Source organism: Biomphalaria glabrata, chromosome 11, assembly GCF_947242115.1.
Source record: "Biomphalaria glabrata chromosome 11, xgBioGlab47.1, whole genome shotgun sequence".
NCBI classification, from domain to species: domain Eukaryota; kingdom Metazoa; phylum Mollusca; class Gastropoda; family Planorbidae; genus Biomphalaria; species Biomphalaria glabrata.
The window spans coordinates 42,696,520-42,768,608 of record NC_074721.1 but is presented as its reverse complement, the minus strand read 5'-3'; the positions used below and the strand labels follow the sequence as shown (position 1 = coordinate 42,768,608).

Genomic DNA, 72,089 nt, shown 5'->3' with positions numbered 1-72,089 from the left:
CTGTGTATTATGCCTTAGGCAACAAAGATGCATCATGGCACTGTGTACCGTGTGGGTTACCTCAGTTTACATCAGGACTGTTTGATTCCTTTGATGCAGACACTTCTAACCCATACAACATCCTAAACACCATCCCAAACCAAACTCACCAACCACTAGCCAGATCCACTCCTGTTAAACCTAAATATACTAAAATTAATACAACAGCCTCACTAAACAAACCTACTAAAGAAGTAACACCAAAATACCTTAAAACCTTAGTAATAAATTTTCAAAGCATTAGGAACAAAACAGCAGACTTAGAAATTTTATTAGAATGTGAGAAACCAGACATAATTGCAGGCACAGAAACTTGGCTACATCCTGAAATTTATAATGCAGAAATTTTCAATAGTAATTATGAAATTTTTAGAAAAGATAGGGCTGATAATCATGGAGGAGTTCTTTTAGCAATAAAAAACACTCTTATAGCAGAAGAAATTACCTTACCTAACTCAAAAAATATAGAATCAACATTTTGTAAAATTAATACCACCTCAACATCCCTAATAATAGGCAGCATTTACAGACCACCAAATTCTAGTTTAGAATACATGCAGGAACTATGTAATCAGATTACTACACTTAAAGAGACAAATAAAAATGCAGTTTTTTGGATTATGGGTGATTTCAACCTACCTGATATAAATTGGAAAACACTAACCATAGATAAACACCAAAACCTTAAGGACATAAATGAGCTTTTCATAGAAACTTTACACAACCTAAGTTTAGATCAAATCATTAAAAAGCCAACTAGATTAAACAACACATTAGATCTCTTCTTAACCAACAGACCTGGATTAGTAGTTGATTATAATATTATCCCTGGTCTATCAGACCACGAGATCATAAAAATACACAGTCAGATAAAAGCAGTAGCCAATACAAAACCCAAAAGAAAAATCTTACTCTGGAATAAATGTAACCTAACACAACTACACCAAGCTGCATTAAACTTTCAACAAACATTCTTATTAGAAAAAGACATTAACCAACCAGTCGATGACCTCTGGAATTTCATTAAAAACCATCTTAAAAGCATTATAGAAAATCATATACCAACTAAATACACATCAAACAAAATAAATAAATGCTGGTTTAATAATAGACTAAAGAAGCTTTGTAAACAGAAGGAAAACCTATATAGAAAATTTAAAGAAACTAATGCAGAAAGAGTTTACAAAAAGTATATAAAAATTAAACACTTAACCCAAAAAGTAAGCAGACAGCTGCAGAGTGAATACATAAACAATGTAATATCTAAAGATAACAACAAAAACCTATGGTCATACATTAAGTCTAAGAAAATGGAAACAACAGGCGTAGCGCCATTAAAAGATGAACATAACATAATACATAATGATAATGAAACTAAAGCAAACATTCTAAACAAATACTTTGCATCAGCATTCTCAGCCCCAGGAGACAAAGACATATTACTGAATTTGAACCAAGTAGACAACATAGAAGATATAGTAGTACAAGAAAATGGAATTCAAAAACTATTAGCCAACACCAAACCAAATAAAGCTTCTGGACCTGATGGTATTCCAGCTAGATTACTCAAAGAATTAAGTAATGAGCTAGCCCCAGTGTTCAAAATACTCTTTCAGGCTTCACTTAACCAGGGCAGAGTACCAAAGGACTGGAAAGAAGCTAATGTCACCCCCCTATTTAAAAAAGGAGAAAAATCTGACCCAGGAAACTACAGACCAGTATCACTTACCAGCATCACATGTAAAATCCTAGAACACATAATATGTAGCAACATCATAAACCACTTAGACAAACATAATGTCCTCACACCATACCAACATGGCTTTAGGAAATATAGATCATGTGAAACACAACTAATAGGACTAATTGATGATTTTTCAAAAGGTTTAGATAATAGTGAACAAATAGATGCTATCTTACTAGATTTTTCTAAGGCTTTTGACAAAGTTCACCACCATAGTTTGCTTAAAAAATTAAAATATTTCGGCATTAATGGTCCACTGCATCAGTGGATTAAAGACTTTCTGATAGGGAGAGAACAAACTGTAATAATAAATGGCTCTAAATCAACACCGATAACAGTAAACTCAGGTGTACATCAAGGAACAGTCTTGGGTCCACTACTATTTTTAATTTACATAAATGATTTACCAAATTGCATTACTTCAGGAACAAAAGTCAGATTATTTGCAGACGATTGCATAATATATAGAACAATAAAAACAACACAAGACACAGATATTTTACAAAGAGAATTAGATGAATTACAGAAATGGGAATCAAATTGGAGCATGTCTTTCCACCCAGAAAAATGTCAGTTGTTAAGAGTAACAAAAAAACTAAAACAAATTAATTCCACTTATCTTATTCATGGCAAACCAGTAACACAGACTAAAAACGCAAAATACCTAGGTGTTATAATAAATGAAAAACTGTCATGGAATCCACATATTGATGAAACTACAAAAAAATCAAACAAAGCATTAGGATTTATTAAAAGAAATTTCTATAAATCAAATAAGAACATAAAACTAAAATGTTATTTAACCTTGGTTAGGCCAATAATAGAATATGCATCCTCTGTTTGGGACCCCTCAACTCAAGAAAACATTAAGAAACTAGAACAGACACAAAATAGAGCAGTGCGATTCATAACAAACGAATATTCACATTTGACTAGAGTAACACCTTTAGTAAAATCACTAAATTTAGAAAGCCTTCAGGACAGAAGGCTCAAAAGTAAAGTAGCAATAATACATAAAACACTGAACCATAATCTTCAAATACAAAAACAAAATTTAATAAAATACTCTGAAAGACACAAAGATAAAGGCACATTCCTCGTCCCATATGCTAGGACAAATTTGTACAAATACTCCTTCTTCCCTAGTGCTATTAGAGCATGGAATGGGTTGCCTGAGCTAGCCAGGAAAACCAGTGACTTGGCAGAATTTAAGTCATTGGTTAATATGCATGACTAAATGCATGACGCGTAGGACGTAATCATCTTCTTTTTTGAAGTAACGTCTGTATTATATAAGATAAGATAAGATATCTAAGTTGTTGTTGACTCTCTCTTCTACTACCTCCATTGATATCTAAGTTGTTGTTGACTCTCTCTTCTACTACCTCCATTGATATCTAAGTTGTTGTTGACTCTCTCTTCTACTACCTCCATTGATATCTAAGTTGTTGTTGACTCTCTCTTCTACTACCTCCATTGATATCTAAGTTGTTGTTGACTCTCTCTTCAACTACCTCCATTGATATCTAAGTTGTTGTTGACTCTATCACTCTTCTACTACCTCCATTGATATCTAAGTTGTTGTTGACTCTATCTCTCTTCAACTACCTCCATTGATATCTAAGTTGTTGTTGACTCTCTCTTCTACTACCTCCATTGATATCTAAGTTGTTGTTGACTCTCTCTTCTACTACCTCCATTGATATCTAAGTTGTTGTTGACTCTATCTCTCTTCAACTACCTCCATTGATATCTAAGTTGTTGTTGACTCTATCTCTCTTCAACTACCTCCATTGATATCTAAGTTGTTGTTGACTCTATCTCTCTTCTACTACCTCCATTGATATCTAAGTTGTTGTTGACTCTCTCTTCTACTACCTCCATTGATATCTAAGTTGTTGTTGACTCTCTCTTCTACTACCTCCATTGATATCTAAGTTGTTGTTGACTCTCTCTTCTACTACCTCCATTGATATCTAAGTTGTTGTTGACTCTCTCTTCTACTACCTCCATTGATATTTAAGTTGTTGTTGACTCTCTCTTCTACTACCTCCATTGATATCTAAGTTGTTGTTGACTCTATCTTCTACTACCTCCATTGATATCTAAATTGTTGTTGACTCTCTCTTCTACTACCTCCATTGATATCTAAGTTGTTGCTGACTCTCTCTTCTACTACCTCCATTGATATCTAAGTTGTTGTTGACTCTCTCTTCTACTACCTCCATTGATATCTAAGTTGTTGCTGACTCTCTCTTCTACTACCTCCATTGATATCTAAGTTGTTGCTGACTCTCTCTTCTACTACCTCCATTGATATCTAAGTTGTTGTTGACTCTCTTCAACTACCTCCATTGATATCTAAGTTGTTGTTGACTCTCTCTTCTACTACCTCCATTGATATCTAAGTTGTTGTTGACTCTCTCTTCTACTACCTCCATTGATATCTAAGTTGTTGTTGACTCTCTCTTCTACTACCTCCATTGATATCTAAGTTGTTGTTGACTCTCTCTTCTACTACCTCCATTGATATCTAAGTTGTTGCTGACTCTCTCTTCTACTACCTCCATTGATATCTAAGTTGTTGCTGACTCTCTCTTCTACTACCTCCATTGATATCTAAGTTGTTGCTGACTCTCTCTTCTACTACCTCCATTGATATCTAAGTTGTTGCTGACTCTCTCTTCTACTACCTCCATTGATATCTAAGTTGTTGCTGACTCTCTCTTCTACTACCTCCATTGATATCTAAGTTGTTGCTGACTCTCTCTTCTACTACCTCCATTGATATCTAAGTTGTTGTTGACTCTCTCTTCTACTACCTCCATTGATATCTAAATTGTTGTTGACTCTCTCTTCTACTACCTCCATTGATATCTAAATTGTTGTTGACTCTCTCTTCTACTACCTCCATTGATATCTAAATAGATCCCTTTGCATCCTTCTCCTCAGCCATCTTCTTTTTTAATCCTTCAATCATTTTCTTCCCTTTAATTATTGACATCTTAAACTAAGAACCACCATCACAGTCTAAAGCCCATATCATTAGGTCTGGGTTGTGGCCACTCATGTTATGGGCTACCTATATATTTCTAATAATATTTTTAATTAAAGTCTAGACTATACTTTAGTCTGAGATTGATGTCTGCAGTTGGTCTATCAGGTTTGCAGACATCAATGTTAGTATGTGGGAGGAAATTGGCTAGGATCAGACAGACTGTGCAGTGCTGGTGAGACCAGCAAGCTTTAAACTTAAGTTTTAAAAAGTACCCTTCAGTTAATACAAAGACCATATTATCCTTATAATCTAATGTTTTTATTTCAGTTTCCTCTTCTGATGATTGGGAAATTACATTTGAAAGTATCACAGATCTCCAGTGGCTAGGAAGTGGAGCCCATGGGCCTGTGTTTCTTGGCAAACTCTGTAATGAAGAAGTAGCAGTCAAGAAGGTCAGAGATGTTAAAGAGACAGACATTTGGAACTTAAGGAAACTGAATCACCCAAACATTATAGCCTTCAAGTAGGTTCTATTGTAGTATTTTTGCATTTTCCATTGTCTTTTTACTCATTGACTGCAGTGGTTTTTTTTTGGTGTTTTTTTTGTAAAGATACTTTTTTAGAAAATGTTTTTTCCTAACATGACTAAAACACAAATTTGTAATATAAGTACTAGCAATAACAATCGACACCAGTACTAAATCTGTCAGACTTCTTTTTTAATTTAAAACAATAAGTTTTAGACATTCCTGCTAAAAAACAAACATTATTGTTCCCTGGATGTGATCAGCGACAGCTGGGTTTAAAGTCAATTTAAAATTTATCTTTTTAAAAATGTATGCAAAGTATAATTTTCATTATTAATTTAAAAAATCTCTAAGCTGTATATTTATCTCTGTATATCATCCTCACCTGTCCCTTAGTATATCCATTTTTTTTTTGTCTTTTGCCTTGAATAGAATCTTTTCAGTGACAGACCCATCCATTCTTTAATGTTGTCTTCCCATCACTTTCTCCTTCTGCCTCGTCCTTTTTTCCTGGTACTGTTCCTTGAAGAGAGAGTTTTTGCAAACCCTGAGAACCTTGTAATTGGTCATTAAGTTTTAGTACCCATTTTTTGGCTGTAGTCAGCAGGTCATTGTGAGTGTGATCCAGTTTTGAATCTTGTCATAGAAAATAGTTTTTTTTATTGTGTTATAAACCAAGGGAGGTGATGGGGCAGACAGGAAATTAGCAAAATAACTGTAGAGGATAGACACAAGACATCAGTAAACATTGTCGGATGAAAAATGAGAATATTTAACTTTCTGAAGTTTTGAATAATTAAGCAGCAATGACCCACATAAGATTGGAATCTTGATTAGATTGTATCACATTCTTAGCTGTATGGCTTGATAATTTTATTGGCACAACTACACATGCTCTGTTTTTTTTATCTTAAACCTCTAAATCTGTTTATTTGAATCTATCTCCAAACCTTTATGTTATATTATAAAAGATGTCATAGTAATAGCAATAAGTTTCCTATGCTGAAAGCTAAGTTTATTTTGTTACAAAAACATATTGTTATATTAATTGTCCTATGCAGGAATGTAAACAGATTATATACTACAGTAGCTATGTTCCTTTGTCAGAGATTTTCATTCATACTTGAAAGTGCAGAGAGAAACATCCTTCTTGTTTTAGAAATTCTTGAAAATTCTTTAATGATTTAGTAGTAAATTGTTTTCTTAGTTTTACCTGAAACTGGGTTTTCCTATTAGTGCAATTAGCTAGAACTAATATGTGTGTTTCTACCTACTTTTGGAATGCTGTCACTACCAACCTCTCAGCAATCATTTTGTGATTATATTTAAAAAGAATTATTTCAAATATTTTTTTTTTGTTTGTTTTGTCTGCAGTGTTCTTGTGGCATCCAATGATATTGTCAGGAACCAGCCGAGAGTGGAATGAAAAAAAGCACTAAAATGTCATTTGCTGGCACTGTGGCCTGAATGGCATCAGAAGTCATTTGAAATAAAATGTGTAGTGAAATGAAAAAGTAGACATTTGGTAAGTAGCCTGGTGCAATTTCTCCTGCCTAAAAAAATAATTTACCTTGTATTTTATGACATGACTTTATGGACTTAGGTGCCCACACTTATAATCACAACAAATTTCCATAAGGATCAATAAAGCAGTCTTAGTCTTAGTATTGATATGCAAGATATGATTCCTTAAGTTTTCATCATTTTTTTTTGTTGTTGTTGCTGTAATTACTTTTTTTTAGATAAAGATTTATATATAATTTCAATGACAATGACAGTCAGAATAAACATTATAATTGACATTTTAGAACTAAAAATGAGAAATAATATTTTTAAGATGACCCAAAAATGATCTATTTAACCAGCAGACACAGCTGTACATTAGTTTTCATGTATGAAATCTTTATCATGTGTGACTTTTATGCAAACTAGGTTTACTACTATTAATTGACTAAAATATGTGCAATATTTACCACACACTCTATATAAATGAAATTTATAAAATCATCAAGTTCAACACACTCCCTAAAAGACCATCACCAAAGAATAGTAAATATCTTTCTCTTGTTTTCAGGAGTGCAAAGCTCAAAAATAGACCATCATTTAGACAAATTCTCATGCACCTTGAGATTGCCTCTGCTGAATTACTTTGGTTCCGACGGGAGGACTTTTCTGAATCTCAATGAAGTCCTTAACTGAAAGACACAGATTCTGTCATTATCATCAAGATAGTCTAAGAAAGGATCTGAGGTATTCTCACTTTCTAATTACAATATATGGATAAAAAACCTGCAAACAACACCGCCTAGTGATTACGCACCAAGCAAACTTAACCTCTAGACCATCGGAATGTCCAAACATTCTTTTGGTCCAGAGTCATTCGCCTATATGCGAATTACCACCCCAGTGGTCAATTGTCACTGGTTCGAGCCTTGGTCGGCGCAGTCCCTTATTTTCATCGCATTTAATTCATTACTTTCTCTCATTTAAAAACTTGATCCCATGTGCTGCTGTTTATTTATGTATGTATCATTAGTTGTATCCAAATAAGTGTTTCACATTTTTTTGTAATAACTCAACATTTTTGCACATAGGACATAATTTAGCTTAACATTTATCTTATTTTTAAAGGTAGAATGTTCCTCACATGTAAAATATATATTTTGAAACACATTTTCTATTTTGTATTAGAATTTATGTTTAGCATAAACTTTGTTATTATAATCAAAATATTGAAAAAAATGGAAATACCTATATGACACACTACAGGATTTTGGAGACGCACTTTCCTGCATGCTTTTCAATTTAACACTGTGTGTCCTCCACCCTGTTTCATCCTGTATGGCACCATAGTTTTTCCTAAGAATTTTCCTTTCCCAAGTATTAAGTAAATTTTCAGATGTCTTTGTCAGTGTCTAGGTCTCACTTCCATACATTGCTGCTGGTCTTATTATATTTTTGTATATTATTTTATTGGTTTTCCTTGAAATTGTTTTGCTCTTAAGTAAATGGTGGGTGCTATAAAATGCCCTGTTGTCTCCTGCTATTCTTTCCTTTATTTCTGTTAGTAGGTCATTTTTGAAATTAATAGTACTTCCCAGATATTTGAAAGTTTGGACATTTTCAAATTCGTGGTCTTTGATTTTGATATGCTGTCCTTCTGTTTGATTGTCTCTTGTCATTGCGATGTACTTGGTTTTACTGTCATTGACCTCAAGTCCTGCTGGTCGAGATGCTTCTTCTAGTTGTGTGAAGGCTCTAGCGATGTCAGAGGTTTCTTTACCCAATAAGGCAATATCATCTGCATAAGCAAGGTATTGTAGAGGTTGGCTGTATATTGTCCCTGTTGGTTGTGGACCCGTGTTTTCTCTCCTGAAGTAGTTAGTAATAGTTCCCCTTGTGTTTATGTGTATATTTTTTATAACTCTCTCCAGTGTCAAATTGAAAAGCATGCAGGAAAGTGCTTCTCCTTGTCTTAATCCTCGTTTAATCCTAAATTCCTGTGAGTGTTCTCCTTGTATTATGACTTTGCTTTTTGAGTTGTTTAATGTCATATGTATAAGTCTTGTCAGCTTGTTGGGTATTCCAAAATCCTGTATAGTGTCATATAGGTATTTCCTTCTGATACTGTCATAAGCCATTTTAGTCTATAGTCTATATAGAGTTGGTGGATTGGTATGTTGTATTCTTGGCATTTTTCTAGTATACATCTTAGTGTGAAGATGTGATTGGTTGTGGATTTGTTGGGTCTGAAACCACATTGGTAGTCACCTAAGATTTCTTCTGAATATTTTCCAAGCCTCTTAGTTATAAGCCTTGACAGTATCTTATAAGCCACATTTAGTAGAGAGATTCCTCTGTAATTACAGCACTTTAACTTGGATCCTTTTTTGTGTATTGGGGTTATAAGAGCCTTTCCCATTCTGTTGGTATTACTTCTTCTTCCCAAATTCTTGATATTAGTCTGTGTATTTGGGAATGTAAGTCTTTCCCTCCATATTTAATTAGTTCTGCTGTGATTTGGTCCTCTCCTGGTGCTTTGTGATTCTTCATGGTCCTAATTATTTCTGATGTTTCAATGAGTGTTGGAGGGTTCACTAAGGGATCTGGTCCCCCATGTGGCAGTTCATATTCTCCATTGTCTCCATCTTCAGTGGTATTTAGGATCTCCTCAAAGTATTCAGCCCATCTCTCAATGACCCTGCTGTTTTCTGTAATAAGCTGACCATCTTTGTTCTCACACATGTGTGATCTAGCTTGAAATCCGTTCTTTTCATCTTTAATTTTCATATACATTCCTCTCATGTCTCCCTCCTTTGCTAGTTCCTCAATTTGAATAATCTTGGACTTTTCCCATTCCCGTTTTTTCTTTCTCGCAACTTTTGTGGCCCTTCTTCTTGCTTCATTGTATTGCTGTCTAGTGTTTCTGGTTTCTCTCTGTAGCATTATCATCCAAGCATTGTTCTTCTCTTCTATAATTTGTCTGCATTCATCATCATACCACCCCATTCTCTCGTTCTTTTGTTTAAGTCCAACTACCTCTTCTACTGTTCTTTTGATAGCATGCTTTATTATTTCCCAATGCTCATTTATGTTATTTTCGCAGTCCTTTTCTAATGTTGTCAGTTGTGTTTGGAGTGCCATTCTATAAGTTTCTGCCACAAGTGGATCCTTTGTGAGTTTTTGACTATCATATTGCTGTGCTCTCTCTCTCTGTCTTTGGTAATTGTGTATGGTACTTATTAAGCTATCAAAGGCTGGTTCATCTATGGAACAACCAGATAGACATGTTAACTACCTCACCCTAAGGTCAATGTTAGTCAACAATCACAAAGAGGAGTGGCTCAACCAATGGGCATCAGGAAACACAGGCAGAGCCATGTACAAAGAAATGACTACGCCTAACAAACTGGACAGTATTAACTTCCTCCCCCACAAAGAACAATCTACAATCTTCCAACTAAGAACAGGACACACACTTCTATTAAATTACCACCTGAACAAAATAAATTCTACACAACTCCCCCTTTGCAAACACTGCGCCCACCCCTTTGAAACCATAAACCATATCCTCTTTGAATGCCCCTCCCTAATCCACCTTAGGCAGACCCTACTTCCACTACAGCCCAACATAACCAACACCCTGTACGGCAGTGCTGAACAACTGAAGAAAATAGCACACTTTTTTTCCTTGGCACAGTCTGCAAAAGCGCTCACAGCTCAGCAGCAATAAAGCTGGCTAGAAGAAGAAGAATGGTACTTATTCTTTGTCTAAGTTTAGCTTTTACTATTAGGTGGTCTGAGTCAGCATTTACTCCTCTGAAACTTCTTACATCTAGTATGTCTGATCCATGTCTCTTATCTAGGAGTATATGATCTATTTGATTCTGGGTGTTGCCATCAGGTGAGATCCAGGTAACCTTGTGAATATTCTTATGTTGGAATTTTGTGCTGCAGATAGACATTCCTTTTCCTGATGCAAAATCCACTAATCTTATGCCATTATTGTTGGTCTCTTCATGTAAGCTTTCTTTGCCAATTTTTGGTCTGAATGCCAATTTTTGCATTAAAATCTCCTAGGACTATTTTAATGTCATGCTTTGGTGCTTCATCATAAATTCTTTCCAGTCCATCATAGAAGGCTTCTTTTGTGTTATCATCTGCATCTTCAGTAGGGGTATGGACATTGATGAATAATATGTTGAAGAATTTTCTTCTCAAACGTAGTGAGCAGAGTCTATTACTTACAGGTTTAAATCCAATGACATTACCTACCATTTCCTTTTTAACAGCAAAACCTGTACCTAAGTTGTTAGTTCTTCCACCAATATAAAATATAGTATACTCCTTGGTTCTGAGAATGTTTGAGTCTTTCCACCTGATTTCCTGTAGGGCTACAAGGGGTATCCTATATTTCTTTAACACTTCAGTAAGTTGGGCTAGCGCACCTGCTCTATAAAGGCTTTGCACGTTCCATGTTGCAAAACAAAAATCATGTCCTTTTCCAGGCCTAGGTCGTTTTCAGTTGAGATCTGTCCGGGTTTTCTTGTGTGTATTAGCTTTCCTAACAGTATTTTTTTATATGACAGAATTGTTAGCCCTGTGCATAACCATCTGGGGGGCTGCCCCTTTCAGCTCTCTGGATAGCTGCCTTTATTTTTGGGTAAGGTGCCCTAGCCTTTGTGGATCCCTCCACTTCCTGCAAGGCAGCAGGTTTGATTTTGGTCCACCCCGGGTATTTTATTTCCCCTGTACCCACCATATCTGGACAGCATTCCCCTATCTGCCACCTGGGGAGGCTCTCAATGAGGGATCAAAAAACTCCACACGAGAAGGAAAATCTTCACCAAATGGTATTAGGATGCACAGGCTGAATTATGTACAGATAAATGGCCTGCCATTAGACCTATAAATGTTTGACTTATTAAATATGTATGTGACAAAATATAAAAATGGTATTCCTTTACCTATCCCTTAGTCTGTTGGATCATTGGGGCACCAAGCAAGACTTTTGGATGTCTTTCTCCATTCCTCCCTGTCTTTTGCCTTCTTTAAAACCTATTTCAATGGTAGGCCTGTCCATTCTTTTATGTTGTCCTCCCATCGCTTTCTCTGTCTGCCTCTTTTTCTTTTTCCTGGTACTGTTCCCTGAAGGAAGGTCTTTGAAGATCTTGTTATATGGCCATAGATTTTAAGCTTGCGTTTTTTTTACAATAGTTAGCAGGTCATCATGGGGTCCGATCGCTGCAGTAACCCTGTCTCAAATCTCGTGGTTTGTGATGTGGTCTTTGAATGTGATAACTAGGATCCTTCTGTCTCATCTCAGTTTCATTGCTAGGATCCTCCTCTCTAGCTCTGCAGTCAGTGTCTAAGACTCGCAAGCATATAAAAATGTGGCCATGACCAGGGAGCACATCAGTCTGATTTTGGTGCCGAGGGCTAAGCCCTTTGTCTTTCCATATTATTTTAAGTTTTGAAAGGGCTGCTGTGGACTGTGCTAATAGGACCAATAGTTTGGTATTCAGAAAAAGAAATGAATTTTAGAATGTTATACATCTAGTTTTTTTAAAAGATAGAGATGAGGTAACAAAAATAAAGACACTTTTTTTTCTCTTTTGACTTTAGGCCTGACTCTATAAAAAAACACAGAAGGGAGCATGATAACCAGGTCTAAGCTGGTACCACCACCTCCTACGAAAATGCGTGCCAGGAAGTCTCGTCATCGTCGCAATAACAGCAGAGGGTCTATGAAAGACATTACCTCTCCGCTCAAATCTCAATCTACATATGAAGCTTCACTGGACACCCAAACGTCAGACAAACTAAACCCTGCAGGGCTTCATCCTACTGACCTATGCTAAGACTTTAAACTTTTTGGGACCTGCCAATGCAATCAGGGAGTATCGAAGTGAAGATGAAGCTGATGGACAAGAGACTAGGTTAACAACATTTAAAAACGTCAAGTTCATTGTAGCAAAAACTCATCCACTTCTGCTGCTAGGCACTCGCCAATCTCAAAACTTTTTCCTGTAAATAAAAGCAGCACTGATCCTATCAAGACAATAACATTAATGATGTTTGCTTTGGCTGTGATGGTGGCTGCAGTGATGCTACTTATAGCAGCAAATGCTCATCCCAGGTCAGTGCTGATGTGGAGAACACATTTGACCTATCCCCTATGCCCAGCCCAAAACAGAACTTGGAAACTATGAGTGAAAAATCCTCTCCGGATATTGACCTCTCATCCTGACCTGAAACCTTTATTTCAATGCTGACATAACAAACAGATGGTTTGGTTATTGTTGTATTTCAAAAACACGAATGTCTACCAAACTTGAGGCCCACTTTCATCAATTTTTTACAAAGGTAACCTGCTAATCATAAATATGTTAAAAGATGAAGTTTGTGATAGGCTTCTTCAAAAGTTGGTTCCAATAAAAATTAAACTTAGTTAATTCATAAGTATCAATTTTAACCAGGTGTATTTCAAATGTCTAATAAGTCCACTTGGGCATTGTTTGTTTATTGGGAGCTCTGTTTGATTAGCCAGTGCACTAGGAGTTTTGTCTCTTTCATAAAAATGAGCATTTTTAAAAATCTCCTTAAAACTTAAAGATGACTCTATTTTAAAAGCTTATTGCATTCAAGATTTGGGTGGCAGAGTGGCATAGCCAATACACAAGGAACTACTGCATATTGGTTATAAGCTAATGCACAGGAAAATAGTATTTATTGATGACTATTGCTAACAACCAATATAAAAAGGATTTTCAGCCAGTGCATGTTTTCAAGAGGGGAAAAGTCCTCTTAAATAAATACAAACAATGATTTTGTAGGCAGTTTTCTTTGCTTCTTTTCTCCTCATTTTCATCTTTGCTAATGACACATTTATTTGTTTAGCTCAAGTTTATTTATTTAATGATAATATTTTATCAAATCTTTGAAAATAAAAAAAAAAATTAAAACTAACATATCACATTTTTTAACTCTTTCTCTCCATAATTATTTACCACATTCTGGTGGAATCAACGCTGGTATCGTCAGTTAGGAGAGAAAGAGTTAAAACTGTTTTGTTATGTATCTTAGAACATGGTAACCACTATTGGCATTTCGAGATAATAATAAAAATATTTCTTCATGTCTTTTTTTTGCATTCTTAAAAAGAATGTATGCATCCAAAACAGTGTTACCTAACCTAGAGCCTGCAGGCCATATCTGACCCATGATGCAGTGCAGTTTGGCTTTTGAAGCTTCTGCTCATGGTGCAGAGACTAATTTCATTGGACTTGCCTTTTTTTTATGTGGCCCATGACATGTATAAGAAATTCAGCCTTCAGGCTGGAAAAGGTTGGGCAGCACTGACCTAAATCATCCCTTTTGAGTTTTGTCCACATCAATACATGATTTTATTTCCTGTCCAATTTTTCATAGACCTAAAAAACTTGTTGGATTTTTTAAATGTTGATAGAACAGAAAGAAAAAAAAAATTTCTTTTTCAGGGTGGGGTGCTCTGTAACCATAAGTTTTTGAACTAGTATTTAAAAATAGTATTCAGTCCTACAAAAAGATTAGTTTATTGAGACTTAAAATTGTTTTGTTGCTTTATAAGGTCAATTTTAAAAATGTCATCACCCCCAACTTGAATTATTCTCAATATGAAAAACAAAGTGTGAATTATTTTGTCATAGAAACACTTATTACAGCATAAACTGAAAAAAAAAAGTTAAATATTATATAAATATTGTATATTACAATAGCTCATGATTTTTACTAACGAGTTTCACTTCAGTTTCTCTGTGGCTAATTACTCTTATATCATACATTTATAAGTGTATATTTGTTTGTATAGATCTTTATTTATTTTAACACACATCTTCTTTTCTCTAGAACTGTTCTTAAAGTTTACCAGTGACATTTGTATTAGATGTCCAGATGATACTTGTTTTTATTTGACCACATAAATTTGTCATTATTCCATTCATTAGACAAACTGCAAAAGTTTTGCTGGATAAAACTTGCTTCATCAAAACATTGGTTTCGCTGGCTGGACTATCACCTTGATTCTACCTCTTATTGAAAAGAGTTCATCTTAGTTTATGCTTTTGTTTAACTTTTGCACTCTCAAATCTACTAAACGTTAATCATAGAAAAGTAATGAAACATTTTGTTTTTCTTAGCCATGTCTACTACCATTGTTGAAATAGATACAATTGTAAGGGAGTTTTAATGTAATTAGCTAGATTACTAGCACACAGCCACTCATTGAATGTCATTTTAGTGGAAAGGGGAGGGGGGGGGGACAAAAAAGTGTTTTCTATGTTGTTGTTTTTTTTAGGCTTTATTTTAATTGACATTTATTTTCTTTTGTTATTCATTCTCTAAGTACCAGTATGAAGAAACCAAAACAAGCTGCTGAGGGAACATCTGATTAATACTTTTTTATATATATAAATTGTATTTGGTAGCATTTTTTTAGCTTTTTTTTTCTAAAGCAGGGGTTCTCAACCTCTGGATCGCGACCCCCCTTGGGGGTCGATTGACGATTTGCCAGGGGTCGCCAAAGACCATCGAAAAATGGATTGTTTCTGTCTTAAGTTGACTTAAATTAAAATATTCTTTTATCTCAGATTTGTGATTAGTACATTTAAACAAAAAAAACAACAGTTTTGTAATATGATATATTATTATTCATCACTGTTGCTAATCCATATTTTTTTTTTTTACGTTTAAACACCTTGTATATTGACAGAAGAACTCTTTTGTGTTCTCCTGATTCCTACAATCATTCTAGTGGCGACCATTTTATTTCATTGTCATTTGTAGAACTATGATTCAGTTGTTGTTGTTGTGAATTAGTTCTGCCAATGGTTATTTATGTATTTATATGGTTTAACATTTTTTAAAAATTATTGTAAAGACAATCTAAATAATGCCTGTCCTGTCCTGTCCTGTCAGGACTTTATTTATGATTAGATTTTTAAATGTCTAGGTAATTAAGTAAAATTTTAATTGCAATATGTGTGTGTATTAAAGAATAAATGTTATCTTTTGCTTGAGGATTATACAGTCTCGAAGTTCAGCCTAACAGACATACCATACACACTCAGTTTGTTCATAAAATAATAAACAATATGTATGATAAGTTAAAATAAAATATGAATTTAATAGAATAATATTTATACAATAATATTGAAAGGAATAATGTGAATTTTACTTTTTCACAAATAAATATAAAGATAAAAAGTCATAAATTCATTGTAATTAATAACTTAAAAAAAGCATAAATAAAGTAAGCACCAATATGTTGCTTGAAAACACTGACTTCAACATCACAGTTTTATATCGTATGCCAAAGATTCATCTCTGTAATAAGTTCTGTATAAACTGCCAACGGACATCAATCATGATAGCAGCATGCAAGAACTGTCATTAACTTCTGACCAACAATACAAAGATGACGACGACAATGTCCAGGGTAATACCAAAAACCCACAGCATTGAATCAACGATGAAATAATTAACTGAAACCCTATAAAAATAACAGACAATTTCTAAAACTAGAAATACGAACGAATCCGTTTAAAGAATATCGTTACAAAATAAAATACAACTCACCCTAAACAGAGGAGTTTGAGGCACATCGGCACAATTTAGGCCATGTCGTGCCCATAATCCTTTAAGGATCACTCTCCCTTTACATAACAAGGGCTAAATTCTATACAGTTAAATCATTAAAAACAAGGTCTATTCACAGTTAAACCTAAACAGAGGTCAAATAGTCCTAACAAGAACAAATCCAAGGCAATATGCTAAGGCTAACCAGTAGTATAAAACCAAGATTCATTCAGGACCTCAAAAAGTACATCTTGTCTATCAATTACAATAAGGCGAAAATGCCCCCAAAATAAGAGCTGATAAATTAGGTCACTCATGACAATGGGACAAGGAATAAAATGTTGCACAAAATATTAATACCATGAATGACGTCATCGCCTACAGAAGAAAGTGGGCTATTTGATAGTGTACAATTTTTACAAATATACTCAACAACATTACTAACTGCGACAAGCTTAATTTGGGCAGTCTTAACTACATTGAATCCCATGTGTATGTACAAATGTACATAAGTGTTTATAGTGTATATGGTCTTATCAAGTAGATCTGTAATGAAACTTGTAGAAGGTAGATATCTCCACAAAAGCTATGGGTAGGTTCTCCTGGCTCCACTAACATAAATCTTATCTGTAGGTTCTATACTTCTTCTTCGTTCTCATTTTATGTTGAAGGGTATTCAGATGACTAGACCAATACATGAGATGAACTGCGCAGTGGTTTTGAAATCAGGGAGCTATCGGTATAGTTTTCTTTCTATTGAGGTGTTTTGGGGCCAGTGTATAGTGCGGGCCTCTTCGTAAAGAGAGCAGTTTTGGAGGATATGGTCAGCATTATCTGGTGACACTCCACACGGCAGATTTCACTGGTTCCAATTTTGAGCTTCCAGGCTCTATGTTTTTATTCTAGACATTTGTATTGTGCTAGCAAAGTTGAATGATTATATCTAGGTCTATATAGGTCAAATTCAACCCCCCCCCCTCCAGTACAAAAGTTATGAAAAGTTTGTTTGGTTAACTATATTTTGAAATTCATGATAAAATTTTAGTTTAACTACTTTATTTTAGTTGAAAACTTAAGTGCAATCAAACTCATCATAATAAAAATTAAACTATTTTGTTTTTAAAGCCATAATTCAAATAATATTCTCAGCCTGTACCCAATTCATAATTTGAAAAAACTGGAATTCTTAACATTCATAATCATTGGCTGTACAGATAAAAGCAACAAGGGTGAGGTACAATTCAGTATTTAATCACAGTATTAAGTTACAAAATTTCAAATCTAGAATTAACAGAATTCACTGATCTTAATGACAATTGAAGAAAGCCACAATACAAAGTTGACACTGTGAAAAGTCTTCTAAGAAAAAACTGTCATGCTGTGAAAACTCACTCTTTTTCATATTGGCTGAAAGAAAAAAAAAAAAATTTTATTTAGCTTTTTTATTTTAAACATTAGAATACATTGAATACCAAAGCATGATATAGCTGGAGTATATTTAATTAAGATGTGATGCTTTGTTGAGTTTATAAAAGTTTAGGGCTAGTAGCGGATTCTTTGTCCTCACATGAAATGTATCATGTAATGATAATGCAAAGAACAATCCACAAGTTGTAATTTGTACACTGTAATTTAAAGAAATTTAACAAGATTTAAAAAAAAAAAAAAGGTTTAAAAAAAAATACTGCAGGTTATAAGATGCTGTCTTTTCCAAACAGAATGAGACTTTGTAACCAAAAGTATGTTAAGAACTTACATAATAATTTGTATCAAATCAAATCATATACTATCAAATATCTTAGTTTATGAGAACTGATCTGGTTTTCGAAGTTGACTATAACAATGGAATCTCTAATTTCAAGGGGGCGGTTGCCCCACTAGCTACCCCCTAAGGCCACCACTGCTTTAACTGAATGTATTGAAATATAGCCAATAAGAATAATCTTCATTTACATGAAACATTTTATGAGACATTGCCAAATATTTATAAAGATATTTAAAATTAGTTTTAATTTATTAGCATTTTTATATGTATATATTGTGGACACACCTGATTTCTGTATGTGTCCGCAGACCGCATATTCTGATGGGCCGCATGTGGCCTGCAGCCCATAATTTGCTAACCCTGCTATAGACTATAGTCTAGGTCTAATATTTAATTTAAGTCATTGGTTAATATGCTTGACTGAATGCAAGACGCGTGGGATGTAATCATCTTCTTGTTTGAAGTAACGTCTGTATTATAGAAGAAGAAGAGCAATCCCTTTTCTCCATTTCAAGACTTGTCTGTTTCAACCACAAGTGAATATTTTTACAGAAAAAAAAAACAAGCACTAATCTAGAACAAAAAAGTGCTAAAAAGAAAGTGTTAGGCAAGATACTTACCGCTCCAGTTCACTTTTGAGTCTCTGGGGAAAAAAAAAAGGTTTTTAATCTTCTTTCTCTCTCTGACACCTTTAAGAAAAAAAAATGTATTGTCTAAAAATTTTCATAGCTTTTTTTATTCTTACCTGGATTTCTTTGTCTTTCTGTCTGGTTATGTAGTTTTGTATTTCTGAAGAGAAAAACAAATATTTGTTAATCAGATTCATTTTCTTATTCTATTCTTATCACAATTTTACTTACAGACTTTGTATCAAATAAAAAGGTAACTAGATCCTACACCTTTCAAACTAGTCATGCATGTTAATCAATGACTTTTTGCTAAGTCCTCGGTTTTCCTGGATGATTTGAGCAACCCTTTCCATTCTCTAATGACACTAGGGAAGAAGGAGAACTTGCAGGAATTTGTTTAAGCATATGGAATAATGGGTGGGGTGGTAGTGGCTGAGTGGTTAAGCGCTTGACTTCTGAAACTGGGGTCCTGGGTTGGAATCTTAGGGAAGACTGGGAATTTAAATTTCAGGATTTTTAGGGCACCCCCGAGTCCACCCAACTCTAATGGGTACCTGACTTTAGTTGGGCAAAGTAAAGGTGGTTGGTCATTGTGCTGGCCACATGGCATCCTGCTATTTGACCGTTGGCAATAGAAACAGATGGCCTTAACATCATCTGCACCATAGATCGCCATAAATCTCAAGGTCTGAAAGGGAAACTTTACTTTTTTTTTCTGTATGGTCCTTAAGATCAACTTTGATTGTAAAAGATATAACTTACTGATCTAAATTGTGTCAGCTGTTTCACTAGCATGATTTTTTCATGCTCCACATCCTGAAAAGAGAGCAATTTAAAATATAGACAAATTGTCTTGAAAGATATAAGCTACATCCTAATAGCATTTCCCAAGACAAATTTTTAAATCAATTTCTCTAAGACTGATAAATTTGAAGAAATTAAAGAGTTTACCAAAAATTAACCATTTGATATTGAACATTGTATAAACCTACAACATCCTACCCCCGATTACCTTTATAATCTTAAGCAAAGAGAAGTAGGTCACATTTTTGAATTTAATATAAAAATACAAACTACAGCTAGAAAAATAGAGATTATAACTGAAAATAAGGTATAAAGATTCTTCCTTTTAATGAAAAATAAAATCAGTTTTCTCCAAAATGATTTGTAATTAACCTAGCAATGAGACTGAAGAAATATTTAATTTAAAAAGTTTCAAATATTGAAAAGGGGTTTTAGGAACATCTCATAAAAACAGTATAGGACTAAAACGTTCTGGACAGCAGAAGTGGCTAATGGGTTTAAATGTTGTTTTGTTTGTTTATTTATTAAAAAAAAACTGTTATGTAAGGTCATCTGTTTCTGTGGCCAAAGGTTAACAAAGGTGTCATGTGGCCAGCACAACAAACAACCACCTTTACTTATCCTCAACTAATGCTAGGTACACATTCAACTTGGGTGGACTCAGTGTCCTAGAAATCACAAAAATTAAAATCCATCTTCATCAGGACTTGAACCCATGACCCCTTGGTTCAGAAGTCAAGTCCTTTACCACTCAGCCACTATGTTATTTGTTCACCTTGGGTCAAAAAGGTGATAGCATGAGAAAAACCTCAAAGAAGAAGAAGTGATAATTACTAAACTCAATTTAAGTCAGTTGTCTTTGGTACTCAAAGTGGCCAGTTGTTACCCACTATGATGGCTAAGTATGTGAGCAAACATGGCTCTCAGTGAGCTACCACTGTATGCTCTAGCGAGTATACCTGAGTGTACCTTCACGTGGTGGGGATGTGAGAAAGGCTTGCTAACCAGTTCAAAACCCACCGCTGTTACCCCTATGGGTGGTGAAGGTCCCCTCATGTGTGCGGGTTAGGGTACTAATTGATTAATTTTTAAAATAATTCTTGTGTTTTCAGGTAAAAGAAATAATTGTGCAAATTTCAGCTTAAGATTGGGTGTCAGAGAAATATTGTGTACAAACTTTTGGCCAGACAGACAGACAGAGTGAGTTGATATAAGTTTGTAAATACTTACTATCAACCTTGACTTTATGTTACTAACTTCATTGCTTGTGTTTCTCAAGTTCTCTTCACTCCTAGCTATAACATAGAGATGTAGTTTTATTAGTCTTTTTCTAAGGCGACAAAAATTACAACATTTTAGCTTATTAAGCACTTTGCCTGTATTTCATCAAACAGGAAAAAGTAACAGTTTTTCATCAGCATGTCATTATTCAGGAAGAAACCTAAAGCTGTCCAAATGGTTTTCCAGACTTTGAATTTGTCCTTCATCTCCAAATGAAGTCAACTTTTTTTCAAATTCACCCCAGAGATGGGCCAAACTGAAATAAGCTGGAGCCTGGAGTTTAAAAAAGGACAGTAATACAAGGTGGTCTGCAAGAGAGAAAACTACGTGGGCAGTTTCTTTGCAGCTTGACAAAATCATCAAGCTGTTGAAGAAACTTTCTGAATCAGCAACTGTAGGATGGACACTAGAAGCAGCGCACAGAATGAAATCTCTTCAGCACTACTTCTCTTATTAAGAGACATTTTCACTACTTCAATAGCTGTATTTTTGTATGAATCATCTGACTAGTGATACTTTTCTTCAACACGTTCATGGTCTCCTTTGTTTTCAGTGCTCTTAAACTACCCTTTATACAAAGTTACTTCCTGAGAGTAACACGGCACTAGTCAGCGCTATGGAAGTTAATCCTTGAAATTGAGAATGACCCCGCATGGAAAGAGTTAATACTCTGTGTGGAATACATGCAACAGGGTCACTAACTGATATAACAATGTGAAAGGCAGGATTACATGAAAGTGACGTAACATTTAATTTATTTAAAAACAAATTTCAGACACTCAATTTGGGGGAATCTACAAATTCCCCCCCCCCCCTCCTCTCCTCACCCGAGCTACGCCACTGGCTTCAGGGCATTTTTCTTAACTTTTGGAAATTGAATTATCAGAAATTTATAAGCAGAGAGCTTATAAAAGTTTGATAGGCGATATTATATAAAAAAAAAAAAAAGAGATACTTCATGAAACAAAAGATTTTACATACACAACAACCTTGAGCTTTTTCTAAGTACCGCTTGTTTTTTCTGGTCTTGAACCTTTTTTCTTTTGCAACAAAAAAAAAAAAAGAGTTTGTTTAGAAACAAAAGAAAAAGATCATGTAAAATACAAACGGAAATAAAGGCCAACAAAACAAAATAAAATAATGAAACAAATCAAAATAGTAGGACAGGTTCAGTTCAAAATAATCAAAGAACCAGCATCACAGAGGCACAATAGTGTCTCATCTCAAAAACCAAAACAATGTTTTACAATAATATAATAAATGTCATAATCAAATGACAACATCCATGAGACACACTACTGTCTCATATCAAAACAAAAGATGTCTTTTACAAAAAAAAAAACATACATACATAAACCAACTTATTACTAACAAATAAATAAAGTCTACTTAGTTCATTAACGAAACACTCTTCCCATAACAGTGGCACACTCCTCTTGAGTAACACAGTCAGAGCACAACAACACAAGTATTAGTTAAACATTATGGATGGAGATTTCGTTCAAAATGCACTGGTCAGCTCAAGAGAGAGTGGCTATTGGACTACAGAGAAATATCCAGTGCTGACTAGATCCAAACTAAATAGAGCCCTCACAACTATCTCCACATATTCAAAATTATGGAAAATGGAAATAAACAAAGAAAAGTCAGTTTATTCAATCTTTAGCCATAGCAACAAAACAGCAAAAAGAAACTACATCCTAAAAATAGACTCTCAGCCAATAAATAAAGAAGAAAATCCAACATATCTTGGTGTAAAACTAGACCAAAGACTGTCTCTAAAACACTTTATGGCAGATTTAAAAGAAAAGGCATCACAAAGATTAAACAAAATAAAACACCTAGCAGGAACATCCTGGGGAGCTGAAAAGAAAACCTTAAGACAGTTATACACTGGATATGTCAGATCTGTAATGGATAACTGTCTCTCCATACAAGTAGCTGCCAACAAAACCTATCAATCCTCATTAGATACAATCCAAAACCAATTAGTGGAGGTATGAGAACTACTCCCACAGCAGCCTGTGAAATAGACTCCAATATTGAACCTCTTAAGTTAAGGCGCAACAGAGCAGCATTAGAAGCTATTGAGAGATACAGAAGGTTGGAGGACGATCATCCAAATAAATTACTAACACAGAGAAATAGGAAAAACAACCAAAAAAAGCAAAGGACTCTGATCCGACTTACTGACAAACTAGCCCTAAAACACCACCTACCCAATAACAGAGAAAAAATTACCAGGTTTTCAAACATTACACCCGGACTAAACTACAAACAACCAACCATCAAAACACATTTACTAAATAACACCTTAACAAAAGAATCAAATCCACTGGAGCTCAAAGTAGGCACGATTGAAACAATCGAAAGCTATCAAAAAACAGCTATCCATATTTATACAGACGGATCGACTTTCAAAGCTACCATCAATGCTGGTCTTGGTGCCTTCCTGGTCTTCCCTAAAAATAAACACTTTGAGATAAGCGCACCCTGTGGTGATTACTGCTCAAACTTCCAAGCCGAAATTGAGGCAATTACCATAGCACTCCAGACAGTGGAAAACAAATTATATGAAGGAGTGCAACCACCATCAGATATTGTTGTCTTTACAGACTCCCAATCTACTCTGCAAGCACTTAACAGCAGCACCTCAAACAGCCCAAGAGAGTTGACAACACTCATTGTGATAATCCACCAGATGATATCAAAATTAAATATCAATATTACACTACAGTGGATCCCTGGACACATTGGCATCATGGGAAATGAAAAGGCAGATAAGCTATCAAAGGCAGGTTCATCTATGGAACAACCAGATAGACCTGTTAACTACCTCACCCTAAGGTCAATGTTAGTCAACAATCACAAAGAGGAGTGGCTCAACCAATGGGCATCAGGAAACGCAGGCAGAGCCATGTACAGAGAAATGACTACGCCTAACAAACTGAACAGTATTAACTTCCTCCCCCGCAAAGAACAATCTACAATCTTCCAACTAAGAACAGGACACACACCACTATTAAATTACCACCTGAACAAAATAAACTCCACACAACTACCCCTTTGCAGACATTGCGCCCACCCCTTTGAAACCCTAAACAATATCCTCTTTGAATGCCCCTCCCTAATCCACCTTAGACAGACCCTACTTCCACTACAACCCAACATAACCAACACCCTGTACGGCAGTGCTGAACAACTGAAGAAAACAGCACACTTTTTTTCCTTGGCACAGTCTGCAAAAGAGCTCACAGCTCAGCAGCAATAAAGCTGGCTAGAAGAAGAAGAAACATTTAACCGAGAATTAAATAGTATATTAAAGGGAGCTAACTCTTACTGAAAATAAAGTAGCTGCCCTTATTGTCCCTCTTGTCACAACACACAAGAACAGATCAGTTCACAACACACAACAAGAACATAAATACACAACAAACACTATTAAAAAAATTGAAATAAACATTTAGAAATTACACTGTGACAACACTATGGAGAAAAGTTTAAAAAAAAAACATTTGACCTCTGGCTGGGCAGTCTGGGATTCTATCAGGTTAGTATCTCTGCCCCTGCCTCTTTTACTTTTTTCTGAGCTAATCATGTTTTAAAAAAACAAAAACAAATAATTACTAACAGAAAATTCAGCGATGGCTACAAATAACTAAAGATCAGTATAATAGTGTCTCTCTACATATGCATACATATTTATATATATGACTGCTTGTCTTGACCATTACTTGTTGTTTTTTTTTCAAAAATATTTCAAGATAAGTATAAATGAATAATTCAATAAATGATGGCTTACACGGAATGGCTGCTTGGTTGTTCATGGTCTATTGGCTGCCATCCCACGTCTTCCTGCAGGAAAATTTAACTGTCTCTTGCAAAATATTAAATGTGCAAAGAAGTTAGATACTGATTTATCCATTCAAGATTTAAAAAAAAAAAAAAATTTTTTTTTCTTATTGTTTAGCTTTATTTATTTTCTTTCTGAATTCAGTAAGCTTAAATTGCTTTTTTTCCTTTTGTTGTTTCAGAGTGTGAGTAAATATAAACAAAAAGATACACCATACAAGTAATGCTAGAGCAGACAATGTACAGAACATAGGGTAATAAAAAGACTGGAATATACCAGTCAGCTCTGCTTCATGTAATTTCACAAAGTTGAGAAACAAAATAATATATTTGATAAAATACTTGTAATTTTTAATCAACACTCACAGATCTATTTCAGTGCTGTCAGAGTCGCTCAAATGTTCACATTGTTTGTTTTGCTCTTTGACCTGTGCAAAAAACAACATATGTTATGTGCTAAGTTGAAGTAGAAGCAGAAAGCATTATCAGAGTCAGAATTGGAATATGTTGTTTTTTTTTGTAAAATGTTTTACATCAGAGTTGAAGATAGTTTACTTAGTCCAGACCTCCTGCAGAATGATGGGGTATTATATGGGGTGTTCATTTTGCATCTCAATGTTTTTCTTAAATACCAACAGGAGCCATAATAATTTTTAAAAATAAATTTCAAAGACAGTTTCTGTTTTCACATAAGCTCAGAGGGAGCCCTCCACTAGATCCACCTATGCAGGTAAAAAAGAAATATCAATAGGTATAAACTATCAACAACCACAATGTTTCATGTTCCCTGATCAATGAGTGGCGGTGATAGTCTGACAGAGTGAAGTATGAATGAGTTTTTTTGTATCGCTCCGTTCTTGTTTTGATTGACAGCAGTCACCCACTTCGCGACGACCTGACATAGTTCTGATGGAGCGGGTGGCCGTTGTCTTCCAAGATTTTTTTGATTTTTCTTAGGCACTTTTGTTCAAAAAGCTCCTTTAAATGTGGTAATGTTGTGAGTGTAATTTTTGATGCTTTTTTAATGATGTTTTCTAGACGTCGCACCTTGCCAACAAGTTATTCCGTATGTTAGCAGATTTTGTATAGTCGCGCCGTAAAAAGTCTCAAGGATCTTCTTGTTTAGTTTAAAGCTATTGAGTTTGTATAGAAAAAAGAGTCGCTGGGCTGTTTTCTTTGTCAGAGTTCCAAGGTGGTCTTCCCATGAAAGCTTGTTGTTGATGATAACGCCTAGATATTTATATGCCTTTACTTGCTCTATAGATGTAGTGTTTATTTGCAGTTCACGTATAGTTTGTTTTTTCTTTCTAAAATCTATTATAAGTTCTTTAATTTTTGTGACATTCAGTTCTAGAAAGTTGTAGGTGCACCAGTTTGTAAACTCTTCAATTGAGCTTCGATACTGAGTTTCGTCTCCTGAAATAAGACCGACTATGGCAGTATCATCAGCGAATTTAATGAGTTTAACTGAGTCATAGATGCTTCTTATGTCATTAGTGTAAAGAGTGTATAGTACAGGAGAAAGTACACAACCTTGAGAAGCACCCGTACATAGTACTCGAGTTGACGATTTGGTGTTGTTGACTTTAACATACTGGGAGCATTGGGTTAAAAAGTTTAGAACCCATGCTTGTAAGTAAGGGCTTACATTTAAGTTACTCAGTTTGTTTATCATTAGATGTGGCTGTATGGTATTGAAAGCCCAGGAGAAATCTACGAAGAGGACTCGTGCATATGATTTGGGTATATCGAGATGCTTATAAAGCTGGTCCAAAAGCAATAGAATGGCATCCTCAGTTCCTCTAGCTGCTTTGAATGCAAATGGATCAGGATTAAGGCTGTTATTGACTTTTGCTACAAGTTGTTTAAGCATATATTTTTCAAAACATTTCATAACAATAGGTGTTAGGCCCAGTACCTAGTGAATTTGTATGATGAATGCATGTATATATTGTTAAATACATCTATTCAAGCAGAACCTGACCCCTAATTGTGGTGTTTTTTCCCCCGCTAAATTGTAGAATATGAAGGCCCCTTGAGATGCTGGGCTTCTGGCCTTGTAATGGCAGGGGTAAATGAGCATTGATCACACAATACAGATAATTAAATGATCATCTATTGTTGATGGTTGACCTTCTAACCAAGAAGCTGATGAATGGCCAAACTCTCATTCCTGACTTCTGGAAAAAATCCTTTCCTTGGATACAATTGAAATGGCCACTGGCTAAGCTTACTGATTATAGAAGCTGGTAATAAATAACACTAAAAGATGCCTTGATTAAAAACATGAATAAATATGGGTGCTTACAACTAGAATATGCATTCTTAAAAAAAATAAAATTTTTGGTAAACTTTACTAACCCATATAACAGAAAACACATTAATGTGTTATATATATATTTAGAGAGAGAGAGAGATGTGATAGTCCCTATATATATAGATAGACAGATAGATATAACTTCATTTTGCTATGTAAAAAATGTGAGATGATTACAATGAACATAAATGTCAATTCTGGTTTTTAGATCTTCAAACTCTTTCCTGCAGGGTTCACTGTCGCCGCTTCTGTCTTCACTTTCCAATAACAAACCAACAGGAATGTCTTCCACTCACTAGAACACAGTTTCCACAGTTTTCCTAGGCAACTTCCTGACTAGACAACCAACACAAAGAACCTTGCTGAACCATTACTCTAGGGGGATCAAGCCAAGTTCTCGTCTAAAATATTATATTCTTCCTTTTCCACTTAGATGGAATTCCAGTTGCTCCAGTTCATATACAGTGATCTAATAGTGCACTGTTGCGCCTTGTGCATGCAGAATGACAACAATACATAATTTTGAAAAACAAAATGGTGCGCTTGCTTTCAGAACAGAAAATGTAGCCTTTGCAAGCTGCAAAATATCATGAAATGGGATTTTCAATAGCTTTTCAAATTTTAAGATCTACATATGATAGACAGACAGACCACATTAAACTAATAGTATCCTTAAAACAAGGCTTTTTGATGCAGTAGTCATTTTGGCGCTAAGTATTGTAGACAGATATTTTATTACCTAATCCATGTGCTGCGCTATACTTGAAATAGTTGTTACTATATGTTTATTTATCCTTTAAATTGAAGACAGAAGTAATACAAGGCTGTCCCTACACAATAAAATCTGAAAGCAGTTCTTTGGCACAAAGACTTGGACAATAACAACTAAGAATACAGACAAGCTCCAGATATTTACCAATGAATGATGTTTATAATGATCTAGAAGGGTAGGATAAGATAGTAAAATTCTTTAAAAAAATTTTTTAAAAAACTAACATGCTGATGGGTAATGTTAAAAATGTTCAAAATAAGTTTCTGGCGTTGGTGCTTCTATCAAAATAAAAATCAAAGCACTCACTTTAAAAAATACCTTAATAAAAATCTACATATTTGACATGCACTTCTCATTATTGCTTTTATTACAAGAGAAATTAAGGTGTCAAGTGTCAATAAACTATACCTTTGTTGGCTCATTGTTTTTTCTCATTTTTCTTGTCACACAGCTGGATTTTCTGGTTGGTATTTATGTGATTGCTTTCTTCCACTAGTTGGGCATTTAGCTCCTCAAGAGCAGCAAGTTCCTGGCATTGAAACATAAAACTGATCAATGCAATACCAATTTTATAGAATGACATCAGTTCAATTTATATATTATAAGATAAGATAATTTTATTGATCCAATCAAATAGAAATTCAGTTTGACTACAATTGACAACATCAGCGTAACTACTGTACAATAACAGTATAGATGAGGAATTCGAACAACATTCACACACGAAACACATACACATTCCCAACCAGCGCTTTATGAATTTAAACTTCTATGTACTTCTCGATGACGACAGCTGATCTTGTAACACTCTGACCGAAAGTGGAATAAAGGAGTTTTAAAATCTTTCTGTTTTAGTTCTAATGGAAAGGAGACGACCACTTCTTTCAGATATTATGTAACAGTGGTTTAATGGGTGCAGGTTGTCCTTAAGAAGCGAGAGTGTTTTGGAAAGGCATCTTTCATGAAAAAGCTCTTCAAGAGATGGTAGCTTTATTTGAGTGATGTGCGATGCTTTTTTAATTAGTCTATTTAGTCTAAGTCTTTGTGCCAGTGAAGTGTTACCATACCAGCAGGTGATGGCAAAGTTAATTAGACTGCTGATGGTTGCTGTATAAAAAAGTGAAATAATGGTTTTGTCGATGTTAAATTTTATCTTTCTAAGGTAGAAGAGTCGCTGGTGAATTATTGTGCAGAGGTTTTGACAGTGTTCACTCCATTTCAGTTTGTTGTTGTTAGTTGTTCCTAGATATTTATATTCTTGTATTTGTTCTATGGTTTGATTGTTCATCTGAATTTCTGCAATATGGCCTTAATGTTTCCTAAAGTCAATAATCATTGCTTTAGTTTTCTGAACATTTAAAATTAGAAACTTGTCTATACACCATTGGTAAAAGGTGTCAATTATTGAATGGTACAGATTTTCGTCACCTGAAATAAGGCCAATGATTGCTTTGTCGTCAGCAAATTTTATGATGTGAGTGTCAGCTGATAGGCTCTGAATGTCATTTGTGTATATGGTATACAATACTGGTGACAGGATGCACCCCTGCAGCGCTCCAGTGCTAAGCTCTCTTGTGCCTTACACATGCAACTCACATTTACATATTGTGGGCGTTTGATAAGAAAGTTTAGAATCCAAGCTTGTATGTTTTTGCTAACGTTCAATTTAGATAGTTTTTGTATCATGCGATGTGGTTGGATGGTGTTGAATGCAGATGAAAAATCTACGAATAATACTCTGGCATAGTGTCTCTGAGTATCAAGATGATGGTATAGACCAGTAATGCTCAAACTATGGCCTGCGGGCCAGATTCAGGGGGACGTGGTTTGGACCGGCCCGCCAAAACATCTACACAAAATGTAGGGGAAAAAAAGGTTGAAAAATGAATTTTTTTCAGTTAGGACTCTATTTTTTTCTTCGATGGACTTCATTCTATTTTCTTGTACTATTCATGTTGATTTGTTTTCTATAAGAACACTAGTTTTTTTTTTGGCGACAAGAATCGACAGTTGTTTTAGAGTCTTGGACAATACCGGGCTGTATAGAGCTAGCCGTGTTCTTGACATCTCATGTGTGTAACACTTGACATCTTTTCTGCATCATTTTGGTTCGTGTACTTTTGACAGCAACATGATTGGTGCCGTATCATATAACATTTGCACGTTAATGAAATGGGAGAGCTGAAGAAACGAAAATTGGATGTTGAAACTTTCAGGTTAAGTTGACAGATCTTTTTTTTTGTTGGTGGAACATAATAAGCCAACATGTTTGATCTGTAAAATGTGTTTTAAGGAACATAGCATAAACGGCATTCTAAAACAAACCATTACAAAAATATGGTGGCATTGTTGGTTTGAGTCACCAAGAAAAGATCGCAAAGTTACGTCTAGAGTTGAGTGATTGACGAAAATATTTACCAAGAAGTCAAGAAATGAGTATACTGTAATGGTGGCTACAGAGTTGCTCACATTAACAAGAGAAATGAAGCATAAAAAGGTGCTTGCTAGCAGTGATGGAATAAAATCAGCCTAAAAGAAAAATGAAGCTGTCAGCCTTTCTGGCATGACAATAGCAAAATAAGTCGAGTAGACGGTGTTGGTGAAAATCTCTTCAAAACTAAATGACAAAGCAGCAGATTTTGAAATAATTACTATTGCCGCTGAGGAGTGACACCAACCGAAAAACGGCCAGCTCCTCTACCACCGAAGCAAAAGCCACCTTAACCTGCGCTATCTGTGGACAGGAGTGTCTCTCGAAAATAGGGCTCCACAGCCACATGAGGAAGTGTGCTCTGAGATGAACCATAGTCGTCCTACGACTGAAGGAGGCCAATGATACTATTGCCGCTGAGAAGTGACACCAACTGGAACTGATTGACTTACAAATCCAGATTTCCAGCTTGAGAAATTTCGAACAATAAGGACAATAGATTTCTACGCCCTGTTGTCTACATAAGCCTTGCACATTTCCGAACAAAAATTGATGGTATGATCACAATGTTTACAAGTACTTATTTTAGTAAAAAACTTTTTCAGGTATAAGACAACTGAAACCCTTGTTACGTAACTTAATTATGGTGTAAGTAGGCCCATTGGAGCCACAAATTTGTAATATAACTATTTAAAATGGTTTATTCTCTATTTCATTTTTTGGTATCTTTTTGTTAATGTGGCCCGCGACACGAGTGTTAGAAATTAAAATGGCCCGCAGGCCGTATAAGGTTGGGCATCACTGGTATAGACAATTCAGCATGAATAGTATTGCATCTTCTATACTTCTTGACGGTTTGTAAGCGAACTGGTGCGGTCAAGACCTGTTTCGACTTCTTTCAGTAGATGTTATAAAATCATTTTCTCCAGACAATTCATTGGAATTGATGTAAGTGCTACTGGACGTAGGTCGATGTTGGAAACAATGATCTTCTTTTTAGGTACTGGAATTATTTCCAGTATTATATTATTATAAATAATTATATTATTATTATTATTATATTATTATAAATAATTATTTATTATTTATTGCATTTGCCAGGACTTGTTGAATATAGCACAAAAGATATAAGCCAGTTATTCCGCACATAGCTTTACAAGTTTGCCACTTACTTTGTCGGGTCCCGAGGCTTTGGCGGTGTTTACTTGTTTAAATATCTTTAGTCACTTCTTGTTTATTAAACAGTTCTTGAAACTGGTTTTTTATTACTGTTTTCAAATGATGCCAATAAATCATGGTGGTCTTTCTCAAGCAGTCAAATCGGCAGTAGAAATCATTTAATTCATAGACAAATTTGTTATTGTCAGCGACGCACATTGGTTTGCACTTGGGTACGTAGCCAGTAATTTGTTTGAAGCCACTCCAACAAGCTTTAGAGTTATTTTTCTTGAAAGAGCTTTCAATTTTTTCCTTGAATCTCTCTTTTCCTTCAAATAATTTCTTTTTAAGGGCTTTTTTGGCTGAGATGAATTCAGAAGAACTGCTCTTGAACATTCTTTTTTTGTATAGAATCGCTTCCTTTATTTCTTTGGTCATCCAGGGTCAATTATTACTGAATGTTTTAATTTTCTTCTTTGGTATAATCTTGTTTTCACAAAACTGGATATACGAATTAACGGTTGTGGTAAGTTCATCTATGTCAGGGCAGTTGTTTACAAACATATCCCAATCTGTTTGCTCCAGACAACTTTGTAGCTGTAAAACAGCGTCGTCAGACCATGACTGGATGGACTGTACTACGGATTTTGTTGTTTTTTAAAACTGGTTTGTACTTGGGTGTAAGATGGATCATTGTGTGGTCCAACCCTCCAAGAAATAATTATCGAGATGTCTAGGCCATTTTTATGTTGCTATAACACATGTCCAAGGTTTTATCGAGCCTTGTAGGACAATTAACATATTAACATGTTTTTTTATAACAATAAGCTATAATGCCAGTAGTCATAGATTTGACAAAGACAAAAAAATAAATATTATTTCTAGTTTACTAAATTCTTACATCTTTGAGTTTTTTTTTCTCTTCTTGAAGACTTTTAATCTTAGAACTCAATTCTGACTTCTCTGTGTAATGATTATCAAGTATTTTTTGAAGCCTGAAAGTAAAGAAAGGTTAACATTCCTAGTGAATCACTAGAGTTATCTTCTTCTTCTTCTTCTTCTTCTAGCCAGCTTTATTGCTGCTGAGCTGTGAGCTCTTTTGCAGACTGTGCCAAGGAAAAAAAGTGTGCTGTTTTCTTCAGTTGTTCAGCACTGCCGTACAGGGTGTTGGTTATGTTGGGCTGTAGTGGAAGTAGGGTCTGCCTAAGGTGGATTAGGGAGGGGCATTCAAAGAGGATTGGTTTACGGTTTCAAAGGGGTGGGCGCAGTGTCTGCAAAGGGGTAGTTGTGTGGAGTTTATTTTGTTCAGGTGGTAATTTAATAGTGGTGTGTGTCCTGTTCTTAGTTGGAAGATTGTAGATTGTTCTTTGCGGGGGAGGAAGTTAATACTGTCCAGTTTGTTAGGCGTAGTCATTTCTCTGTACATGGCTCTGCCTGTGTTTCCTGATGCCCATTGGTTGAGCCACTCCTCTTTGTGATTGTTGACTAGCATTGACCTTAGGGTGAGGTAGTTAACAGGTCTATCTGGTTGTTCCATAGATGAACCTGCCTTTGATAGCTTATCTGCCTTTTCATTTCCCATGATGCTAATGTGTCCAGGGATCCACTGTAGTGTAATATTGATATTTAATTTTGATATCATCTGGTGGATTATCACAATGAGTGTTGTCAACTCTCTTGGGCTGTTTGAGGTGCTGCTATTAAGTGCTTGCAGAGTAGATTGGGAGTTTGTAAAGACAACAATATCTGATGGTGGTTGCACTCCTTCATATAATTTGTTTTCCACTGTCTGGAGTGCTATGGTAATTGCCTCAATTTCGGCTTGGAAGTTTGAGCAGTAATCACCACAGGGTGCGCTTATCTCAAAGTGTTTATTTTTAGGGAAGACCAGGAAGGCACCAAGAACAGCATTGATGGTAGCTTTGAAAGCCGATCCGTCTGTATAAATATGGATAGCTGTTTTTTGATAGCTTTCGATTGTTTCAAGCGTGCCTACTTTGAGCTCAGTGGATTTGATTCTTTTGTTAAGGTGTTATTTAGTAAATGTGTTTTGATGGTTGGTTGTTTGTAGTTTAGTCCAGGTGTAATGTTTGAAAACCTGGTAATTTTTTCTCTGTTATTGGGTAGGTGGTGTTTTAGGGCTAGTTCGTCAGTAAGTTGGATCAGAGTCCTTTGCTTTTTTTGGTTGTTTTTCCTATTTCTCTGTGTTAGTAATTTATTTGGATGATCGTCCTCCAACCTTCTGTATCTCTCAATAGCTTCTAATGCTGCTCTGTTGCGCCTTAACTTAAGAGGTTCAATATTGGAGTCTATTTCACTAGAGTTATAAAAATCTAGATCTGTCATCAACCTTTTTTTTTTCACTCTTTTATATAATAAACACACTTCTATCATGCAAACATTTTGGGAATTATGTAACAAGGATTCAACTGCCTTGTTTTCATTGATCCTTTACATAATGTTAAGTTATACTTTACAATCAATATAGTAATATAGTATTGTCTCTGAACGATTATGTTGGAGTGTGGTTTTATATGTGGTTACACATACCAGTGATGGGAATAGACTTTACAAAAATTTTAGGAAATTTTGGTCCAATCCCCCCTCCCTTTTGTAAACTGGCCTGTAGCGGCGACTTAAAATAAGATGTTGCAGAAATTTAAAATATTTTCCTAGCATGTAACTAATGCTCTTATCTATAGGTTATATAAGTTACTGCAGAGTTCAGCGACAATGAAAACATTTCCATCTACAGCTGACAATCCCTCAAGGCCAATCTAGAATCAGTCCTCTTCAAAGTGAATTTGTTTCAACCTAAGTTCATCAACAAATAATGAGAACACTCACTGAGCTTCAATACTTTCTTTCTCCTGGAGTAGATTCTTAAATTTGGCATCCAGCTCTCTGTTTCTCTGCTGCTCCTGTTTCACCTCATGCTCTTTTTCTTTCAATGAACTTTCTAGAGACTTGACCCTGAGATCAAGAAAAAAAATTGAAACTAAATAGAAACTTCTGATGCCTACGCAATAAACTTTTAGTTGACATTTCTGGCAAAGCCTATTACAGTTGAAATATAGGGTTGGGACGTACTGGCTTCATTTTAAACATTGTCAATCAAAAAAATGAATTAGAAATAAAGTGTTTAGTTGAATCATTTAGAAAACTGAAATGAAACTATCCAAAAGTGAATGTTGGCTAAAATTTTTTTTCTTTTTTTTTTAAAGTTAAAAAAAAAACAGCTTCTGAGATCAACACAGATACACAAATAAGACAAATGTCCTCAAGCATAAAAAAGACTATTAATGTTAAGGCATGATCGCAAAAGTGCAGAGAATTTCAACCACTCAGACATAAAGTCACATTTGCGGAGTTACTTTAAAATGTCTTCATGCGGTCACATCTCACGAAACAGTATACATTTTTAAAAGGTCCTTCTAAAAAGATGAAGGATGCCTTTTATTTAAAATATTTTGATTTATTGAAGCAATGGTAAGAATGACATTTGTGTGTGTGTGTGTGTTTATATTCAAACATGGAGTGATAACTTTAATGACATTCAAACTTTTATTTTGCTTCTAAAATTTTATTGACTGCCCCCATCCCCCTTTGTCAGGACCTTTAAGCCCCTCTCCCTTTCCCCAGTATGAGAAACACTGGAATTTAAATGTAGAAATGTGGTGGATGTACTTTTCTCAGCTCTCCTTCACCTACAAACTCTCTCTACTGATTGTCCATATCGTGTCAAAATATTTTACAAAAATCTCATTTTTCGATTGTTGGAGTTTCTTCTAGGACATTTTCATAGGCATTAAAAAGATCATGAGTTGGTCTCACTCTTGACTAAGGGTGTATATGTTTATAGTAGGCTAATGCTAATCTTTTTCTAGTATCTTCAACCTTTTCTACTAAAGCTGACAATAATTGGATCATCTGATAAGCTTTTTAAAAAAAAATAAAATTTTAATTTCACTTTTTATGTATTTCAAGCTAAGTCTGTCTGAATAAGTCAATAAATGAAAGCCTACATTTTTTTGATGAGTGTGCTAAGAGGATATATACTGACTTAACCATTAAAAAAATATTTGCCAAAATGTTTTGCTTTATATATTATGATGTTCCTTACATTGTTTTCATAATACATTCACTAAGTTACTTGTTTTTTTTTTTCCTTTTGCTGTTTCAGAATGAGAGTAAATATTTAAAAAGCTTTGTTCTTGTTTTTTGCTAATTCTAGGATATTATTTTGTACATAACAATGTCTAACAGTGTCATCCATTGGTATTAGTAGGAAATTGCAACTCTTAAGTTTAGTAAGTTATCTTATTTAGACATCCTATTATAATTTATGTCCAAAATGCACATTAGCTTGGGCAATGTAATTTTAAATCTTAAAGTAGACAATGTACAGAACAAAAAGAGGGTAATAAAAAGGCTCTTTAATTAAGATATTGTTCTATTCATATAGAATTGAGAACCCTGTTTTATTTGTCTCACATTTTAAGTAAGAAAAAAACATATTCATATTTTTAATAAAAACATGGTAAAAAAATAAGTAAATAAATATATTTTTCAAGACTCACAGATTGTCAGCTGTTATATCCAGTTCCTTTACTTCATGCATTCTCTTCCTAAAGTTTTCTTTAGTTCTTTTTTGCTCCTCTAGTTCAACCTGTCAAAACAAACAGCAACTACTACTCTCGAATGAACTTAAGAAAAAAAAAGTGTAATTTAGACTTTCTCTCCTAATTAAGAATAACATAGTTGATTCAAGTGAAAGAATACAATGAGCCCTGCATTCTAAAGTTCAAGCATCAGAAAATGGTGACAAAGTTTTTTACAAGCGTGAAGGCAAAGAAAGATGGTTGGGACCTGGTCTTTCAAGATGGAAAAGTTTTTTTGTGAGACAGGGCGGTGTATTTGTCAGAGTGGCACTAAACGGACTTAATAAGCAAGCCTGGGTGAGGAAGAGAGTACAGAAGATGATGAGGAGAACAAAGAAACGATTCAAGACGTCGTCAAGAGTGGTGTAAGCGAAATATTTGATGGAGATTGTGAACTTATTAGAGATGAAAGTGACACAAGGACAGACATTCATTTTGTAGCTTGTTTGAAGCCAAATGAACAAACAGAATACAGAATGGAAGCCTTTTAAAAAAAAAAAAAGTTTTGTGAATACAATGAATAGTTGAAAATCTGGGCAGAGACCAGTAACATTCTGTACAATCATAGCTCAAGTAGGAAGAACACAATTTTTATTTGTCATGGTACAGGAAACAATGTTAAGTGCCTTAATTCCAAGAATAAGTTAACTAGTCAAGTGGGCTAAAAGTGGAGTGTGTGAGTGAAAGACTAGGTAAATAGGTCATTCTTTTAGATGACCTTGAAGAGATGTTTAGGTAAACATGCATGAGTAGTCAGGAATAGGTAGAAGACTAAGAATTATGTAGCAAGAAAGGCCAGGCAACACGAAGCTTCCTAGATGAGTCATTGTTCAGTGGTCATTATTCGACTAGTAGTTTATGTACTTCAGTTATTTGACAATATTGTAAGATAGCCAGCTATTTCATAAAAGTGAGTCATGTTAATTTTTGTATTGTTGGATAACTTATTTGATTTAATCAAGTTTGAAGAAATTAAACTCGAGAAAGATATATTCTAATTAGATTTCTTCAGTGTGATTGAATAGAGACAATACTACTCTGCAAAAGAGCTCATGACAGTGAGGACAAATACAATATATGCTGGAATCTTACATAAAATTTTTCTATTGCAGATTCCAATAGATGAATATGGTTTGTGTTGTTATCAACTACTTCTTCAAATAAATAGTCAGCTCTTTAGTGGATGGAGGCGCAGTGGCTGAGCGGTAAAGTGCTTGGCTTCCGAACCGGGGACTGGGGTTCGAATCCTGGTGAAGACTGGGATTTTTAATTTTGGGATCCTCGGGCGCCTCTGAGTCCACCCAGCTCTAATGGGTACCTGACAGACATTAGTTAGGGAAATGTAAAGGCGGTTGGTCGTTGTGCTGGACACATGACACCCTTGTTAACCGTAGGCCACAGAAACAGATGACATTTACATCATCTGCCCTATAGACCACAAGGTCTAAAAGGGGAACTTTACTTTTCTTTAGTGGGTGCACTGCACTTGATAGGTCTCTTACAGCTGGCGGTATCTTTGGTGGGTTGACAGGAGTAGGTCTGTAAAGAAGCTCTTGGAAATGATCGACCAGTCTCTTCTTTTGTCCTCTTCGTCTGTTATCAAGCCACCATTTTTGTCCTTTACTGGCCTCTCTGACATGGCAAATTTTCCAGATATATTTTTGATGACTGGTTACAGTTCTTTGGTACTGTTTTGAAGAGCTGTTTCTTTTGCTAGTGCTTCAATGTAGTTTTGCCTGTCTGTTCTGATGCTATGCTTGATACTCCTTATCTATTTCAGCATATTCTTTTTTGTGCTTTTCCTTTTGCTGCTCTTGTTTTACTGTTGTTCATGCCTGCTTTCTTCTCTCTTCTTTCCTTGATCTTCTGAAGAGTTTCTGCTGAACTCCACTCCTTGTGGGTGTATGACTTGAGACCCAGTACTTCTTGGCATGTGAAATTTACTGGGTTTTTTTTTCAGTTTCTGCCATGTCTGTTCTACTGTCTCCTCTTCTAGGAGCTGGAACTTGTTTGATAAGATGATCTTCAACTCTTCCTGTTTTGTGCAGTCTTTCAGTGCAATGGTATTATAATGTTGAAATTGGCTGGGCTCACTTGTTCAAGTCTTCTTCAGCTAGCATATTGACCTCCAGCTTTTTGCCTTCATTCCGAACCTGGTGAGTCAGGTACAGTGGCTACTAAGCTTGCCATATTTCCAACAAGCTGGGACAGAGCTGCATGGCTATTTTACATTGGTCATGGCCATGAAACCACAACCAAAAAAAAAAAAACAGTTCTTCTTGACCACCCCAGGGCAACCACAATGAGGTGGGGGCTGGAATCACACTAACCAGAAGTGTGTATACATTCCATAATAATATACTAAATATCTCTACCATTCTAAAAAAGTCTATAAAGTATATATTAAACACAGAATACAGCTAGAAACTAATCTAGATTACTACTACTAGACTAAATTAGATAGTCTCCATGATAGAATATAGAGACTCTGACCAAGTTAAGATCTAAATTCAGAGTAGTTCTTATAGTATTGGATCTTCTTATAGTTTTAGATCTTACCTAGATTCTAAAAATCTTTATCAATTTTTAGTATCATCTACTCTGTCACTATGTAAAGTCTAAATCTAGAGTAATCTAGATTTTCCAGATCTAGACATCTAGCGTAATCGTGACGCTAGTCTAGATGACTAAATCTAAATTAATGATAGAATGATTAGATCCTAAAATTTACTAGATTTAGTAATTAGTATAAAATTTAGATTAAATTATAATCTAATATTTGTTGATCTAGAACAGTGATGGCAAATGGGGTTGTTCCAAATTTCTTCTGAGTCACATGGTTATGTTTACATCACATGGTTGTGTTTACATCTCATGCTCTGCTTACTTTTGTTAATTTACAGTGGGAAGCTGAAGTGTTTTAGAACAATAATTGGTGGTTTTAATTAATTAATTAGTGCCAAACTATAATTTGTTTATAATAGGAGAACTTAGATGTTTATCTTTTTTATAGTTTCAACTTAAAACAGATAGTTAAACATTTGACAGATGGTTCGGAAGCGTTGGCCTATATAATAGATTCTATAGTCTGCAGTACTGAGATCTAGATTTCTTGACTTACACATTTACAGTTATCTGCTCAGAGCATCTGGGTAATCAACCCTAGAAAAAAAAAGTAACACTTTCATCTACACCTCTCCCTCTCTGCCCTAAAATAAACAGGCTAGAACACTAAATGTTGGACAGTAGACCATAAATGTGTGTTGTATTGGTCTATTGGTCAGATAGGTCTAGTGATTCTAGTCTAGTCGATTATTTGCTTTAAATGATGAAAAGACTGCCAGGTGTTTTTCCTTGTGTATAATAGGGTTGAGTTGTCTAGCAAACAAATAACACATCTGATAGTCAAGGATAAATCTAGATATACTTTTACACAGTTCATATGTGTTTTATCCAGGACTAGATTTGGGAAGTAGAGCAAAAGGTTAATAGAAGACTTTTTTTGCAGCTCTTGAGTCAGGTCGGCTTTAGTTTCTGAAGTAGTAGATGTTTAAATAATACAACATTCAACAGTTCCCTTCATTACGTATTAAACTTCTTGTTCGACATTGTTCCTCAGCGTTAACTGCCTTAATATTTTTGGCCTTACACCCTGTGTTATTTCCTTAGTAGAGTGTTACCTCTGATTAGACTTATCTATACAAGACAAAGAGAAGAGGTGCCTAGAAATTAAGATGCAGTCCTTAATATAAGAATTGCATTCTATAATTTAGCACATCATATGTGTTAGCTACCTTGAGTATTAAAAGAGGGTAAAGCTCTTCGCTCACATGAAAATCAATAGAAAAATCAAGAAAAAGAATTGAATGAAGGCCTACAAGCGAAAGGTCATAGAAAAACCTTAGTAAGTGAATGTGTTTTGAGGGGCTGGTAGTGCAGTGTGTGTGCCTGTGTAAGAAATGACCAGTTGATCTTCAATGTAAATGGTTGAGTGAACAGCAAAGAAAGTGTGTAAGTCAGGACTGTGTGTAAAAGTGGGTCAGACTCATAACAAGATGCTGGAGTAAAGGAGACGAATGGAAGACTAAAAAAATTCAATGTGTTAATTGAGACTCTTGTTGTTATAGTCTATTACAAAACCTTTCACCTTTCACAAAGTAAAAGACCCTCTTCTTGAATTCATAGCAATGTAATAGATAGCCTATAGGGGTGCACCGGATAGTCGCTCCAGCTTTTGTCGAATATTTGGCCTTTTTTCCCCATTCTGCCATATTTGGCTCCGGTCGAATATCACTGCCAGGTAGTTGGCCGAATAGTAAAAAGTACACCTATTTAATATGCACAAAGTGGACCTCCTTCCATCAATGTCTGTTATAGAATGTATTAATGTTAATATTAAAACATAATAATGTGCTTAAAAATAGAGCCTACATTAATATGTACCAAACATCAAATATTATAAAGAAAAGGTGTGTTAATATAAATAGAAATGAAACTGTACATTACATATGTGTTTTACATATAGACCAACAATGGTATGCAATTTCATTCTGTCTTGACCTTTGAGCGCGTTTGTTAACATGTTAAGATATTATATCCCTTGACTACGTCATGCTGTCTAGCTGTGCGGGTATATCTCCAGATGTAGAAATGAACAACTCCCACCCCTCTCTTTATTTGTTTAGTCCATCACATTGAGTCTATTGATAGACAGGTGACAACAATTCAAATACGATGGATGTAGGTTTAATGCCAGCATATTGACACTATCTAGAGGTCACACCTTACGAGAGAGTTTGTTTACTTGGTAGTAAATCATTAGTAGGGGGGTGGACTTCAAGCCACACCTCCATACGGGTAACCAGGTATATCTTCAGGGGTAGAGATGAAAAACTCCCACTCCCTTTTATTTTAGTCCATCACATTGAGTTCAATGATTGACAGGTGACCACAAGTCAGATGGAAAGGGGCACATGGGGGAACTGAGTTTGTTTACTTGGTAGTAAATCTTAATTAGGGAGCCACACCTCTACACGAGTAACTGGACAATAAGTTTGCTTATTTGTAGAAAAATCTCAATCATGTGACTGTACTAGTGGCCACACCTCTTCCTGTGTGCCTAGTTACTTGGATATAAATCTCAGTTAGCTGGAATAAATAAATGAGTGACCTTTTGCTACACAGAACAAACTCAAAGCATAGCCCAGTTATCCAGTAACTAATTATTTTGTAGAAAAAGTACAAGTCTCAGATTTGTGTATATTGGCGTAAAAGACACGACCAGGCCTATTTTATTTCACTCAATTTACTGATAGAGATTGACCATTTTTAAGCCAGAATGGAAAAACACAATGTGCTAAGGAAGCATACTACACTGTAAATAAATATTACGGTTGATCTAATTTTCCTAACACCTATAGGCTTATTACTGTGCCATTTTGTTACAGTTACAGAAACCACAATAAAATCAGAAATAATTAAGGAAGATGTGTTTTTTTACATAGGCATAGGTTCTTTGCACAATAAAATAAAACAAAGATGTGCATGTGAAGAAAGTTCATTTCATTGTTTAATTCTATTGACTTACTTTATAATGGAAAAGCTTACAGTAAATTTTAAAATCACATAAAAGAAATTGATCTACGGCACGCAATTATATCTAGCAAAGAAATAACAAACATATACTGGAGTGTTAAGAAACACTTAACCCCTGTAATTAGTGTATGGGTATACTAAGTCTACATGCTTGATTGACCAGGCCAATCCTTTTGCCTGACGACCACTCAACACTGTTGCATATGCCCAAGGTAAAAAAACGTGTGATGGTCAACACCATCAACAATACAAACTACACTAGGACTATATGTGTAAGCCCACTACATCTATCTGACCAGGTTGTTACAATCAGTCAAACATACAGTCTATTTATATTTTTTTTTTGGTAGGGAGGGTGTGGAAGAGTTTTTTTTTCTTCTATATTTGGTTTTCCTAATGCTCTTAGACCTATACAACTGTAGATCTAAACAGATCTCAATAATAGGCCTAAAGACTACAATTAAAACTATGTTTCGGCACCATCTAAGGTTCAAGCTATAAATAGGTATTATTGATGCTCCCGCTGTTAACCTAATATCATTTACATCAAATGGATTAATCTAAAACAATAAATATTGATCTACAACGCTTCAGAGTCCAACTAACGCTTCAGATTCCAACTATTAACTAACAGCTATTATCAGTATAAATCCCTTGAAACCAGAACCAGAAGCGGTCTTTGGACTTTAAATTTAAAGTCTGATGATCAGCTGTTGGTCTGAAATTCATGAATACATACTTCTACCCACTATACAAGCCAGATTTTACTTTTGAAAAATTTACTTTAGTAACTAGTTACATATTTTACATTGACCCTCCCACACACACACTCTACAGTTGGTCGCACATACACAGACACTCATGCTACACAGATTAGTTAATTAGGCAGGGTTGGGTTAGGGCCCTAACCCTAACTAGTAACAAGAGTTTAAAACAATAAGGTATATACAAGGAAAAAAAATAATAGAGGTATGTTATTTAACAGTTTTGCAAAATTTTCATCAACACAAGGTATTTACAAGACATGTAGGTATCCAGATTCGGCCGAATATCATATTTTACTATTCGACAATATTTCAGCTCCGGCCAAATATTAAAAAGTACTATCCGGTGCACCCCTAGAAATAGACCATATGATGTATTCTTAGCAAGCCTTACATCTGATAACAGAATATATTTGTAAATGGAAAAAAAAAGATTACCTCGTTTCCATCGCCTCTGTTTCCTTCATCTATTTCAGCAGTTCCTTTCGTCCAGTATAATTTTTCATCCACTATAGGAAACATAAAGATGTTAAGAGGTGGCTTAGTAAAGCATTCTGGATTAAAATACAACTACATTCTTGATTCTGAAATAAAGAAATATCAATTTTAATATTTAAAAAAAAAAAAGATATGTTGTATGCATAGTTATTTGCTTGTTTCATAATCTAGAAATCTAGAACTTGTCCAAAAAAAACAACAAAAAAACAATTAATCAGTTTCAATAATAATACATTCTGAAGTGGATGTTGTCATCTGTGGAGAGCTGATGTGTTCCTCATGTTCGCCCAAGATCCTCTGACTTTTATAGCCTTGTGGGACCTGAAAGAAGGAAAAAATTTCAGAATAAAAAAAATAAATTTTGCACTAGTTTATTTTGTCTCTTAATTCAATCTTTAAAAATCAGATCAGCTCAAATCAGACTTAATGTTGGATACTGGTGCCTAAACTGTTTTAATATTATGTATTAATCCCATATTATGATTATTTACAAGCACATTTCAGTTTGAAGATTTGTCCAATGGCTACTTTTTTATACATTCTATAAGATGCAGATATTACATTTTGGATTAAAAACAAATCACAATTGTGAGTGGTCAAACTGTAATGTACCAGGTCATGGAGTCTCACATAATCTCAACAGATTGTGAGTGGTCAAACTGTAATGTACCAGGTCATGGAGTCTCACATAATCTCAACAGATTGTGAGTGGTCAAACTGTAATGTACCAGGTCATGGGAGTCTCTCATAATCTCAACAGATTGTGAGTGGTCCAACTGTAATGTACCAGGTCATGGAGTCTCACATAATCTCAACAGATAGTGAGTGGTCAAACTGTAATGTACCAGGTCATGGAGTCTCACATAATCTCAACAGATTGTGAGTGGTCAAACTGTAATGTACCAGGTCATGGAGTCTCACATAATCTCAACAGATTGTGAGTGGTCAAACTGTAATGTACCAGGTCATGGAGTCTCACATAATCTCAACAGATTGTGAGTGGTCAAACTGTAATGTACCAGGTCATGGAGTCTCACATAATCTCAACAGATTGTGAGTGGTCAAACTGTAATGTACCAGGTCATGGAGTCTCACATAATCTCAACAGATTGTGAGTGGTCAAACTGTAATGTACCAGGTCATGGAGTCTCACATAATCTCAACAGATTGTGAGTGGTCAAACTGTAATGTACCAGGTCATGGAGTCTCACATAATCTCAACAGATTGTGAGTGGTCAAACTGTAATGTACCAGGTCATGGAGTCTCACATAATCTCAACAGATAATGCCTTAGGCCTGGCAATACACTTATCAATCTAAACAATGGTTTTATATCCAACTTTTTTTTTAAAATCAACTTAAATACTACTAAAATCAAACATAAACTTTTCAAGAATGCACATCATTTAAGAGGAAAATGACAATGCTGTAAACATATAAGACAGACTCATGCCAAAGGGAAAGACAAAACAACTTAAATGCACCTTAAACGTAGGTCCATGTCCTGGTATGATAAAGTCAGCCATTTCCAATATGGTATATCTTGATTGCACCTGGAGATGTGGTCGCTCACTTTTTTTTAGCCAAAGGGAGGGGGAGAAAAGGTCACCTTCACAATAAAATAAATCCCCTGTGAAACACAAAATTGAAAAAACATTAAACATCAGTTTGAAAATAAACATGAGGCCCAATGGCTGAACAGTAAAGCCCTTGGCTTCCGAACCAGGGGGCCACAGAAACATATGACCTTTACATCATCTTGCGTTTGATTGCAAGGTTGGAAAGGGAACTTTAACCATACTTTTTAAAGCTGGATAGTACAATCCTTCAACATGATTTTCTGTGTCAAGCAGAAGGTTGTACTTTTCTTACACCACCTAACAACAACAACAAAAAAACAACTAACCAACCACTGCTAATACTCCAAGGTTAGCCTTCTTCACCACCACCGACACATCCTTTCCTGTATGACCAGGTGTTGGCCCTATTTCTACATCCTCATCTATGTTGAAAGGCATCCCCTGCAGGAAGAACAAATAAGAACTGCAGTATCAAGAATAAATAAAGAAAAGTTTATCCATAATGTGCAGTGACGCAGGGTAGCGCTCAGAAAGATATTTGTAAAAAAGTAAACATGAGATATTCACTTAACTGATGGCTTCTTCAAGCTATTTCAAGATTGAAATGATGTTTTTATTCAAACAAAATGATTTGTATTTTTATTTATTAAGAAATTAATTTGTTCTGATTTTTTATACTAAGTTCTATTTTTTTTTATACTAAGAAATTAGCACATAGAAAGGATCTGACATATACATTCATCATACTCTGTGTTGCCCCCGAACTTAAAGGAAAGGATAATGATGACATTCTAGGTAGTTCAGCACGCAAAGATATTTAAAGAAATTAAACATTGTATGCAATTATTAATGACAAATGAAAAGTAGTTGATAAAACAAGCCTTTATTTACTAACAAATGAATGAAATAGGGAAAAATTACTTAGCTATATTTAAACAGTCAGTGTAACAATGAAGTTTTCTATTTCTTATTTTGTTTTACACAAAAATAACTCAAGGATATCAAAAGTAAACATCATCAATACAAATACATAAACATGTTCAAAACGCAAGCCAGTCAACAAACAAAACTTCAACTTCAGCATGTCAAAAACTAAAAATGTCTAAATCAGGCTCAGTGGCGTAGCTACCAATGTGCGGGTGGTGCGGGCCGCACAGGGCACCAAGTGGAGAGGGGCACCAAAATTCTCCAAGTGTGTATTAATTTCCGTGAGATTTTCAGTAAAAACGACTAATTGTATGGACACGAACAAACATAAACTACTGTATTTTAAACACGAACTAACGATTTATCAACTAGTCATGTCGCTATTTTGTTTCATCTCCTTGACTATTTCTTCCATACAATGTAGGCTATAGAACAGTTTGAATCTAATTTACTAGATTTATTTCGGACACACGGTACATGTTGTTACTACACTGATCGATGCTTTGTAATATAAAAAAGAAGAAGATAGGCCAACCTTTTTTTACTTCATTGTTTAGTCCATTGGTTTAATCTAGATATTGAGTTTACACATATATTTCTAAACTCTAGCTCTAAACAATTGTTTTAGTTTATTCATTTCTTTATGACTCTTTATAGTTTAATTTTGGAAATAATTCTATTGTAATGTCAATATTTTAAAATAAGCTAACCTTTGTTTTCTACGAGGTTTTTTTTAAACTAACTAATTAATTGTAATACTGTAACGAAAACAAAATGATGAACAATGCTCAAGACTGACTAGTCTGGCTGGTGCCTCAAAACCTTTTAAGCTCAGCGCCTCAAAACCTTTTAAGCTCAGACGGAGAAATTGGCATCTCTGGTTCTGTCCGGTCTGGGTAGACTATAAGGGCCCCATACCCAGATCTATCAGGGTCCCTCATTACCGACCCATCGGTATAACAGAAAATAGCATCTGATGGGTAGGACTTTAGTGTAGATGATGCCAAGTTTTGGAGTATGGCAGGTGTTAATCTCCTCTTGGTGGCTCCCTCTTGCCCTAAAAGGGACATGCTTCTTTGTGGGGCCGGCTTCTCCTCAACGGAGGGCAAGTACTAATTATTCTAATTGGGATTCTCTCAGTGGAGAGCCCAGCTGATTTAGACAAATTGGCCGCAATGTGGAGGAACAATCGCATTTTATGCGGTTCCTCTCTCTCCACTGTCGCACTAATATTGAGGTGGGTAGCCTAGAGTCGCCCCTTTTATAGCGCTCGTAGGCCGTAAGTACCGCCCTCTCCCTCCTTAAATGTAAAGGGGCCACGTTTGTTAAGATTTCAGCAGCGTTTGTTGGGCTTGTCCGAAAGGTGCCACAAATGAACCTTGTACTCGGTCGAGTGATTCGAGGGCAGTTTTACTAGAATATACTTGAGCTGTACTCAATTTGTGATCTGACTGCCCCTAAGTACAATGTGCGTAGCATGTAAGCTTTGGCACCCCACTTTGTGCTGGCCAGCTTTCTTAGTAACGCTAACTTCTCCGAGGCTTTTCTTTCAACTTCCTGGATGTGCTGGAGCGTTGACAACTTTCTATCCAGGGTTACCCTTAGATATTTTGGCGTGTTTTCACGTTGGAGTCGCAGCCCACCGAGTTGAAGCTCGAATAGAGCCTTAAGAATGTCGATCCCTAGGCTGAACAGGGACCAGGTCGTTTTGGCAACGTTTATCTGAATCTGTCATTTGTCGCAATACAAGGAGATGGTTTGGAGGTCTGCTTGTAATGCCGCCTGTATTTGGTCAGCTTTCTTGCCGGTTGACCAGAGGACAATGTGATCCGCATAAATCAGTTTCTTTGACCGCAGTGAGGTGCGTTTCTTAAATTTCTTAAGTCTAAAGAAGCATCGAGACAATTTCAAGTCACATCATTGCCAGAGTCCACCGACTATAGGCAAGCTGTTAATGGGTATGAATTAACTGAACAATTAAAAGCAACAAAGCAAGATGAGACGGTTGTCATTGAATTAAAAAAAAATGATGAGGCCGACATCGTGAAAAGAAGAAAATAATTCAATACCGCAGGTTCTAGAGACTAAAGGACAGCACACAAGTATGTCCTCAAAAATTCATACTGAAGAAGCTGAACCATCAGACAGTGTAAACAATACAGAAATAAACTCTAGACTGAACGACATTGGAGATTGGCCTGATGTCATCATAGATAATATTCGCATACACCTTGTCACTCAAGGATCTGAAAAAGTTCAGCGTATGGACAGTCAATTCAGAGAGGCGTATAAACATCAAGAATCTGCAAAAGGAAAGGCTAGAAAGCTTTCAAAGGCTTGGTTTTTCCAGCAAATGTCAAACGGCAAGAAAGTTCTTAAAAAGTGGACGTGTTATTCGCAAAAAAAAAAAAAAAAGAATATTTATTTTGCTTCCCCTGCACACTTTTTTCAACAAGATCAAGTACCAAATCTTCATTTAAATCCAAAGATGGATTCAATGAGTGGTGGAGGTTATCCCCAAAAATAGAAAAACATGAGACCAGCAGAGCTCACATTCAGTCATCACTTGCTTGGAGGGAACTTGAAGTTCACTTGAGAGTAGGGAACAATATTGACAACAAGGCCCAAGATTTGATTATACAAGAGACAAAAACCTGGAGAGTTAGTAAAATTACTATCAAAGTACGATCCTCTCTTGAGGGAGCATGTGCTTCGAACTAATCTTTGTCCCAGACCGAATACATACATGTCTCCACAAATACAAAATGAATTTATTACAATATTGGGGGATCACGCTAAAAAACAAATCATACAGCAAGTAAAACAAGCCAAATATTTCTCTATTATTTTTGACAGTACACCTGACATCTCAAAGCTGGATCGAATTTCCCAAATTTTACGGTATGTTGTCATGGACAATGATGGGGTGCAGGTTCGTGAGTCTTTTGTTGACTTCATCGACACAAAGGACACGCATGCTGCTGGAATCGCTGAGATGATTCTAGAGAAATTGCGTTTGGATGGCTTAGACATAATGGACTGCAGGGGTCAAGGCTATGATAATGCTGCGGTCATGAAAGGTCATTAAGGTCATGAAAGAATTAACAACATTTGATTAATGAATACATATTATTTTGAAAAAAAAGTAAGGTTTTGCAATGTTATTAATTAGTTAGTTGTTTTTTTATTGGGGAGGGGGGCATCAAGATGAGGTACCGCACCAGGCATCATATACTCTAGCTACGCCACTGATCAGGCTACATTGTAATGCCATGGTATAGCAGAAGAGGAATTTAAATGGAATGTGATGAGTAGGATAGTTCGATTCTGTTTGAGAATTGCCTTAAGATTTGAGAACATTTATGAATGTTTGAGTGTTTAAGAATAAATTTGTAGAATAATCACATTTTCTGTCTACATTAAGATGTCTGTCCAATCTTCCCATAGAAAAGTTACATTTAAGACCTGATTAGAATAATCTCCGAGTTTGACAAAGAGCTCTTCAAATGGCCCAGCGACTGATGAACTTTTACTTCACCAGCTATATGGATATTAAGATAGCAAAGGGAAGCTTCGCTAGTTGCATTATTATGTCTACAAAATCTTTATCTATGCAACTACTGCAATCGTAGGGGAGCAATACAAAGAATTTAAACTGTGTCTGCACAAAACACTAAAAACAAACAAAAAATATTAGTCTGTAGATACCTCTTTCAACTCATGCAGTAAGTACTGATCATGTCGACAAATATCATAGCCTACACATTGGACAGCTCTAGAGAAGAGGTTGAGGTTGCCAATCTGTTCTATGTGTCCATTTAAGCAAACATAACATAGTGGATATCTTCAGGTTTCAAACCCTGGTCACTCAAAGCTGCAGAGCATACACAGATTTTAAATAGTAAAAAAAGATCTTAACTCTTATTTTATGTAAGTCAGATCTTATGTATGTGAATTATGTTGGAGAAAGTTATTTTAGGTTGTCAAAATGCAGGCCAGATGACTAGTCGCAAGAAAATGATGTACTGGAACTGTCTCATGAATGGCTTGGCCTCAAAGAGAAGAGTACTTGTCTTAAACTAAAGAGTACTTGGCCTAAAAAGAAAAGGGTACTTGGCGTCAAAGACAAATGCACTTGACCTTAAAGAAAAAAAAGTATGTGGCCTCAAAGGGAAGAGTACAGTATTTAAATGTTTTAAAGTAGTAACAATATGAAGACAAATATAAATTGTGTCTAAAAATCTGTTTTAGTTAAAAAAAAAAAACATTATTTGTACTGTGGCAAGTGTTTTGAAGTTGATTCCTTCTCATGGTGCCCTATTGACTACTGATAAAACCATAAACAATGTATGGTCATGTTACAACATCATTTGTCCTTCATCTGGTGAATTACAAAGTGGGAAAGAATCGAGCAAGGAGTGGACAGAACTGACTCTGTGACTGTCATTCTGAGTGCAGAGAGGGATGCAAGCAACTAGTAGACAGAAGAGATGGCTGCCTAGTTATTTTGGTATGTGTTTTAGAATGTCACCACTATGGTCCAAAGTTAGAACCAGACTGCTTCTATCCCTGCAAGAGGTTTTGGCTAGGACAGTATTTCTCAAACTGTGGGGAGTGACAATTTGAAAAAATGTGAAAGGGGGGCGGAAGAAAAACAGCGAGTCAATGAACATTTAATACCGATACATAAATTTGGATTCTATACATATTGTAAATATTTATGATAAATAAAATCAGAATATTGTTTTATAATAATATGTCTTCTTTTTCATTACATTCTAAAAGCCTTCATTGTAAAAGCCTACAGGGCTAAAAAATTCTCCAGCCAACTTAAGGCGGCACAAATGAAATTCTTATTGTTTTCAACCAGCAAATATTTGAGAAATACTTGGTTTGGAGATGAAAACTGATCTTAAAGGCTAAGCAAGAATTCTAGTGTGACCCACAGTCCCAAGAAGAAATAGGTAGGGTACCTAACTTTAGTTGGGAAAAGTAAAGGCAGTTGGTCATTGTGCTGGCCCCATAATCATCTGCACAATAGATTGCAAGGTTCAAAACAGGAACTAGTGAAAGATTAAAGCATGTTAATCATTTGTTCCTGAATTATGGTCTAATACTTTAAGTGCCTTTCTTTCTGAGAAATAGTTCAAATAGACATAAAATATCTGTCTGAATTAGCCAAAATGAAAAACTAAACATCTGTAAAAATGTTAAGAAATGCATGAGTCCAGGTATCAGTATTATATAAGAAAAGATTTTACTGGATGAAAGACAGATTTATAGACAATTAGCAATACAAAGCTATTTAGATGGAAAATATTGGATCTAAGCAATCCTACATGTATTCAGTAGGTGACCAAAGAAGTTCGGATACAAATCTAGTCTGGCCTATATAAAGTTCGGATACAAATCTAGTCTGGCCTATATAAGGTTCAGATACAAATCTATTCACAAAGATGTGCAGATCATCTAGAGGTAAATATATCCTAAAAAAGGGAAAATAAAAAATGAAAGTAAAATTAAAGTTTACCTTTGAGAAGTAAGTCCCTTTCCCCAAGGGTTCCCGGTATTAACAATAATGTTGCGGTGGGGACCTTTTAGTAGTGTGATGGTGCTACATGATCTAACAGTTCCTTCAAAGTAAACGATATATTAATATCATTGTAGACTTTCAAAAAAAAATATGTATACAGCAAATTTCATAATATTAAAGTAGGAGAATAAATTGGTCTAAAATTTTATAAATCAAAGGAATATTTTCTTATTCATTGGTTGTTTTTTTTTATATTTTTTTTAAATGTTGCTCTAGTATAAAAAAAAATATGTGTTACCACATCTTTTCAAATTGAATCAAATTATGAACTTTATTTATGATGAAGCCTTTTAAAAGTAGATTATAGAATACAATAGCACTAATTATCAATAATAACACCATTTGTATGCAATTATAATGATTTGACATCTAGCTTAATTACAATAGCTTATGTGAAGATTTGGGGGGGGGGGGGGGGGTAAAAGGGAAAGAGGGGGGGGGGGGTCAAATCAAACCCAGAATAAATCATTGAAGTCATTATATCACATATAGATCTTGCAGTTAGATCTAGATCAACTAGGACAGAGAGAGAGAGAGAGAGAATATGTAAGGATAGATAACTGCCAACTTATTGAGCTGAGAAGCCATGGTCCTTAAATTAAAAGTTTTACCATCTATTGGCAAATACAGAATAGGTTTTAAAAAACAAAAAAAACAGAACCTTTAAAGCCCAGGGTCTCAGTAATATTTAAACATTAAAAAAATGTCAATGGGTTAAAAGTTATAAATGATTAATACCATTAAGTCCTTAAGTATTCTTGAATTAAAAAAAAAATATTTCAAGAAAACAAAGAAAAAAAATAAAGTCTATACCTTGTGAGTCCAGCTGGGTGTAACCTTCTGTTAGAACAATAATGTCAAACATTTTACAGTATTTCTATATTCATTTATACAGAATGATTTTAAAGTCAACAAGCTGATTCAAAGATCTGTAGGTAGAGAAAACAAAACGTTAATAAATAACAGCCATTTCATAACAAAAACATTTTAGACCAGTCACTTGCAGAGTAAGACTCAGCCAAAAATTGGAGTATACGTTAAAAATTATTTGAGTAGTTTATGCTATTTGGACACCTACAGGCCAAAATTTCAAAGTTTGACTTTGACAGCGCATTATTTGATAATTGTTCGACATAGAAACGAAAATGAAGTATCAAAATGTTCTTTAATTTAAGAAGAAAAGGTTGTCTACTTATTTGTGTACCCCTATCCTATATTTTTTTATTATATTTAAGGTCAAAGAGACCATGTGTCATTATTTAATTCCGACAGATTTGTCACAGTTTATTTGATTTCGGACAACATAATTTATTTCAGGCTTCAATAAACTCAGATTTTAATTTTATATTAATATTAACTAAATTCTAAGATACCCCATGCATTTCCCAAACGACAATATAGATTTATTTTTAATTTTAAAGTAGTTTTGTCATACTAAAATCAGTTTATATTGTATGACTGAATAGAGTTAAATAATGAAGATTGTAGCCTATATTAATTTGTAGTTTATTTTATGTTTGCATGTTTTATTGAGAGCTTTACTTTAGTTTGGACTTTTTATTTTATGTTGTGTGTATTAATTTTTCACTATTCTTATTAATATATAATTTCAAATTAGGTTTCGTTTTTTTTTTATTTTTTTGTTTTGTGGTTTCTAAGCATGAACATGCTATTAATATTATTTACTTTCACCAAAAGTAAAAAAAAAAAAATTAAAGAAAAAAAAAAAACAAAGATTTTTTTACAGGCTTAGAAAGATTTATATACAGCTGTATTCAAATTTATATATTTACAATTTCAATATTATTCACAATTGGTGAAAATAAATAAAAATAAAATTAAAGTGACCATCTTTAACTTTTTAACAATAATATCACAATAACAATAATTTAGAATGCTATAATTTTTTTTTAAAAGCATGAAATAATGAAAGTATTTAATATAGAAATGTAAAGAGTTATGTATGATAACATTTTTTTTTAAAGTTTAATGTGAACTAACGGTATTGATCGGGGCAACAGGCAGAACACAGAAGGTTGAATTTTTCTAATCCTTCTTCTGCATTCTGAGGGACTGTTGTGCAACAAGTGTGCCACCACTGATCGCATTGTTCACATAGAACCTAAAGAGTGCCTTTGTTTCTTGTAAGGTAACCAGCAGGACAATCTTCATTTGTTTACACAGAACCTAAAGAGTGCCTTTGTTTCTTGTAAGGCAACCAGCAGGACAATCTTCATTTGTTTATATAGAACCTAAAGAGTGCCTTTGTTTCTTGTAAGACAACCAGCAGGACAATCTTCATTTGTTTACATAGAACCTAAAGAGTGCCTTTGTTTCTTGTAAGGCAACCAGCAGGACAATCTTCATTTGTTTACATAGAACCTAAAGAGTGCCTTTGTTTCTTGTAAGGCAACCAGCAGGACAATCTTCATTCCCTACTCAACAAGGCTGTCAGAAACTTTCATTGTCACATTTTTTCTGTTTAGCCTCCTTCAGTTTCTCTACCTCAGAGTCATCATTCCTGTCTTCATTTGTCTTTCTTCTTGGCAAAACTTTTTTCTCCTTTTTCTTCCTTGCATCACCATCTTTCTTCAATTGTCTCACTACCTTCTTCTTTTCTCTCAAGACTTTTCTTTGCAGTGCATCTTCATCTTTTTTCTTTTTGTCTCATCTTTGCTACCTTCCTACATATTTTAATCTTTTCTTGCTCATCTTTTTCTGTAATCTTGCGCTTAAAGGCTTGCCAAAATTCCTTGCTGCTTACAAGAATTGGGAGAGTTGGGGTTAATTTTTTTGGTTTAGCACTACTTTTGTCCTTGCTCTTAAAGGAGGGTATCTTTAAAATGAGAGAGGGAAAGAGAGGGAAAGTTCACTAAATTTTTCAAATATAATTTTGTCATGAGGTTTGGAAAACTCTGTGTTAGGAGATTAGCCAATATTGAAAAAAACTTCCATATGAGGTGGAAGGTAAAGGTGAATCAGGTGATGTTGCTGGTAGAGTTGAGGAACAAGAGCCAGATGGAAGAGGTGGTTTAGCATGGGAGGTTGAAGGAAGATGTAGAATATCATTGGAAAAGGAAGCAAAAGGTGAGACATCATGAGTGATGGCAGGACTGTGGGAGGCAGAATCAAGAGTTAAGACATCGTGGGAGGTGGGAGAAATAGGTAGGGCATCGTGGAGTGGGGAAGCAAGAGGTGAGACATCACAGGAGGTGGAAGAAAGAGTTTGCACAGCCAGTGAGGCAGATGACGATGTTTGTGGTCTGTACAGTAAACTGGGAGCTAACTTTCCAGCCTTGATTTAACTGTTTCTGGACTGAAAGGGTATATCCCTGCAGCCATAAAGCCTTGCTTGACTAACTCAATTTGAGCACATTTTTCCCATGTAGGCTTAAAAACCTTAGCAAATGTTTCTAAGGACACACAATCACTAGTTGATGCCATGTGCTATCTTAATGCATCCTTCCAAGCATTCTTAATGGCAGCAAAAAATGCCTGATCAAGGAGCTGCAAAAGGTGGCGCCTTCGACATAGAAAGCCTTAGCTCTGACCAGGTCGCGCCTACGTCATCACTGGTCAGAGGCCAAGGTTATGCGTCACTGATTGATGCGTGTGTACGTAACCACTCAGTCCACTGTGTTGCTGTGTAGTTTACATAGACAGAAAGATTTCTTTTGAAACAAATAGAATCTTCATCTAAATATGATTTAGACTTTTCAAAATATTCATCATGGATTAAAACTCTAGATCTACATGGTGAACAAATGTCTCGTTTTGTAAAGGATCTAGATCTAGCACTACTAGTAACTAGCAGATATGCTTTCCGATTACCAAAAGATGATGAATGGTGGCTTAGAAAGAAAAAAAGGCCAGCTGTAATACCTTTGGCTTAGTAGAAGGATTAGATCTACGTACCATTAAAGGAGTACTCTAAAGTAAGTAAATATTTCTAGATCCAGCATATTAACATTATACATAATTAATTGACTTTTATGCTTTTGATGATTAACATGATAATCATTATATAAAGTCAAAGTGGGTAGATCTAGAAATCTAGGCCTAGCCTAGGCATTGAATACTTCATCTAGGCTAGGACAATGTAGATCTAATTGTAAATCTATTCATTTAATAACGATTCTGTCAATAATTATAGAGTCTAGATCTAGTTTATATACCAATAGCATAGTATAGTCCGTATATTATATAGAAGTACAAATAGACAGGTAGTAACTTATAGATTTATAATAGATAGAGATACATATATATATTTTATATAGATATATATATATTATATATATATAACCAGTAGAAGTACAGATCTATAATCTATTGTAGTCTTACTAGTATTCTATAGTTACATAGACTCATTCTATTAGACTGTTAGACAGTTACTATTAGATCTGTCATATTTTATACCTCGGTATATACCAAATTATTCTAGTAAATGTTAGATGTTATATATAGGCCTAATATATACATTTTATTTTATATTTTATACAGTTTGCATTTCATTTCAAAAAAATTAATTGTAAACTTTCAGATCTGCCATTAACATTTTCAAGACAAAGTATCATGGACAGTATTGAAGGATTACGTACTATAAAGGAATACTCTAAAGTAAGTAATAATTATTACTAGCATCTAACATATAATATTAGTATTATAAATAATTTAAATTTTTTATGCTTTTGATGATCAACAAGACTATAAAAAGAGGCTATTGCTAGGAAGTAAATACTACTTTAGGCTAGAACTATGTAAATCTATTAATTTAATAACGATTCTATCAATAGATATTCTAGTAAATGTTTGATATTATTATATTATATACAGTATTTATTTACAGTTTGCATTTCATCTAAAAAATATTAATAGTAAACTTTATTTAACTTTCAGATCTGCCGTTAACATTTTGAAGACGATGAAGTATTGTGGACTAGCTACTACACATGAAAGAGTAGAGAGTGCATTAAAAAAAGTGTTAAGTCTCAGGAAGTCGCAGGATGGCTGCCTGGTCTTGTGGTTTGCGCGCTGGACTGTTGTTTGGATTTATCGATGTCTCTGGTTCAAACCCTGCCCGCTCCCATCCCCTGTCGTCAACTCTGAAGGAACATCCGAAACATGTCAAATATATAAGGATACAATAGTAAAAAAAACATATCAGTGATTTCAGTGAATTTCAAGATAGTGTAAGAAATATAAATGTGTCTTCGTGTTGGATGTTCTTTGTCAAGAGGAGTGTATGATTTATGTACATTGTAAAGGTTCTGGTCCAGTTAAGGTAGTATATATATATTCCATTGTTCTTGGTACATCTCTTTGATGTTTTTTTTTTAAACAAACAGAAGTATTTGGTAAAGGTGATAAGCTACTTCTTAAAACTGTATCCTACATTTATGAAATTACTAATTTGTTAGAACTCATAGAACAATATTCTACAAAACATTTTACCAACAATACTAACAGTTTTTAAATGCTATTAAAGAAAACAGGACTAAATAAGAAGACCATGTCACTTTTTATGGACTATCTAAATTAAGTATTGTCTACCCACATCCTGCAGATTCCTGCTTATATAAGTTATTGACCATGTACACTACATATATTTAAAGGTTTAAGATACAGTGGGATAAATCAAAAAGATGAAAATATTTCTTTTATCTTTCCTAATTTTAATGATTCATCAAAACATCATAAAGGTTCTCTGTAAGTCTAACTGTTAGATGTTATATTATGGGTAATTATCTTGTTTTTTGAAGTAACTTGTGTAATCTATAAGATAAGATATGTTGCTGGTTATTGTGTTCATGTGGTTCTAAAGAAATTTAATGACTGCATGACTGGGGATGGGAGCGGCCAGGGTTTGAACTTGGGACCATCAATAAATCTAAGCGACAGTCCGGAGCGCAAGCCGCTCTACCAGGCAGCCATCCATGTATATATAATATATAATTTAAATAACATTAACATTATATGAGCAAACCGCTTGAACAGGCAGCCATCCATATATTTAAATCACATTAACATTATATGTAATCATTGTATTTTTAAAATGTGTATTGTAAATTATTGAAATTTTTTTGTCTCCATATGTTCATTAAGCAATTGCAATAAAAACTTAACTCATTAAAGTGGTATCCTTTGTCTGCTATATAACACCACACATTTGTTTTCATGTTGTGTTATTTCTGTTGTGATGCTTGTTATCATTAGTGTGTACATTAAGTTGTAAAGCAACTGATCAATTTTATATTCTAATAACATATGTAGGTGTAATACTGTTTATAGAAAATTCATAACATACATGACTACACGTTAATGAGTTACAGACTATATCACTTAGCCTAAGCACTAATGCAAACATTCAGCCAGGTGTGCTACAGTTCAGTTTACAACACACTACAGTTTACAACACACACAAAGCAGTCTTCAATCACTTAGTGTGTATATTAAGTAAATACATAAAGTCTAGACCTAGTAATTAGTCTACTTTAATAATACGTCTGTTTATAGTTATGAGCATCTAAGTCTAGACCTAGTAATTTGTCTACTTTAATAATACGTCTGTTTATAGTTATGAGGACAACAACTACATGTTGGTTGTGTTACATTTTACAACACTTCGCCTAAGCGCTAATGCTAACACAATCACTTAGTGTGTATATTAAGTAAATACATAAAGTCTAGATCCAGTGATTAGTCTAGTTTAATAATACGTCTGTGTATAGTCATCAGGACAACTACACGTTGGCTGTGTTACAGTTTACAACACTTCGCCTAAGCGCTAACACACAGCCAGGCTCTGGTTACGATCAGAAACAATGGTCGCTGACCTACTACGTCACAAACCAGCCTTACGGCCTGGGGTCACGGAGGTCACGCATCAGGTGACTGGCTTGGGGAAGAGGACAATTCAAAATGATTTGGTAATCAAAACAAAGTTGGGATGTTTCAATGAGGGAAGTGTGAGAGGTGTACAGCCCATCAATAATCAGAAGAATGGGTTTGGGGAGATGGCTAGCTAATGGGATGAAGGTATCATGGAGCGAGGAGTAAAAAATGGGTGCCATTGGAAGAAATTTGAATCGGTGCTTCTGGAAAACCTTCTAAAAGATTTTTGGTTGGTATATATTTGTAAGGATAAAATTATCTTATAAATAGATAGACTATATTTGATAAATATTTATTCAATTCAATTCTATTTAAAATAATCTGGAGTTAAATCTAAAAATTGAATTTAGAATCTGTAGTCTAGAATTAATTGATCTAGTCTATAATCAAAAAGAATTGTTTAAAAAATAAAAAGCAAAGAAGAGTGAAAGAAATATTATAGGCTAAGACTAGATTAGAAATAGGAAAAAAAATTATTTAGTAAATAAAAAAATCTCATAGACTATCAAAAGAAAATAGACTAAGTCTGGTCCATAGAAGCATAAAAAAAAAATTAATTTTGGCTATTTTTTTTTGGTCATTTTTATTCTTGGAGAGTTGTCCGAAATAAATTTTCCATCGCTTTTTAAAATCTGAATCCCAACACCCCTTTAAGATTTTAATGACACATCTTTGAAGCACAGTCAATGTAACAAGTGATGCTCTGTCTATAAATGAAGCACAGTCAATGTAACAAGTGATGCTTGTCTATAAATGAAGCACAGTCAATGTAACAAGTGATGCTCTGTCTATAAATGAAGCACAGTCAATGTAACAAGTGATGCTCTGTCTATAAATGAAGCACAGTCAATGTAACAAGTGACGCTCTGTCTATAAATGAAGCACAGTCAATGTAACAAGTGATGCTCTGTCTATAAATGAAGCACAGTCAATGTAACAAGTGATGCTCTGTCTATAAATGAAGCACAGTCAATGTAACAAGTGACGCTCTGTCTATAAATGAACGTAATTATCAATTTTGAAAGTGCACAACATTTAACAGGAACCAAAAAAAACTTTTAATCCGGAAGCTAGCTAAGTTTATCCAGGTGACAGAAATAAAAATGGCTTACCATGCAACTTTAACTATACTGTCTGGAAAATATTGAAAACGAACGAAAGTGACATAGAATTGATTGAAAATGGACATGCACAGTGCACAAACCCTCACTTTTGCAAATAAATCACATCAAAATGAGGTAAAATCAACAACACTTCAACTTGTCCAAATTCATGTAATGTCCGGAATAAATAAACTACTCTATCTAAAGTTCAATAAGCACTACTAGATTTAAATATTGTAACATCTGTCTATATTTAGACACAAATAAATACTCTGCACAATGCATCATTGAGAACTCAAAGAGCTTGAGAAGTCATGGCTCCAAATAATGTGTAAAGTAACTAATGACTAATAAATCACAGCCAATACTGTACCACTGACAACATGTAACAATGAATGTACAAATGCTTCAAAGTAGATAACCATACTGATGTACCAAACTCTACTGGCCTCTCCACCTCATCCCAGGCTCGAACTGGATTCAACTGTTCTGTACCACCTTCACACTGGACTCACTGTACTGAACTTGACTTTGTCTCGTACTTGTGAAGTGTCCTCACTTTGAATCCAAACCATTTTGACTGTCACCTTCTCTCTTTACAAAGGTTCCCTGAAAGCCTTCTCAAAACCGATAGAGCTTCACTTGTCCTTTCTGGATGTCACCTAACCCATCCTATGTGACTGGCCTCAGTACTGTTTACAACACAAATCTATGTTGAATAGTTGCCAAGCACTCGCCACTGTTATCTGTGTCAGCTGATTACACACACACAATTCCCCTATCTGCATTGCCTCCACAGTTATAACAATATCAAGACTTCAAAATTAGATCTCTAGGCTAAAAGCATGTATACTATATAATATATATCATATATATATATCTAAAAAGACACTTCCTGGCATTGACGCCTTGATCTTAATATTTTTTTTTTCTTTTGCTTTAGAGGGAGATACTACTGACACCGTCAAGCCAGTAAACTTGTGACCTGATTACTGAAGCAATAGACAGCGTGGCGCTGCCACTTGCGTAACATTCTTTAAAAGGGTCCTTCGATGGGAAGTTTTACCACCTGATTGTGCATATCTAGCCCTGTTTACTAATACTTTGATATATAATTACTAAATTAGATAGACTTATATTAAGTTATTAGTTAATTTATATCATATCTAGATCTATACACAAAAACTTCAAAAATCACTCACTCGGTGTCAGTCGCTCACTGCACTATCACTAAGTCTAAACCCCTGCTCTAGTCACGCCTAGTGTCACTGGCCTGGGCGTGACTGGGACACTGTCACTGGTCCTAATAACTAGAGTATAACTAGACTAGTAACTTATTATTTAACTATTATTATATTATAAGTACTAAGACTACTAAGACTAAGTTTTAAGTAGACTCTACTGTAGTCGAGTATTAATTAACTGACTGAGTATAAGTATAGATCATTAGAATATTAGATCTTTGATCTAGACTAGATTTCTGATTGATTTAGTCTTTTGACTTTTGACTCTTTTTTTATTTTTAGAATAGTCGATAGATCGATCTAGTATCTACTACTACTACTTACTACTAGGATCTACATTTGGAATCAATGATTCAATCTCGACTATCTTAGACGCCTTAGTAGACTTAGACTAAGTTAGAGTTAGAGTAGACGCCTTAGTCTAGTCTAAGTAGCCTTAGCCTTAGTACATTTACAATACATTAGAATGATTAGTAGGCCTACCTCCTAGACTAGCTAGCTCTAGCTGATTAGTTTTAGTTACCGCTGATTCTATTTTGGCTAAGATCTAAATCTAGACTGGGATCTAGAGTAATTCACCAAATTGGAACACTGATGTTTTTGAGCATAAATGGAACAGCTCGCCGTTTTTTCGTTCATTTGCCTTTTTGTCTTTACTTGTTGCAGAACTTCCGGTATGCTACAGCGCATGTTCCATTTTTCAACACATATCTCACATACTTTTTCGTTTTTCTTCAATGTTGAAGTACCAATAAGAGTTCAAAGTGAACAGGTATGTTTTTTGTTTTTTTTTACCTAGTCGGGATAAACTCAACCAGGTCAAGTGTTAAGGATATTGCTATGGACTATGAAGCATCAGCTAATTAGAACTGGTATAATAGGATTATAAATAGGTGTAGAAATACATGTAATTCATGGTCAATGCTGTCTATTTAACCTAAGATTTTTTAAGAGGGGGTGTTCCATTATGTTTACGATTGTCGATTAGTAACAAAATTGAAACACTATAATTTAATGTAGACATCTAGTCTATATTTATAATAGAATTTTATGTGACTAATGTTTGTTTGTTTTTTTTATTCTAGACTCGTCCAACTATTAGATTCTAGATCTAGACTAAATCTAGATTTCTAGACCTAGATCTATCATGTCTTCAAAGAAATCAACACCTACACGTTACATACGTCATGACATAGATGTAATAAAGGCAGCTTTGGAAGATATTCAAAGTAAAGGAATGTCCTTAAGAGAAGCAGCCAAATTTCACAATTTACCTGTTACCACTCTTCACAATAAGCTGAAAGGGAAGAATCCCCTTCTTTCTAAAAAGACACTTTTAACTGTGGATGAAGAGAACAAACTAGCCAAATGGCTTATAGAACTTGCCAAATATGGCTTTGGCAAAAGTAATAATGAGGTTTTAGAGACTGTACGGGCCATCATTGCTGCCAGAAAGGATAGCACTCAAAGTCAAGAACAGATAAAGCTACCAACCAGACAGTGGTTGTTTAGATTTTTCGGCAGGCATCCAGAACTATCTTCAAGAGCCCCAATGTCCCTTGGGAAGGAGAGAGCTTTAGTTTCACCTGAGGCAGTAAGCTTATGGTTCACTAAATTTGAAAAAGCCATCAATTCTGTTGACCCTACCATTTTAATAAGTCCCAACAGAATATTTAACGCTGACGAGAGTGGTTTTGGTTTTGACAAAAAAAACCGTAAGGTTGTAGCTTTTAAAGGCAGCAAACACATTTACAAAGTCACATCCAACACTAAAACTCAGGTTACTGTTCTTGCATGCTGTAGCGCTGCAGGACACTATATCCCTCCTCTCCTCATTTACCCGTATAAAAGGATTCCTCAAAAAAATGTTCTTGAAAACTTCCCCGAAGCTCTTCTTCAAATTTCAGAAACTGGATGGATCACAGCAGCCATCTTTTATACATGGATAAAGGATATCTTCATTCCAGCAACAAGCTATCTACCTAAACCAGTTTTACTTATAGTAGATGGCCATACAAGTCATACGTCACTTTTGGAAACGTCTATCATTTGTTCCCAAAATGGTATCATGTTGTATTGCCTGTTGCCACATGCCAGCCATGTAATACAGCCTCTTGACCAGGCTTTTTTCGGGGCTATAAAGTCAGCTTGGTCAGATGCCCTCTCAAAACATGCTGCTTCAAAAGGTGAAGGTATTAACCTTGAGTCCTTCGCTAGTGTGTTTAAGCCAGTGTGGAACAAGGTGGCAACAACTGACATTGCATGTAAAAGTTTTAAAGCTGCTGGAATTTTTCCTTTTAATCCAAACAAGATAATATCATCAAAAAAACTATGGCCCAGTAAAGCATATTCATCTGAGGAAACTGGAGATGTCCAACCTGAAACCTCTTCATCATCTGATCCAACCAGGGCTTCCTCATCTGCATTAGCAAAGAAATCTTCCATATCTCAATCACCTTGCACACCACCATTCCAAATTGAAAACTCTGATTGTTCATTTCATCTGGATGACTGTATGTCAACGTTTCAACAGAATTCTTGTACATTCCAAGCCCAACCAGAAACCTCTACATCCTCTGATCCAACCGAGGCTTCCTCATCTGCATTAGCAAAGAAATCTTCCATGTCTCAATCACCTTGCTCACCACCATTCCAAATTGATAACTCTGATTCCTCATTTCATCTGGATGACTGTATGTCAACGTTTCAACAGAATTCTTGTACATTCCAAGCCCAACCTGAAACTTCTACATCCTCTGATCCAACCGAGGCTTCCTCATCTGCATTAACAAAGAAATCTTCCATGTCTCAATCACCTTGCTCACCACCATTCCAAATTGATAACTCTGATTCCTCATTTCATCTGGATGACTGTATGTCAACGTTTCAACAGAATTCTTGTACATTCCAAGCCCAACCTGAAACTTCTACATCCTCTGATCCAACCGAGGCTTCCTCATCTGCATTAACAAAGAAATCTTCCATGTCTCAATCACCTTGCTCACCACCATTCCAAATTGATAACTCTGATTCCTCATTTCATCTGGATGACTCAACATCTAGATCTAAATTTCAACAGAATTCCTCTACATTTGGAGCTCAAACAAAAGCTTCTACATCAGCTGATCCAACAGAGGCTTCTACATCTTGCACATCATCCAAATCACATATCTTTTCAAAATCTACTGAATCACAAATAACACCAGAGATCTCTAACCCCACTGTTGTAAATTTAAATGTCCAACAAATAATAGCATTAAAAGAACATTCTTACTTTATATTTGATGAGATGACAAAAGCAGAACTAACAATGTTTTTCTCCAGATTAGCCATCCCCCAAAATGAGACATTCCCTGACCGCTTCAATGAAGAGAAATTTCAGCGCTTCCAAACTTTAACTCACTCAATGGTACAGGCATTTAAAGTGCAGGAAGATCCATCACCTAAAGTCACACTGGCGCAAGAAGACATCTTCAGATTACCCAACTTTAAGGGAAAGGGGAAAGGTAAAAACAGGAACTCCAAAACTGTACCAACATTACCCAGCGTAGTAAGTGGAGAGGAGTTTCGACTTGCTCTAAAAAAAAAACTTATTGAAAAGGAAAACTTAGAAAAAAAGAAACTGGCTAACAAACTTAAGAGGGAAGAAAATAAAAAGAAAAAAGATGAAGAAAAAGAGAAGAAAAGACTATTAAATGAAAGTAAAAAGTTAGAAAAACAGAAAAGGCAAGAAGAGCTAGCTAAAAAAAAGGAGCAAGATCAGTTAAAACTGTGTACAGTTTCTGCACTTGACAGTGATACTGATGAAGATCCCATTCTAATGAAAGAGATGGAGACAGAATTAGCTAAAGGGGATGATGAAATGGATGTATTTAATGAATGCTGCCTTGGTTGTGGCACCATGGAAAGAGGAAATCTATAGGTACTCTGCGAGATGTGCGACTCCTGGTGGCACACCTGCTGCACACAAACAGCACGAGCATTGACCCAAGAACAATTGGCTGAATTTAAATTTGTGTGCAGCTGGTGTTGCCCCAGTCCAACATCTTAGCATGGCATTTAAGGTTCCTAGAAATTATCTTTGTATATCAGTATATCTGCGATGTACAAAATGTATAATACTTGTCTCTGTCATAAACAATTTTGTACATTATCTATATTTTAGATTCAAATCACTCTGTATATATATAGAAACAGAAATAAATACCTATAGCATATAATCTAGACTTAATATCTTTAAAGTATTTTAACATCTTTCTTATGTTCTAAATTTATATTTTGAAATAATGTAAATATCCTTTGCATATAGATATCTAAATGTAAATAAATGACTTGCAGTTATATATATAGATGTAAATATCTGCTGTATAATATAAATGTAAATATCTGCTGTATATAAATGTAAATATATATATGTTGTATATAAATGTAAATATCTATGTATATAAATGTAAATATCTAATGTATATAAATGTAAATATCTAATGTATATAAATGTAAATATCTAATGTATATAAATGTAAATATCTAATGTATATAAATGTAAATATACGGTGTACATAAATGTACATATTTATCTTATAAAAAGGCATCTTTTGTTGTTTTTTTCTTCTTTATTTGCATTTTTTTTTTATATTTAAAACATAAAGTAATGCATAATTATAATAATGTCAGGTCTTCATAACAATTTATCATTGATGTAATAAGCAAAATGATGAAGAAACTTGACCCATAAAATGAGAACAATATAACTAAGTATTGATCAATCAGGTAGGGTAAATAGTCAAGGTGTCTAGATTAACCAGATACAAACAGAAAAAGAAAATACACAGGGCATGGTAAGAGTGACAAGGAATCATTAAGATAGGTAAATAAATCTGTTGTGAAAAGAAAAATGATAGAATTTGAAGATTAGAACGCTTTTAAAATATTATTTCTTAGATTTGTTTCATTTAGTTGTCAAGGTGTTCCATTTATGAGTCAGGGAAAAAAATCTGTTCCAATTCATTAACACTTGAACACAGCAACCATGCCCCCATTAGACCTCAATTTTTTTTTTAACCATACATACTAATCTATAAGATCATGTCTATTTTTATTGACCAATGGATGACAAGTTTACAGATACAATAAGATTTTTCCTAGGTCTATCCAATACAAAGATATGAAAATTCAAAGTTAAAAATTGGCGTCAACTAGGCTTAACATGTTCCAATTTGGTGAATTACTCTAGTCTAGATCTATCTAGGATTAGAACCTATTATTATTCTTTATTTTTATTCTTAGATCTAGAATCTTAGATGACTGGTTCAGTGGTTGCCGCATCTAGAAACCATACTATGGAGTAATCTCTAATTAAAAATCATGTAAAAATTGTAACAACGAAAAAATCTTATTTTGTTTAACAGAAGAGCTCATTACTACCCAGACGAAAACCGTGTCAAATAACCCCTTTTTTTTCTCTCTCTGATGTTAATCCGAAACGAATACCCATGTTTGAAATGAAAAAAAAAAAGATTATACGAAATATTTTAAAAGTATTTTTTACTAACAGTACCATAGATTACATATAGTCTATGACAGTACTTATATCTATATGCCTATACTAACTGAACATGCTATATCAGATCAATGACCTCCACGTTATTTTCTTTGTTATAATAATAATAAGGCTAGTCTTTGAGTCCGAAGATTATATCTTATCTTTTATAATACAGGAATGCAGTATTTCCTGTGGCTGCGCAGTCCCAGCTGTGACCTACTTATTTTGCCACATCCAGGGCAAGCATAACCATTGTCCGCAGGTGGTCGATTTAAATTTTCTTTTCGCCGTCTGCGTTTGTCCTAGGGAGCAGATTTTCATTTGGTCTCAAATGTGTATCCCGCGGCCTTCGTGAGTGACCTCCAGCTGTCTTGTTCTGAGGCCGCATGCAACCAGGTACTCTCTTCTATGTCAGCCAAAGAAAGTTGACGCCTAAGCTAGTCTTTGACTTGTTTCCGTGGGGCGCTTCTGTTACGTCGATCACCTTTTAGTTCACCAAAAAAAAAAAAAAGACTGCCTTTGGCATACGTTCGTCTCTCATTATTATAGCTTTTATATAGCGCTACTTTCATGCTTATAACATGCTCAGAGCGCTTTTGGTCCAATCTCATTTGTGGACCAGTGGGGGGAGGGGGTATCTAGGAGTTGGTTTTCCATGCTGCCTTTAGGCGCTCAGTAAACACAACTCTGTCGAACCTCGAGCCCCCTTCTAGGTAGCCAAGCCAAGCCAAGTTCAAGCACACTTGGCCTCTCGACCACGCTTCCCACGGGATACGTGCCCTACCCAGCGCAACTGTCGCACCAAAAAAAGTCCCTCTATACTGTCCATACCGGCGTTCGCAAGGACATCGCTGTTTGTAATGCGGTCTTGCCATCGTATATCCATGATGGAGCGCAAGCATCTTTGGTGGAAGCGCTCAAGAAGTCTTAGATGTTTCTTATATAGTGTCCATGTCTCAGAGCCATACAGAAGGGTTGAGAGAACCACCAACTGGTAGACACTAATTTTTGTAGGCAGGCGGAGCGATCTGTTCCGCCAAACTCTCGCCTGAAGGCGTCCAAAAGCGCTACTGGTCTTGGCGAGACGGTTATCAACTTCCCTTGAAAGTGAGGCGTCATTTGACATTATACTACCTAGATATGTGAAGTGGTCTACCACATTAAGGGGCTGTCCGTTTACGGTGATCCTTGGGGCTGAGTATGTTTTATTGGGCGACTTCTGGAACATGAATTCTGTTTTCCCGAGGTTAGGGTTAGGCGGCAGCGTATGTAAATTCGTTTACCGCGTTCTGGAGGTCATGTTTATTGTGAGCTAGCAGGGCGCAATCATCGGCATAGAGAAGCTCCGTTATGACCATCTCCTTTGTTTTTGTATGGAATAGTAGACGTCGAAGATTGAACACATTGCCGGTAGAACGAAGCCGGATATAGATGCCTTCGTGCAATCGCTGCCTCAATGGACCCATCATTATCGAAGGAATCGCTTGCAAATGTCCCCCAGAAAACTATGAGAGAGGAGCTCGACGACCTACCGACATCTGAGGAAATTGAGACAGCAATATCTAAACTAAAAAAAAGAAACGCAAGGCACCTGGCTCTGATGGACGCTGAAATATTTAAAATGGGTGGTGTCGCCCTAACCGAGAGGCTAACAGACTTGTTCGCTCTACGCTGGAAGAAGTGCGTGGTCCTACCTGAACTTCGAGACTCTGTAATCATATCCCTATACAAAAAGGGTGACAAGTCTATCTGCTCAAACCTTAAAACTATCGAGGCATTACACTTCTGTGAGTAGCAGGAAAGATCTTTGCTCGAGTGTTGCTCGACCGACTAACCCACTCTTTAGTGGACTAGGTCTTATCTGAAAGCCAGTGTGACACAGAGGTCTGATCACTTTCCAATAGAAAATGGCGTAAAGCAGGGCTGTGTACTTGCTCCTACTCTATTCACTATCTTCTTTTTTAGTTATAATGCATTTATCACTTACTTGATCTATATTATTAAAATAGAATGGCACCCTCCTTCAAATTCTTTGGAGTGAAAATACAAATCTCAAACATAGAACATGTTATATTCTCATGTTTACTTTCACTAACAAGAAAAGTATGTTTGTAGAATATACATCATGCTCAGTTGTTTCCCTTTATTTCCAGTTCCCACTTACTTCAAATTTAGCATATTCCACAGCCTTTAGGTCTATATTATCTCTCCTTATTAATATTTTATACATTTAAAGTTTACTTGAAATTATATAATCATTTTCATTGGTCTAATCTAAATTTTGAACAAATTTAAAGAAATGTTGAGCTTTTTTTTTTTTCCAATTATTTCAAATCTTGAGCTATAAGTCAAATGTGATGAACAGAGCAACCAGATCAACATGACACTGAGTCAGAACTAGAGAACTATAAGGTGTGGTTTGGTATTTAAAGTATAGAAGCCACTTGATGACCCTATTTATATATCCCAATAAAATTTGTGTGATGCTTCTTACTCTGTTGTAAATTCTGCCAAGTAAAAGAAAAATTGATGAAACTTGAAAACAAGATTAGAAAACAAATAACTTTATTTTCACTCATTAGAACATTTTGTTCAGCAAGGCATCAGTTGTGGTGTAATGACAAATGTTATGAAAAGTAACAGAACCAATTCTTGTTAATCCATGAAAGCAATAAAATATCAGCTAATATAAATCACATATTACAATATCACTAAGCTAATTTGAAGATCTAATAGTGCTAGGGGCCTTTAACAAAAAAATTGATTGCTATAATTATAAATAACAACTACTACTCGTAGCATAGTCATTGTAGGGTCACATTTCTGTGGCTTAATGTTAAAAATTACACCTTATTCTATTTAAGATATTGATTCTAACTAATGGCAGTTAAACTTGAGTACGGAATGTTTTTATGTACAACACTTCTGCAATTAAGTAAGTAAGTAAAGTTCCCCTTTCAGACCTTGTGGTCTATAGGGCAGATGATGTAAAGGTCATCTGATTCTGTGGCCTACAGTTAACGAGGGTATCATGTAGCCAGCACAATGACCAACCGCCTTTATTTTTCCTCAACTAATGCCAGGTACCCATTAGAGCTGGTTGGACTCAGAGGGCCCAAACTTCTGCAATTACGTGATAGATAAATAGTTACATATCTACCCAGGCAGTGGCCTCGAAGCACTTCATTATGGCTCTCAGATTTGGCAGCTACATGCAAAGCATTTAAGGGTGCTAGAAGGATTGAACCAAAGGAGTCTGGGTTCAATTATGGGCATAAAATGGCAAGAATACACTAAATATAAATACAGACTGCCACAATGAAACAGACCAGACAGACAGTTATAATAGAGCTCATGGTCTGTGTTGATACATAAACAAAAACTTCCAATTTCCTTAAACTTAAGACTGTCATAATAAACAGCAATAGAAATTATCTGATATGAATATTTACAAACACATTATACAAGTAGTTTAACATACAAGTTATTCAGAAAAATCAAAACACCAACAAAAAAAAAAAAGGATTCAAGACAATACATGAAGATCAAATAGCTATTTCTACTAATTCTTTATGTACAGTACATCTTATCTTCTTATATAATACAGACGTTACTTCAAAAAAGAAGATGATTACGTCCTACATATTTACAATAGGACAGCTTATTTATGTATTAATACAGTTGTAGCTGTGTAAAATACAACCATGCCTAAATAGCCTACCTATAAATTCAACCATGCGAGCTCCTACAAAAATGGTCATATTATTTTTCTTAATTTGTGTCAAAATAGGAGAAATATTTGAGCTTTATTTTTGTTCTTTCTAGAAAAAGATAAATGTGGATGCTCTTTCTCTTAATCAATTTAGGAAACATTGAGGCCTAGTTACATTATTTGTACATCAACAGAGATGACAAATTTATCCAAAAGTAGTCAATTTATTTAAGGCCTCTAGTTCATAACTTATGAAAATTTAAACTACTAGAGTGAAACACCTCTTGTTCATTTTATTACAAGTATTGACATCAAACATATTCCAATAAAGCATACTTTTAAGCAGAGGATATTCTCTCTCTATATATATATTCATAAATATTAGATATAGAAGCACATGTAACAGACATTTTCAATTCCACAATTTTTATGAGAAACAAATGGCTAGTGAAATGAAAGACATGGCTGCCTGGTCGAGGATGGCTGCCTGGTCGTGCGGCTTGGGTGCTGGACTGTCGTTTGGATTTATCGACGGTCGAGGGTTCAAACCCTGCCCGCTGCCATCCCCCATCGTCCTGCGGGAGGCTTGGACTAGGAAGTAAACTATCTTCAACTCTGAAGGAACATCCGAAACATGTAAAACATTTTACAAAACTAAGACAATTTCCATAAACATCGTTTTAAATTCCATTGTAGAACTTATTGACTAAAAGAGTGTAGTAGCTTGAACTTAAGAAAAATCTTAACAAAAATATCTCGACATATTTCTTTTACAGTCAAACTGTGTATAAACACAATGCCAATCTTGGGCATCAAACTAAAATATATGTTTATTCAAATACTGGTAGGATTCAACCAATCATTGACATGCTTACAAGTACTGAATCTCTTGTACTGGATTTTTTAAGAAGATTGAAGTGGCTTTCATTTGAATTATAACCATTGATTGGTATAAAAAACAACAACTTTATACTGCTTTTACAAAAACAGTGACTCTTTAAAAGGATGTTATTAGTTCATTCACTTTTTTTTACTTCTCCAAGATTGTTCATTTATTTCTGGCATTTTTGTTTCTTTTATTAGAGCTCTTCCTGAAAAAATGTAGCAGTAAAATAGCAGTAAAATAGAATCAAAAAAATACTTAACAAATATTTTTAATGAAGATCTATGTACTTACTACTTTATCTATACTAATAGCTACATATAGAAAGTCAACTGTAACAAATAAATACATTTTATACATTCCTTGCCCAGTTCACTTCAACACAGTGCTAGGAGTTAAAATCTAAAGTTGGATTTTATTCAATAATTAATTTGCTAAGGAAACACAAAGAGTGTTTGATTCTGTTTTTGTGATCAGTGTCTTTAGAATTGTCCATGTGAGAGTAAATGTTAAAATTGTGACCCAAAGGGTGTTTATCTTTAAAATCTTTATAATTTTCTTAATGTTTTCCTCAAATAAGTATCCAAGTATGGTTTGTGTTAAATGCCAATGATTGTACTTTTAAGGGCGTATTAAGTTTATTTTTAATGTTCAGATTAATAAAATACTCTGAAAGACACAAAGATAAAGGCACATTCCTCGTCCCATATGCTAGGACAAATTTGTACAAATACTCCTTCTTCCCTAGTGCTATTAGAGCATGGAATGGGTTGCCTGAGCTAGCCAGGAAAACCAGTGACTTGGCAGAATTTAAGTCTTTGGTTAATATGCATGACTAAATGCATGACGCGTAGGACGTATAATCATCTTCTTTTTTGAAGTAACGTCTGTATTATATAAGAAGAAGATTACAAAACAAGGCAGATATTGAAAATTAAAATATTACAGATGAGAGCATACTACATTGACAATATGTTTTGTAATGCATAATAAGGACATTGTTTTGGTAGTCTTAATCTTTGTTGTCCATGTTTGGTGATATAATTGGGTGATATAATCTGTGTGTGTAGTGTAATATAAATATATAAAGTGTAAAGCATTACTATTCTGGGCATAATTACCTCTAACCGAGCCATTTTTTTCTGAAGATGACTTTCTCTCTCCAGGCTCACCAATAGCACCTCCTTGCATAGGCACAGCACTCTGAAATTCTTGAAACGCCTCAGCAGCACCCATTTTATTGCACTAAAAAAAAAGATAAATAACAATAAAGTGTAAAATAATTGTGTTGATATGAAAACAAGAAGAATATGTTCTTACAAGTCAGTGGCATAAACTACTTGGCTACAAGGAGGCTTCAGTTCGAAACCCAACTAAGTTGTTTGCTGACGGCCTAAATCAGCACAGAAAACCTTAACCCATATACCCCTCCCCCTACATTTCCACACAAAAAAAAAACAAAAAGAACCTTAGAGCAATGATCATGTTCTAAGCATGAAAAAGATACTATGCAAAAATGTTAAAAATATATAGAATGTATATAGTCTATATCCTTTCAGTAATTTTGAGTACGAGAACAAACACATTCAATGATCCTAACCCTTACCAATAGTGCTAACATGGCCAAATTCAAATTTAACTTTCTATCAGGACAATCAGTAACA

General features: G+C 35.0%; 1 protein-coding gene, 2 long non-coding RNA genes and 1 pseudogene across 3 annotated transcripts; 2 read left to right on the top strand and 2 right to left on the bottom strand.

Annotated features, from left to right (window-relative positions):
• Nucleotides 1–17,658: 17,658 nt before the first annotated feature.
• On the bottom strand, nucleotides 17,659–24,414 carry LOC129921649 (uncharacterized). Its single transcript, XR_008773607.1, has 6 exons — nucleotides 24,243–24,414; nucleotides 20,852–20,912; nucleotides 19,580–19,633; nucleotides 18,934–18,977; nucleotides 18,809–18,831; nucleotides 17,659–17,830 (listed from the first exon to the last, which is right to left on the bottom strand). It is a non-coding gene; the product is annotated as an uncharacterized LOC129921649 (long non-coding RNA).
• Nucleotides 24,415–24,704: 290 nt separating this feature from the next.
• Nucleotides 24,705–52,064, bottom strand: LOC129921643 (uncharacterized; annotated as a pseudogene).
• A 2,551-nt stretch (nucleotides 52,065–54,615) lies between these two features.
• On the top strand, nucleotides 54,616–56,512 carry LOC129928922 (uncharacterized). Its single transcript, XR_008780427.1, has 3 exons — nucleotides 54,616–54,985; nucleotides 55,591–55,667; nucleotides 55,947–56,512. It is a non-coding gene; the product is annotated as an uncharacterized LOC129928922 (long non-coding RNA).
• Nucleotides 56,513–60,857: 4,345 nt separating this feature from the next.
• LOC129928921 (uncharacterized) lies at nucleotides 60,858–64,669 on the top strand. Its single transcript, XM_056045430.1, has 2 exons — nucleotides 60,858–61,060; nucleotides 61,374–64,669. Exon 2 carries the CDS (start codon nucleotides 61,436–61,438, stop codon nucleotides 64,208–64,210), a length of 2,775 nt encoding a protein of 924 aa, XP_055901405.1. The 5' UTR covers nucleotides 60,858–61,060; nucleotides 61,374–61,435; the 3' UTR covers nucleotides 64,211–64,669.
• The last annotated feature ends 7,420 nt before the right edge of the window (nucleotides 64,670–72,089 follow it).

What these genes read in the sequence shown, in the direction of transcription:
- LOC129928921 (XM_056045430.1), top strand. Translation starts at nt 61,436, where the DNA reads ATGTCTTCAAAGAAATCAACACCTACACGTTACATACGTCATGACATA.